This window comes from Cryptomeria japonica, chromosome 3 (genome assembly GCF_030272615.1).
Source record: "Cryptomeria japonica chromosome 3, Sugi_1.0, whole genome shotgun sequence".
Classification (NCBI taxonomy): domain Eukaryota; kingdom Viridiplantae; phylum Streptophyta; class Pinopsida; order Cupressales; family Cupressaceae; genus Cryptomeria; species Cryptomeria japonica.
Genome location: NC_081407.1, coordinates 173,714,314 through 173,783,902, shown reverse-complemented (window position 1 = coordinate 173,783,902; position 69,589 = coordinate 173,714,314). Strand labels below are relative to the sequence as shown.

Sequence of the window (69,589 nt, the reverse complement as noted above, 5' to 3'; positions counted from 1 at the left end):
ATACAATGTCCACAAATAGTTCAACCAATGGTGGAATATCAACAAGTTCAATCAACATATCAATGTCAACAACCACAATCACAAATTCAAAAACAAAACTTGCAACATGCACCAAGCCAAATTTTGAACATGTCAAACCAATTTGATCAACATCTAGTTCGAAATCAAAACATGACATCAAACCAAGACCAAATTCTTGCCAAACAAGTTCAAATTCCAGATACAACTATGTCAAAACCTCGAAAGAAAGGTGACCTTATTGCAAGGATCTTAAGGAAATTACCAAGTGAGTTCTTTGAGGATGATCAAAATCATACACCAATGTCTAGTAATGGCTCATCCATCCATCAAGAATTTGACCCTCAATTTGCCTCCACTTGCACTCCCATTCCATCATATTTTGAAGTTTCACAAGAGCAATTTACACCATCGCCTCCAAATGATGTATCAAATAATGCATCCTCCCAAGGATTGTTTGCCACAGAAATATATGCTAATCAATTCATTTATACAAATCCCTTGTACTATTTGGAAATGCAAGATTTAATGCCATCAAATGCTTCTCTTTTAGAGAGTCCCATTCAAATTCCGCCCCCTTCGTGCCAAAGCATTAATCCCTTGCCAAAATCCCCCATGCATATCCAAAGTCCAACCCCATGTCAAGAGGATAATTTAGAGCATGAAGAAACGTGTCTTGAAATAGATGAAGATCAAGATCTTGAAACCTTATCATCCCATCCAATTGTTGACCAAGATCCCATTTCCCCAGACACTTGCAATGATTCACTTATTCTTGTCCATTCTATCTAAGAACACAATATCCTTTCAAATCCCATTGACATTCCACTTCCAAAGAAAGATCAAGATATCCCTTCCATCCTTTCCGATGATCCCATTGAAAGTCAAGAGCAAAGCAACTTTACAGAGGATTCCAATGATCTTCCTCCTTGTCAAGATCAAATTATTCCTTTAAATCCTCCACAAGATCCTTTTGTTCCTCCATCTCCTTGTCTTAATGCTCCGTATACACCCCATGATCGCATTTCTTTTGATGATCCCATTATTTCTCCCATACCATCTCTTGAAGAGCCTGTCATTGAACCATGTCCACTACACAATCCTAGTCCCCCTCACAATCCTAGTCACCCTCATGATCCTAATCCCCCTCATGATTCTAACGTGTCAGTGCAAGATGTTCATGAACCCTCGACATGCATAATGGGTTCTTCCACTTTGGTCCAATTTGATCCACTTCAAGATCTCATTATTTCTCTCATATCATATCCACCTCTTAATGGACTCGCGTCTTCTTCCCAAAGAAAAGAGTATCCTACAAGTCAAGATATTCATAAAGGCAAAGGAGTAGACCTTCATGAGAAAGAACCCCTCCATATCAAAGAAGATCTTAAGGGTCATGTCTACACAACTCACTCTCAAGACGTTGGTATCCCTCCATCAAAATCAAAACATACACCTTCCCCATCACACTTTCCATCCATCTTAGGTCCTTATATACCTTCATCCTCTATGCAAGGTCAGCAAAGGCACACATCCTTGAGTAAATTTCATCAATCCAAAAGAAGTCCATTTCATTCATATCCGTCCATGCATTCCTTTCCCCCTCCAAGCAATTTGGATGCCAAGTATAAAAGTCAGAAGTCTAAAAATCCACATGTATTCAAGGATCAACATGTCCAATCTAATCAACATGTCAAAGCAAAGAAAAATATGATCCAAAAAGAAAAGGAAAAATCCAAAAGGCCACAAAGGCCCACTGAGCAAAATAAAGCAAAGTCAAAATATATATGGGTTCCTAAATCCCTTGTGTTGGCAATGCACTCCAAGGAACCACAAAAGCATGAAAAATAAAAAACCATGTGGATCCCTAAGTGGCTCCTTGAAGCACAAAATCCTAAAGAAACATCAAAATTGGCATCTAAAATTGCTATTCCTCCATCCAAACCTCTCAAATCTATTCCTCCATCACCTTCTTCATCCATTTTGGGCCCTTATGTCCCAAAATCCCAAGCTATTCCTCCATCCAAATCTCACAATCTGAGATCCATTTTTCCTCCATCAATCCACCACCCCTCAAGGTGTGTTCCAATGGTGATCTTGCCAATATTTCCGTCCACTGAAGCCCAGTTCTTCCAATACCCTATCCATTATCCAATGCATATTTTCCATCCTTTGATCCCTTTGATCCCATCCTTTGCATAAATCCTTGCCTTAGTTTCATCTTGTTTTCCATGTCCTTATCCTACCAACGTCTTTGAGCATACTTTTAAGGTCATGATCCATTTTTCAAGGCTACTATCCAAACAAAAAGACGCTTGAGTCCTTCTTCCATCCCCTATCATGTGTCCATCTTCTATTGAAAAAGTCAAAATACAAAAAAAAAAAAAAAAAGAAATGAAAAATGAAAAAAAAAGAAAGAAAAAAGTAAAGCAAAAATAATTCGTCCACTGGTGAAAACCTGGCAAACAGGTGCCTTGGGCAAGTACCATGATGAAAACCTGGCAAACAGGCGTCATGCGTAATCTATGAACTTCTTGCACACCACACTTGGGGGCAGGTTTCCTCCTTCATATCCTATTGCCCTTCATTATCCTATCATACCATGTCATAGTCCTCCATTATCCTATTGTCCCTCATGTCCATTTCCTCTTTCCACCTTTGATCTTGACAAGGCTGAGGATCGTCATGAGCATCATGCATCTTGTTTGCAGCTTTTAGTCCATCATAGCTTTTGGTCTTTATCCATTTGCTTATTATAACCTTTCATCCATATTCCATGGCTTATTGCAACTTTCTGCCACTATCCCTTAGCCTACCCCGACCTTCAGTCCATGTCCCTTATCCATTCTTGGTCTTGCTTATCCTATCCATATCTTATCACTATCCATACACTCTTTTTGTCCCTTGATCTTGATCTGACATAAGGACGTGAAATGCAAAACATATTTTTCAAAAACCTCTTGACATGTCCCTCATGCCATGTCACTGCTTTACATTGTCATATCCAGTCTCTTGTCCCATCATGCCATAGCCCTTGAAAATTGCATCCGTATTGTCTCCATAATAAAAGGCCTTTGTCTTCCCTCTATCCACCATCATTTCAGAAAGCCTATTTATTCACCTGTCATATTCCTTGCCTTGCTAGACACTAGGGGCAAAATCATAAAAATTGAAAAATGTCCTGAAATAATCAAAAAAATTGAAAAAAATCCTGAAAACATTCAAAAACATCAAAAAAATCATGTGTTCATTTTCAGCTAAAATGTCCTGAAAAAATCCCTAAAAATCAAATAATGTCCTGAAAAAAATCCCTAAAAATCAAAAAATGTCCTGAAAAATCCCTAAAAAGTCAAATAAAGTCCTAAAAAACGAACAAAAAATTTTTAAAAAAAAACTCGAAATTCCTACAAAATTTCAAAACATCAAAATCCAAAAACAATTCCTTTGGCATTTTGCATTTTGTCAATAAATGGTCCCCTTTGTACGAAGACAGATCGCTGAGCATACATCCAACGTCAAATCGATCAAACATTTGTATAGACAACAAACAGATAACATGTTACAACATTGTGCTTTCATGAAATCACGTATTAACAGATGAACTTTTCAATCAAACCAGACATTCAAACTGATCAAAATTGTCATATCAATCAATCAACATCAATATCGTTTGTCCTTGTCACTATTATCATGGGTCTTATACAGGGTGTGGTATACTCGAAACCAGACTGTGTCCTGTCTTAGATGGGGTACCGCATTCCCTGAAACCAGACAGCATGACCATTCTTGTTTTCCACCTTTGACAATGGTGATCAGACTGTTTGTTTGACTTGGTTGAATTTGTGCGTCTTATCTTTTTATTGATTTATCTTTGGCTTCGATCATGTTCCTATGTTGCTCGATGATGTCACTGAGTGATTTAGAGTGACCGGGATGATTCATGGTCCCTTTTTTTTTTTTTTTTTGTTGTGTTTGCTGTTTCTGGAATGTTTGTCACAAATTGGGGCAACTATATCATTGGGTGTCTGTGATAAGTACGTTCGCTTTGTGAACGCCGCACATACCTCGACCCTTGATGTATGCACCCTAGGATGCTTCACTCATTCCTTGTGTGCGATGTGTCTATCTTTTGCAAAAGGGGTTGTGTTTCAGCTCTGGCCTTCAATGCCATGATGCTCTGCATCCGCTTTGCTACATTAAATAAAGGTTCTCACCTACTTCTGTGCATTGGTGAAAGCAAGTTTTTCTTCATCTCTAACTGTCCTCTATCTAATTTCTTCTTACTAACATTTCTTTTGTCAGTCTGGTCGTGGTTTTTGGCACCTTCCACTGCTTGTCCTTTGTGCATCCAACCTTTGATTTTTTATCCGTTCGAACCTATCGTCTTCTGTCATTCTTATCAATCAATTGGCCTCTTTTCTGGATTTTTCCAGCCAATTCCTTGAGGGGGCATGCATATGTCATTGTTATTGTCTGGGGCATTTTCATTATTGTTCTTTGAAACAACGCTTAAATCACATTGTCTCAAAGAGGGGCAAAATGTAAACGTCTAAAAATGGTCAACGCTTGCAGAGTCATACTTTAACATTCGTGCATTGCCTTATTTTAGGGTTCTTGCATTGCATTAACATTTCTTCTATGTTGCGCGCTTGGTCTTTATCATTTGTGAGCATCGAGTCCTTCTTCTACATTCCTCATTTTTCTCGCTTTCGAATTTAGTCTTGTCGATAACAATCTCCAGTCATGATTTTGGTCGATCCTCGTCCTTGTCAATCTTGTCATTTTGCGATCGATTCATCATCGATCCTTGTTCTTGTCAATCTTGTCATTTTGCGATCGATTCATCATCGATCCTTGTCCTTGTCAATCTTGTCATTTTGCGATCGATTCGTCATCGATCCTTGTCCTCTTGTCAATCTTGTCATTTTGCGATCAATTCGTCATCGATCCTTGTCCTTGTCAATCTTGTCATTTTGCGATTGATTCGTCATCGATCCTTGTCCTGGTCAATCTTGTCATTTTGCGATCGATTTGTCATCGATTGTTGTCCTTTTTCAATCATGTCAATTTGGATCAATTAGTCATTGTTCCTCGTCAATTGGCGCCTATCAATTTGATCTCTTTGTCAATCTTGGTCAATTTGTCAACCAATCTCAATCGTTTATCAGCATTGGTCCTTTGTCAATCGAAATCATGATCGAATCGACATTAATTTCTTGTTGTCTTGACCTAATTCCTTGTCCTCTTATTTCTAGGGTTTTATGATTTGATCATTAAATCCTTTTCTTCTTCTTGGTGGGTTAAATAAATCTATTTATTTAGTCCTAGGTCTTTTTCATGAATTAATTAATGGATGAAAACCTATTAATTAATTCACCTAATTTCTATTTCATCTTTTTCCTCAATTTTCCAATTTACTAATTTCTCCTAATTCCTAATTTTCTATTTCTCCTATTTTCTTCAATTTTTCTAATATTTCCCCTAATTTCATGGGAATGGCATTTCAATTTTGTCATAATTTGTCATAATTTGTCAATCAATCAATCTTGCATGTCAATTTTGTCATAATTGTGTCAATCAATCAATCTTGCATAGAAAATGTCAATTTTGTCATAATTGTGTCAATCAATCAATCTTGCATAGAAAATGTCAATTTTGTCATAATTTGTCATATTTGTCATTCTTGATTTGAAATTTCCTTTCAAATCTCTTCATGCTAATCTTGTCATCTCTCCAATTTGTCTATAAATTGGATGATTTTCTTCAATCAAGATCAATCAATCACATTTTCGAGTAACCTTATGCTACAAATTTCATCAATAACTTGCTTTCCACTTGCAAATGCACTTTGTAGGTGAGAACAACATCAAATTGGAAGGTGAAAGAAGAACAATGGAGGAACAATGAAGGAGATACAGTCTTTGGTTTGCTTTTTATTGTAGTATTTCATCTTCATGCCTTTATTGATTGTAATTAGGATTTCTTATCATTGCAATTTAGTTTTTGTGATTGAGCTAGTTTAATATCTATTGCTTTGATGATTTCCAAATTCCTATCTACAGAGTCATAAAATGACTTCCAAAAACATGATTTGTTAGATGACTTACAAAACAATATTTTTTATATATATTTATTATGCTTCTTGCCAAAAACATTTTTTTTACAATGTTTGACCTACACAACTATTTGTATATACCTCTTGATTATATAATCACCTTTAAATATTTTTCAAAATTTCAACCAATCCTACTAATAATTTTATTACTAATTTCTTTTAGATAACAAATTAGAAATTAAAATATTTTACATGATTGTCTATCAAAAAGTCATCAATTCCATTGAAATTGATTAATACAATTGAATATTCCTTAAATTATTTGTACAAAATCTCCATACTTCAACAACTTTAGACATCATAGCTTCACAACTTTTGCCTTCCAAATTTTCAACCAATATCATTGATAATTTTATCACTAATTTCTTTTAGATAACAAAATAGAAAGTAGAGGAGGTTGGCGCAAAGAAAGGTGGTCTGGAGTAGCGACCTCCATTCCTAGGTTGTCTTTTGCTCAAGGATTAACAAGTTTCATGATGCCCTTGTTTTCGACTAATCATATGATACAAACTCCTCAATTTCCTAGTTTTATTTTTTATTTTTTTATTTATTTTTAATAGTCTTTTCATAGCTTGTTTTATACACTCATCTATTCGGGTTCTTAATTGGGCTATCTTTTTTGCCTGAAGGAAATTTTGTTCTATGGATTTCAAAACTTTAGTCTATAATTACTCTTGGCAGGGGCTCTTACCTCCTCTTGTTGTGATAGTTTTGATCTTTTTTGATATGATAAAATTATAACTCTATGTTTTTAATCTATCTTACTTTAATATATTTTGACCTTTGATCTTTTACTAAACAAAAAAACAAAATAGAAAGTAGAAAACTATCAATTCTATTCCTTAAATTATTTGTACAAAATGTCCATACTTCAAAAAACTTCTAACATTATATCTTCATACTTTCCATACTTTCCACACATTAACAAAGACAGACAGTTATATATTTTAATAGTTTCCTTATATTTTCTACACTGACTTTGACTGCAGGCATAACACGGTGATGGAGGTTGTCCCACAATCGACTGGCTTAGGAAAAGTCTGGCTGTGCAGTTAAGGCAAACGAAAACACACGCAAAATGGAGGACTTGACTTTTTCTTAATCTCATCTCAAAAACTTAGATTTGTAAGAGAAATTCAAAACCATTGCATTGGAGTGTGAGAGTGTCAACCACGTATGTATTTGAAGGCATTGGATGAAGGGTTTCCGAAATAAAGTAGGAGCCCAACTCCCAGGCCGAAAAATCCAACCGGGGGGGGGGCATTCCATCCTGTAATAAACCCAGGGAGGCTTCCTTCATTCCATCCTGCAGTCAAATCACTATTTCTGAGCAAACACGCAAAAGCGCAAATTACGGTGATCATTTCTATATGAGTTATGCTCCAACTCATACCAACTTCCTTCAAACCACCAAATCATACAAGTCTATGCTTGTTTGACAAATAGTCTTTATAAATTTCAAAATAGGGGTTGATAAGGATGGAATCATGTTTTGGATGAGTGTGAAATTGTATGTTAGATTTAGAGTTTAAATCTAAATGGCAAGAAGCAAAATCTAAATGTAGGATATTGATGTCTCTGAAATCTGTTCAGCTATCAGCAAGATGTTGGAAGATAATGGCATGAATCAATCAGATACATACTTAATCGTAATTGAAGGTGATAAACAAGAAACCACTGGAAACTAATCTTGAATAAGCTCCGAAGACAAATAAGATGTGACAATAGGTGCATCATAACTATCATCAATTAGTAGATGTAAGCCCTTAAATGTGTCTCCCTAATCTAAAATGTGAGACTCCACAAGCAATGAAGAAATATGTGTCAAATAGGAATCTCAATCAGGATGACAAATAAATGAATTATCTTGCTTAATAGGAATAAGATTCTCAATCAATGAACACACAATAATTGTCTTTGTAGGTGGAGAAGGAGCAACTTGAGATTTTAATGCACACTCAAGCAAGAGTTGGAAAATGTGAGAAATTAGGGCATGTTTCATGCCCATGTTTATTGCTCCCACGATATTTACATCAACAACCCTTATACATGATTCACTCCTCAAAATAATCTTCAAAAAAGATATAAAAACAAAAACCCTTGATACAAATAGACCTAATCTGCATGTACCCCAAAGGGACAAGATTGAGATATTTGAGTACTTGATAAAAATTCTTTAGAAAAAGACTTGAGATTTGAATTGAGGATGCCGAGATATTTCCGATGACATATGGAAGTCGAAAAATGGAGTCTGGATATGTAAGATATGGCCTCATAAGTGCAAAAATGGAGATTGACTTTTGAGGCCTAGTGTAAGAAATTTGGTGCAGAATCTATTCAAACCACCTATATAATTTGATCGACACCATAACTATCTTCTCGATGATATCTTGTTGACCCAATTTCAACTCTATATGAAGTAGTTATGGGAAAAGAACCAACTACTACTTTTTTATGGTTTGGAAGACTTGAAGGGTTCCCAAAAATGGATTTTTTGTGAAAATAGTAACTTTCCAAATGAGAAAGTTTCTAAAAAATAGTAGGTTTCCAAAAATATCATGTCCTGATGTCTCACATAATGCCTTTTAACTCTTGCTTGAGTGTGCATTTAAATCTCATGTTGCTCCTCCACCTACAAAGATAGTTCTTACAGTACCTTCATTGATTGTGACTCTTATTCCTATTAAGCAAGATAATTCATCTATTTTTCACTTTTTAGATTTCTGAGAGACATTTGAGGGTTTATCTCTCCTAATTGATGATAGTTGTGATGCACCTATTATTACATCTTATTTGTCTTTGGAGCTTGTTCAAGATCAATTTCTAGTGGTTCCTTGTTTGTCACCTTCTATTATGATTGGATATGGACTTGATTGGTTTGTAGCATAATCTTCCAAGGTTTTGGTGACACATGAGCATATTTTAGAGACATCATCATCTTACATTTTGATTTGGCTTCCTACCAATTCTTATCCAAAATGGGAAGCATTCACGAGGGCTTCACATAGTGAACTTGGGTTTATATCATGTGCGTTCATGGCATACTAAAGGATCCCCCTATTTAAAAAATATATTGCCCTAAACTCCTTTTTTTCACCCCTCCTAATACACAACCCTAATTAAAAGCCCCCTATTTTCACTAGATATTGCATTTTTCATAGCTTGAATTAAAAACCTCCCTTTTTCAACCGATAGGCAATATATTGTACCCTCATTCTTAGGATACTAAACCCCCCAATATGAATGCACATGATATAATATTGCCCAACCAGTGAAGTCCCCATGGAAACATTCCTGCATTTGTACTTGGTTTATCTTCTTTCCAAGGGGAAAATGTTATTTCTAGATATTGAACTATGTTTTGTCTTCAAGCACTCACTATTTCTATAGGAAATTATACATTATGGGGGGCCATGTAGTCTCTCTCTTTCCTTCCTATGGAGGGATACTTGATTATATATACATGATGTATGTAGTTCTTGGGGGTATCCTTGAGACCTCCATGAATCATCTTGTTATTGCATTTTCTCTCTTTTAGAGAGGAGTTTCCTCCTATGTTTTCTCCTTTTTTCTATTTGTGAAAGTTGCATTGGTTTGAAAATGAGTACCTGATCAGGCCTAGTTATCGAGAATCATGCATGCATGCATTTTGTCACCTTCTATTATGATTGGATATGCACTTCATTGGTTTGTAGCATAATCTTCCAAGGTCTTGGCGACACATGAGTAGATTTTAGAGACGTCATAATCTTACATTTGGATTTGGCTTCCTACAAATTCTTATCCAAAATGGGAAGCATTCACAAGGGCTTCACATAGGGGCAAGTGCACCAAGTTGTGGTACCAAAAAGGTGCCACTTTTTACTTTTTCATAAAAATGTGTCATTGGCATGAAAAGGTCATCCAAACCTATGGGTTGGATGCCCAAAGCAAATCCAACCCAAAGGGTTGGTATTCTCCCAAGAAAACCATTTGGCACACAAGTTAAATCCACCCCTGAAGGAGAATATATATGAAATATAACATTTAAGTATAGCTCTATAGGACTTATAATTTAGATTCTAGTTTTTAGAGGATTATATAAAATTTCAGACTTAGTCAAATTTCAATAATCAGCATGTCAAATTTCAGTACTCAACATGCTCCATTAACATTCTTTAGCCATGTATCTCTCTCTTTATCTTCCCCAAAATCTAGACCTATCTCTCTCCCTCTCTTGTCTCTCTCACTTCTTTATCCTTGACTCTCTCCCTCTCTCTTCTCTCTCACTCCCTTATTGTTTCTCTCCCCTCCCACTCCTTTCTCTTGGTCACTACCTATCCCTTTTACCCTCTCTCTCCCCATATATAGGGTTGTCCCTCCCTCATTATTAACCTCACTATATCTCCCTCCCTATATTATTACCCACCTTTCTCTCCCCCTCTAGGTTTCTCCCTTATCTAATTGTCCACCCTCTAGTTCTCTCCCTCCCTCTCCACCTTTCTCTCCCTTCTCCTTACCTCTATCTATTTATGAACTATCTCCCTCTCTTCTCTTCTTGCACTCCCTCCATGTCTACCTCTCTATCCATCTCCTCTTACTCATCTCTTTTTTCTTCTATCTCTTCTATTCTCCTTGTTGGCATATGTGTAGAGCTTGATGACATGATGATATTGTATGATTGTCATTGATGTCAATATGTTGGAGTATGAACCAGTATATTGAAGTAAGCAAATTGGCAAGAGAACCGGTATGATATTGTGAACCAGTGTATGTGAAAAAGTGAAGAGGTATGTTAGAATGAGAACCGGTATATGGGAAGTTTTGTATCGGGGTTTCATTTGGCATGACTACCGGTTGGTAGTCTCAGCTTCAGGGTTTCCGATTGATGCATTCCAAGCCTGTGTGATTCAACCGATGACATCTTGTGATGAGTTAGCATTGTAATGAAGATCATATCGTGTTGCCACGTCAGCCTTGTGCACATGAAGGATTTCCTTTAGGATCTTGCATGGATATTGATCCTATCTACCTCGGGAATGTGTGAAGTCTCTATAAACGGTGGAGAGCATGTGATGGGTTATCAACTTCCTGAAGCGACAAAGAATGAATGTTGGAGAACGTCTTGAGATTTGTTCAAGACTGTTGTATTCAATGCAGTATGATTAACAGTCAAGAATGAACCGACTAAATTGTTAAACCTAAATGTTTAGATTTTAGGGTTTATGCTACCAACCTATCTGTTTCCTACAAGGTCAATGATGTTTTCATTTTGAAGTTGTTGGCAAATGCTATGTGTGTATCCAAGTGAAGAGATACTTGATTCTTACCAGACCGGAGAAGTGTGTTGATACCTGCAGAGTGTGATTGCAGAAGCAAAGGAGTTAAAGAGGATCCGCCTTGGCATTGTGTGATGTTATCAGATCAGTGTATTACTTGTTGACTTCTAACCATTTCAGCAGTTGGAAAATCCCTTAACCGGGTAGCTTTAACAGGATTTTATGTAAATCCTTTAATAGGGTAACTCAATTCAATGAGTTCTTCAAATCCTCTTGCGAGGTAACCTTTAACAGGGCTCTAACCTTTAACTGGGTATTTAGCCATCCCTTAACCGGGTGATCCCTAGTAGGATTGGTTCCTAGCAGAACCTATTGTAAAAGTCTTTAACCGGACTAGGCTTCTAACAGAGCGAACTTTAGAAGAGTTCAAAGAACAGCTTGTGGGTATTCATCCCCACCGTGGTTTTTCCTAGTTGGGTTTCCACATGAAAAATCAGTGTGTCATGTGTGATGTTTTTCATGTGATGGTTTAGTGTTTTATGTTAAGTGGTAATGCAAGTTGATTCAATGGTCCTAAGTATTTCTGATGTGTTACTTGCTTAAGCATTTGGGTGAAGTTGTGATAAGGTATTAGCTCTTGAATTGATCTTTGTGTTACCAGTTTGTGTTTTTGACATTCTCTCTGTGTTTTACTGGTAGTGCCCTGATTTAGACTAGTGTTACTGTTTACCAGTTAAGTGCAGTCTTTGCAGTCAAACTAGTTCAGGGAAAGTTTTTTTTGTCAGTACTGATTCACCCCCCCCTCTCAGTATCAGTTTCGTACTAACCGTTCATCATTATTCATCAATTGGTATCAAAGCATCTTCCAGGTCCTCTATGTTGTAAGCTTAACCGCTTGAGGAAAAGATCCTACTCTAATGATGAAGAGGGAAGGTCCAAATTTCAACAGAGATAACTTTAAAATATGGAAGGACAGAATGAAGATATACATCAAAAGCATGGGTGCTCAACACTAGAACTATGTTGAGAATGCTTATGTTATCCCTACCGGTACTCTCACCGATGATCAAAGAAGAGAGATTCAGGAGAATGGGCAAGTCATGGAAGCCCTAATCAGTAGTTTATCTGACATTGAGTTTATTGATATTCAGGATAAAGACAAACCCAAAGAAGTGTGGGATGCTCTGGAGAATATCTATGGTGGTGATGAGCATGTGAAACAAGCTAAGGAAGAGAGCCTTAGGGGAAAGTTTGAAGACATGCAGATGGTTGAAGGAGAGACCATTCAACAATATGGAATAAGAATCAAAACTGTTGTTGGAGACATCAAGAGTGCAGGAGGCAAAATAGATGATTCCACTGTTGTTAGAAAAGTCTTGAGATCCTTGTTACCAGTCTATGCAATAAGGGTTGTTGCTATTCAGGAGTTGAGGTCTATAGACAAGACAAAGGTATCCCTAGACTCCATCATTGCTAAGTTGACCGCATATGAGTTAAATAATTATGATGGCAATATTCAAAAGACTGAATCAGCCTTTAGAGCATCTGCTGCACCATCTAGAAAAGGAAAAGAAGCTAGTACTAGTTGTGAACCAAGACAAAGTAGAGAAATGGATGATGAGGAGATCCTGATGGAATTTGAAGCTCTTCTTGCCAAGAGACTTCCTAAGGGAACTGGTAAATGTAGAGGTAAGCTCCCTTTGAAATGCTTTTCTTGCAATAGGATAGGACACATTGCTATAAACTATCCTAATGGTGATAATAAGGACAAACCAGAGAAGTTCAAGAAGTTCAAAGGAGGAAATAGGAGAAACTATTTTGTAGCAGTTGATGAAGGTGTCATTGATGAGGAATCAGAAGATGAAGAAAGTGAAGACATTGTGTTTGTAGCAGTTAAGGAAGATATGTCAGACAAGAAGGCTCTTGTCTCCCGCTTTGATAATTCCAATGAGTGGATTATTGATAGTGGTTGTTCTCACCACATGACTGGTGACCGGAGTAAGTTTCTGTCTCTGGAAGAGTATGATGGTGGTGTGGTCCAATTTGGTAATGATGCACCATGTATGGTAAAAGGAAGAGGGTCCATCTCTGTAAATGGAAAAAGCAGCGCTGATAATGTGTATTGGGTAGAAGGTCTCAGGCACAACCTTTTGAGTGTTGCCCAACTGAATGATAATGGACTCACTCTAGAATTCAAAGATGGAGTGTGCAAAATAAAATAAAAGAGTGGTGAACTGATGGCCATTGGTATGCAGACCAGAGGTCACTTATTTCAGCTGAATGCAAATATTAGTACATGCCTAATGGCTAAGTTTGATGATAGCTAGATATGGCATAGGAGACTCTGCCATGTAAACTTTGATAATACTGTGAAGGCCAGTAAGATCAAGGCAGTTAGAGGATTGCTTATGCTGAGAAAACTGGAGAATCCTTTGTGCAGAGAGTGTCAACTGGAGAAAATGTCTTCCTCAACCTTCAAAGGTAAATCTTTCACTATAGACAATTTACTTGATCTTGTGCATACTGATTTGTGTGGTCCTATGAAAACTAGGAGTGTGCAGGGAGATAGGTACTTTATGATTCTCACTGATGACTGCTCAAGAATGATGTGGGTCACATTCTTTGAAGGCAAATCTGAAGCTTTTGGAAAGTTCAAAGCCTTCAGAGAACTGGGTGATAAAGAAAGTGGTAAGAGAATCAAATGCCTTAGAACTGATCAAGGAGGTGAGTTCACTTCTAGTGAATTCAACAAGTAATGTGAAGAAAATGGCATCAAGAGGCAAGTGTCTGCCCCCTGGACTCCACAGCAGAATGGCCTAGTAGAGAGGAACAATCGAACTATAGTTGAAGTAGCCAAAACGATGCTGATTCAAGGTAAGGTTGCTCACACCTTCTGGAGAGAAGCGGTGAGCACTGCAATCTACACTATGAACCGGGTACTCATCAAGAAAGGTTAGGATAAAACACCTTATGAGTATTAGACTAGTAAGACTCCTGTAGTAAGCTACTTTAGAGTGTTTGGTAGCAAGTGTTATATCAAGAGGAGTGAACACTAGAGCAAGTTTGATGCAAAAAGTGATGAGGGAATATTCCCAAGGTCTTCCACCAAAAGCAAAGCTCTCAAGTGTTTCAACGATAGGACTCAGAGAATTGTTGAAAGTAGCAATGTTAGAGTTGATGAAGCTTTTGAGAAACCTGATGAAACCGACAGTGAGCAAGTGGTAAATGAACCGGTGGTAACCTTCTAGGAATCGGTTGCAAAACAACCTAGTACCAGTAACAGTGCTTCTACACCGGTAGATGTTGATACTGATGAAGATGAGGATGAAGAAGAAAAGCAAGAGGAATCTGTTAAGATCATTCCTAGGTATGTAAAGTTGAATCATGATCCAAAGCAGATCATAGGAGACAAGGATGCAGGAATTCTTACAAGAAAAAAGGTCAGAGAAAACTCTTGCATGATTTATGGAGCCTAAAACTTTTAAAGAGGCACATAAAGATGAAGATTGGATCAAGGAAATGGAAGAGGAACTTGATCAAATAGAAAAGAATGGCACATGGTCTTTGGTTCCCAGAACTAAGCATAAAAATGTCATTAGCACCAAATGGGTTTTCAGAAATACGCTGAATGAAGATGGCACAGTGGTAAGAAACAAAGCCAGACTGGTGTGTAAGGGATATGCTCAAGAAGAAGGAGAAGACTATGGAGAAACCTTTGCTCCAGTAGCTAGATTGGAAGGAGTTCGTATGCTTCTTGCATATGCAGCCTTCAAGGGATTCAAAGCATATCAAATGGATGTAAAATCTGTATTTCTTAATGGAATACTTGAAGAGGAGGTGTCTATAGAGCAACCAAATGGGTTTGCCCTATCAGAAGATAGTGGCATAGTGTGTAGGCTACACAAAGCCTTGTATGGATTGAAACAGGCACCTAGAGCATGGTATGAATGCTTACACTCCCATCTTGTGAAGATTGGATTTGAAAGAACATGTGAAGATAGCAATATCTATTTGAAATCAGAAGGAGATCAAATTCTGATCTGTGAACTATTTGTTGATGACATAATTTTTGGAGGAGATGACAAGATGAGTCATGATTTTGCAGATGAGATGAAGAAGGAATTTGAGATGTCACTTATAGGGGAGATTAAATTCTTCATTGGACTACAGATTCAACAAATGAAAGATGGTATCTTTATCACTCAGTCCAAGTATGTCAAAGAGGTGTTGAAGACCTTTGGCATGGAAGACAACAAACCGGTTGGTACACCGATGGTGACCGGTTGTAAATTGTCAAAAGAGGATGACTTGGAGTTGGTAAATGAGAAGGAATACCGATTAATGATTGGTAAGTTGCACTATGTAGTACATAGTAGACCGGACATTGCACATGCAGTGGGCATTACTGCACGATTCCAGAAAAGTCCAAGAGAATCCCACTTGGTAGCAGTCAAGCGGATTCTTAGATATCTGAAGGGAACTATTGACTATGGATTATGGTATCCATACAGTAATGATTTCAACCTCAAAGTGTTTACAGATGCTGATTGGGCTGGTAATGTGGATGATCGGAAGAGCACAACCGGTGGTGCATTCTTTCTTGGTGGTAGACTAGTCTCATGGATGAGTAAGAAGCAGAGTTGTATCTCTCAGTCTACAACAAAAGTGGAATATGTTGCAACATTTATGAACTGCACCCAAACAATTTGGATGAAGCATGTATTAAGTGGTTTCAAAGTTCCTGTATCTGAACTGGTGAGTATATTCTATGAAAACACAAGTGCAATTAATATTTCCAAGAATCCGATTTTGCATGCTAGAACCAAGCACTTCGAGCTCAAGTATCATTTCTTGAGGGAGAAGGTTCAGAACAAAGAGGTTGCATTGGAACATGTTTTCAGTGAGGAGCAGTTAGCAAACATATTCACCAAGCCTCTACCGAAGGCTACATTTACCTATTTAAGAGGTGAATTAGGGGTGCTGCCCCTTCAAGAGGTGAACTAAAGGTGTGTACTCCACATCAGTCAGGTATTGCGTTGATACATCTTTTTCAGGATTGGTGTGTTGAAGGATGCTACTCCTTAGGGGGAGCAGCATAGTGGAACATAGTTGTTTGTGCCTCCACTTTGGCATTGTTGTCAAAGGGGGAGAAGATGTAAACCGGAGAAGATATTTGCAGTATTGGGGAGAAAATGTGAAGCCGAGAGATATCTTTGTATGTTGCCATCAATGCCAAAGGGGGAGATTGTTGGCATATGTGCAGAGCTTGATGACATGATGATATTGTATGATTGTCATTGATGTCAATATGCTGAAGTATGAACCGGTATATTGAAGTAAGCAAACTGGCAAGAGAACCGCTATGATATTGTGAATTGGTGTATGTGAAAAAGTGAAGTGGTATGTTAGAATGAGAACCGGTATATGGGAAGTTTTGTATCGGGGTTTCATTTGGCATGAATATCGGTTGGTAGTCTTAGCTTCAGGGTTTCCGGTTGATGCATTCCAAGCCTGTGTGATTCAACCGATGACATTTTGTGATGATTTAGCATTGTAATGAAGTTCAAATCATGTTGCCACATCAGCCTTGTGCACGTGAAGGACTTCCTTTAGGATCTTGCATGGAGATTGATCCAATCTACCTTGGGAATGTGCAAAGTCTCTATAAACGGTGGAGAGCGCGTGATGGGTTATCAACTTCCAAAAGCAGCAAAGAATGAACGTTGGAGAACATCTTGAGATCTGTTCAAGACTATTGTATTCAATGCAGTATGATTAATGGTTAGGATTGAACTGACTGAATTGTTAAACCTAAATGTTTAGGGTTTAGGGTTTATGCTACCGACCTATCTATTTCCTATAAGGTCAATGATGTTTTTCATTTTGAAGTTGTTGGCAAATGCTATGTGTCTATCCGAGTGAAGAGATACTTGATTCTCGCCAGACCGAAGAAGTGTGTTGATACCTGTAGGGTGTGATTGCAGAAGCAAAGGAGATAAAGAGGATCTGCCTTGGCATTGTGTGTTGTTATCAGATCAGTGTATTATCTGTTGACTTCTAACCATTTCAGCATTTGGAAAATCCCTTAATCGGGTAGCTTTAATAGGCTTTTGTGTAAATCCTTTAACAGGGTAACTCAATTCAATGAGTTCTTCAATCCTCTTGCGAGGTAACCTTTAACAGGGTTCTAACCTTTAACCGGGTATTTAGCCATCCCTTAACTGGGTGATCCCTAGCAGGATCGGTTCCTAGCAGAACCTATTGTAAAAGTGTAACGTCCTAAAATTGTGACACTCTCAATTTCAACTGCATTTGGGTCTTCACGATGGTGACACAACACTAAACTTGAATGGAGACCCCGAAACTTGTTCATGACACCGAAAACTGCATTTTTCTGCACCTTGGCATGATCCCTCCTTGCACCCTGCTGTCCTGGGAGGTGGGACCATGGCGCCCAGCGCCCTGGTCCTTCAAGACTAGGGCGCCCAACGCCCTGGTCCTCCAGGACCATGGTGCCCAGCGCCCTGGTCCCTGGCCCTATTTTGGGCCCGGTCTCTTTTGGGCCTCGGGTCTTTATGTTTGCAATTCAGGAAATAATGTTTCCTGGTCGGCCTAAGGTTGGAAAAATCAGTCTATCAGCAAGTATATAAACTACATTTCCTCTCCCATTTTGGGGAGGAAGGACATATGTGTGCAAGACACGGAAGCGATATTAAAACACTCAAACATTCAAGCATTCAAGCATTCAAGCATTTCTTCAAGCAATTGAGCATTCTAAGTCTCCATTCAAGGCTAAGTGTTGCATTCAAGACAAGGATTCAACCATTGAAGAGGAGATCACTTACAACATACAACATACAACAACATTTACACCTTCGCATGTAAGAATACAAACATTCTTACAACAAGGTATCAGTACTTGTTTACATTACAATCATTTACATTTACAACATTCTCATTTCTTGGTTAATTCCAAAACTGGGGTTTGACCTAAGGGAAAACCCCTAATCCCTAACCCCCCAATTGTCCTCTCTTTTCTATGTGTAGGTTGTAGGTACGCGACTGTAATTGAAGATCTAGAATCCTTGTGCAGAGACAAATAGATCTCCCTTCGTTTCGCAGATTTTTTGGAGGACCGTGTGCACGCCGAGCGCCATCATCCTGCCAACTTTCGCTCAAATTTGTAGGACAGCATCGTCTCAACATTTTACTACTAATTCCAGGTCCGCAGCTTCATCCTATATTCCTATCTCTGTTTATAAGTGAATCTTTCTCACTTTACATGCATTCCTAGCTCAATCCTTCTATCTACATTCTTTACAAAAGAGGGTAGCCTTGCTGTCACAACCCTTGAAACTCATTTAGAATCCAATCTTGCATTGTGTGGGATTGGATCTTGTGGGTTTCAACCCCTCTTTTGAATGTAAAGTCTCCCCTAAGTGAAAACCGTCAACCCTAGTGACCTCCTTTCTCTCTCCTTGGAGTGGTGAGGGAACACTTAGGGTTCGATCGTGATTTTTCGCTTTACATTTTGGTGAACCCGACGTGAACATCCTTTCTGATTATTCATGGTTAGATCTGAAAATTGGATGCCTTGATTACATTTCCATGTTTGATCTTTTGCAAATTTTAGAGGTTAATTACATGAAAATCCTAAATTTTCTTTTATGAGCTTGCAAAATGTCTAAATGTTAATGCTTGTTTCAGATCTACCCTTCTATTGCAAATTATCAATTCATATTTGTGCTTTAATTCTAAAAATTAAGTGGTTAAGTGTCAAAACCCTAATTTTTAAAACCCTCTTGATTCAACCTTTGACCGATGATTTCACTAATCAAAACATCTCCAAATTAGCTGTAACTTTGGATTCCGCAACAAAATCATAATATCTTTCATCCTTGAAAATTTGGAAAAAAGTTGCGAGGACCGTGTGCACCCTGAGCGCCATTGTCCCTGACATTTTTTCTGAAATTTCGGGAGCTAGATCTTACTGTATTTTTCTGCTAAAATCCAGAATCTTGGCTGATTTTATCAATTCTAACACTTTCAAAATTAAAGTCAAAGTTGGTCTAGTGATTGCTTGGATTAAGGCTTCTAATCATTCAAAAATTGTTGAAATTGAAATTTTGTGTCAAAATTGTGTTTCTTACTGTCCTAAATCTGAAAAGTGTGTTCGCATTCATTCGAAATTTCAGTGCTTTATTCAAACTCTTGCAATTTGTGACTTTTGAAATTAAGTGTTTAATTGCAACAACTTTGATTTTCACTTTCAAAATTGAATTTTGCATGAAATTGAGTCAACTTTTAAATTTCAAAGCTTGCATTGCTCTTAGTATTCCCTCTAAAATCATAAAATTCAAAATTTCAGTTTCCCTCTCCTTTCCAAAATTCAAATTTTGCATTTTTCAACAATCTTGGTAGGGTTCAATTTTGAGATTGCAACTTTAGTTTGGCCTATCTACAGATCGTAAAATCACTCAATTTTTTCAGATTAGCTTTAAAATCATCATAAGTTTCATCTCTGAAAATTTCGAAAAAAGTTGCGAGGACAGTGTGCACTCCGTTCGCCACGGTCCCTGACTTTTTTTCTGAAATTTCGGGAGATTGTCGTGATTGCATTTAACAGCCTAAATCTAGGAGATTGGCTAATTTTATTGAAATTTGCTACCTCTAAATTCAAAATCTTCTCTCCCTCTCTAGTGCATGAGTTTTACAACAATAAGCCCTACTTACACTATTCCCATTAGACGAAGCCTTAGAATTAAGTCTTTCCAAGGTTTAATTACTGAGGAGATGGAACCTAATTTGAATGGCCTTTTTAACAAGGACACGGGTAATTCCTCTAATCCTCCTAATGATGAAGAAGCTCTCCATGAGGTTTCTGTAGAACAACTTTTGAAATTGGATAACCAATTTGATGATTTTCAGCAATGGATGTCTCAAGAGTATCCCGATAGTCAAGCTCTTTCATTAATTGAGGGTCTAAAACGCATGGCTCAAAGTGATAAGAATGGAATTGATATCTTGCATGGTATTGCACACATTGTGGATTCGAATGTGATGCCTATGAAGAGTTGTGCCGAAACTTTAGGTTATACACAACCTCCCACTCAAGTCAATCATTCTATTCCGTTGACAACTTCTATTGCTAGCATACCTACCTTTACATCAAACATAATGACTACTTCTATACAAGACATTCCGCCTATGATCACCAGTCATGGGGGCAATCCTTCCTCCTCAATTAACCCTCTTCCTTCATTCAATCCAACTTCTTCATTCATTCCTTCAATAAGTGTTCCTATTACATCTCCACAAATGAACATGACGCAAGGGGGCAATTCATTCAACCATTCCATTCCTCCTTGTAGTGCTCCTCTTTTCCAACCATCTCCTATGACTAACTATCATAGTGTCCCGCCACCTTACTGTCAATCAATACCTTCTTTCAATAACATAATACCTCCATCACAATCTAACATGTCTAATATGAACTCTTCGACTGAAGTGACCATTAACAATCTTGCACAAACTGTCTCTTCTTTACAGCAACAAATTGCCTCTATGAATCAATCTAAGTTTAGTGTGCCCACATTTGATGTTGTGAGCCCACTTTCTCTTGACATTGTTCGAGCTATCCCTCCTAAGCATGTTGAAATCCCACATTTGGAGCTTTATAATGGTAAAGGTGATCCTCTAACACATGTTAAGACTTTTCAAACAATATGTACCGATTTTGCTTATGACCAAAGGTTGCTTGCAAAACTGTTTACTAGGACATTAAGAGATAAAGCCCTACAATGGTATTGCTCGTTGCCTTCTTATTCTATTACTTCTTTCGAACAACTTGCAAATTCTTTTATTCAACAATTTCAAAACAATATAAGTCCTAAAGTTACTTTGATTGATTTAATGCATTGTAAACAAGGTGTTAAAGAAAAAGTGATTGATTTCATTGTTAGATATAAGCATTTGTATGCTCAAATCTCTTTTCCAGTGCCTGACAATGATATTCAAAAAATCTTTATTTTTAATTTAAAAAAGATATTAGAGAAAAACTTCTATTTTCTGAGTTTACTTCTTTCCAACAGTTGTGTGCAACTCTTCACAATTATCAACTGACTGTGAGTCAAATGGAACAAGCAAATCCTATGGCTCCGAGTGATAAGGGTGATAGTAGTCAACAACCATTTGGAAAGTTTAAACCGAACAGAGAGTCTGTTAAGTTCAATGAAAACATCATCAACAACAATGTGAATGCAGCATCAGGTGTGCCTCCTATTTCTAAGTTTTTCAAGAAAGAAAGAAAGTTTACTCCTTTGAATGAATCATTGCATAGTATTATGAATAAGTTATTGGAACAAAATGTTCTTACTCTCCCTCCTATAAAGCAAATAGATCCTGCAAAGATTAATTCACCCTATTTTGATAACAAATCTTTTTGTCAATTTCATCATCAACCTGGGCATGATACTGAAAAATGTTTTGCTTTAAAGGGTAAAATTCAAGATTTGATTGATAATAATACTATCTTTGTTTCTGGTATGAATGATAAAGGCAACACATCTGTAGCTCCTCCTAACCAAAATCTTAAGATTTTTACTGATCCATTACCTTCTCATACCTCTAATGTGATTGAGACTAATGATTCCTCTTTCTCATCTGATGGTCTTGTGTCTATGACTCCGAATGTGATTAACTTTGTAGAGCAGCAAAAAATTCCTAAAGAACCTTCCATCACATTTGATTCCAGTGAAACTATTAGGGCACCTGATGGTCCTTTATATATAGTTGCAAAAGTCAAGAATACACCTTGCCGTGGAGTGCTTATTGATTCTTCTTGCATGGTTAATGTTATTACTGAAGAATTTCTCTTTACTTTACAATTGAATCAAGTGATCTATGACAAAACAGATGTGATTGTGAAATTATTTGATGCATTTTCTTCTCCTACAATTGGTTCTATTACATTACCTATTGAGGTCCATAACAAATCCCTTGATGTGAACTTTGCTATTATTCCTTCATCCGAACAATTTCGTGTGAAGCTAGGCTATCCTTGGCTATCTTCCATGAAAGCTATTGCTTCTCCTATTCATAAATGTTTGAAATTTCCCCATAATGGTGAAGTTGTTACTGTCAATCATAGTCTCTTTAAACCAGCTGAAAGAACTTCTAGCGTTCCTATTGATTATTTTTGGCCTAAACAATTCCAATCTCTTCCTCCGCGAAGTGATCATCTTTTCAAATCTTATCAAAAGTGGAAAACAGATATGATCCTATCTCTAAGTGAACCTAGAACACCCAAACTTGATATTCCTATCGTTCTTGAGAAGGAAGTTCTTCCTTTGAAAGATAAAACTAATGTCTTTCCTCAAGAAGATTCCCAACCCATTCCTATGGATGTGACTATGTCTATGTCTAATAGACTTTCTAAAAGTAGGCCTATACCTCCTCGTCATGATGGACTTGGTCTCCTTCCTAAACCAAATATTCCTCCTTTATATGGAGCAGTTCCTCCTCCTTCCTTTTATAAAGAGAAGAGACCTTCCTCTTCTCTATTATCCAGCCTAAGAGACCACAACCTAAACACCCAAGTGATAAGGATGAGAACATTCCTCCTCCTCAATCTTCTCCACTTCCTATTAAGACTAGACGAAATCATTCTGTGCGTGAACGCCGATGAAAGCGTCGTCTTAGAGCTCAGGCAGTTGCTTCTCAAACTTTGCAATCTCCAAAAACAGCTTCAGCTAGTATTCTTCCATTTTCTCCTCAGCCAAAAATTGAGCCAAAATCTCCTAAACATAAGATGCATGATGGTTTTGATCCTATGCGAGTTATGCGAGCAAGTATATAAACTAAATTTCCTCTCCCATTTTGGGGAGGAAGGACATATGTGTGCAGGACGCGGAAGCGATATTAAAACACTCAAACATTCAAGCATTCAAGCATTCAAGCATTCCTTCAAGCAATTGAGCATTCTAAGTCTCCATTCAAGGCTAAGTGTTGCATTCAAGACAAGGATTCAACCATTGAAGAGGAGATCACTTACAACATACAACATACAACAACATTTACACCTTCACATGTAAGAATACAAACATTCTTACAACAAGGTATCAGTACTTGTTTACATTACAATCATTTACATTTACAACATTCTCATTTTTTTGGTTAATTCCAAAACCGGGGTTTGACCTAAAGGCAAACCCCTAATCCCTAACCCCCCAATCGTCCTCTCTTTTCTATGTGTAGGTTGCAGGTACGTGGCTGTAAGTGAAGATCTGGAATCCTTGTGCAGAGACGAATAGATCTCCCTTTGTTTCGTGGATTTTTCGGAGGACCGTGTGCACGCCAGGCGCCATTGTCCCGTCAACTTTCGCTCAAATTTGCAGGACAGCATCATCTCGACATTTTACTGCTAATTCTAGGTCCGTAGCTTCATCCTATATTCCTATCTCTGTTTATAAGTGAATCTTTCTCACTTTACATGCATTCCTAGCTCAATCCTTCTATCTACATTCTTTACAAAAGAGGGTAGCCTTGCTGTCACAACCCTTGAAACTCATTTAGAATCCAATCTTGCATTGTGTGGGATTGGATCTTGTGAGTTTCAACCCCTCTTTTGAATGTAAATTCTCCCCTAAGTGAAAACTGTCAACCCTAGTGACATCCTTTCTCTCTCCTTGGAGTGGTGGGGGGAACACTTAGGGTTCGATCGCGATTTTCCGCTTTACAAAAAGCCTTTAACTGGACTAGGCTCCTAACAGAGCGGACTTTAGAAGAGTTCAAAGAATAGCTTGTGGGTATTCATCCCCACTGTAGTTTTTCCCAGTTGGGTTTCCACATGAAAAATCAATGTGTCATGTGTGATGCTTTTCATGTGATGGTTTAGTGTTTTATGTTAAGTGGTAATGCAAGTTGATTCAATGGTCATAAGTATTTCTGATGTATTACTTGCTTAAGCATTTGGGTGAAGTTGTGATAAGGTATTAGCTCTTGAATTGATCTTGGTGTTACCAGATTGTGTTTTTCACATTCTCACTGTGTTTTACCGGTAGTGCCCTGATTTAGACCGATGTTACTGTTTACTAGTTAAGTGTAGTCTTTACAGTCAAACTGGTTCAGGGAAAGTTTTTTTTGTTGGTACTGATTCACCCCCCCCTCTCAGTACCGGTTTGGTACTAACTGTTCATCATTATTCATCACTCCCTCCCTCCCCTCTCTGGGTCTCTACCTTCCTTTCTTCCTCTCTCCCTCTCTATCTCCCTCTCCCACTCTCTCGTCTTCTCTCTTCCTCTCTTATTCTCTATCTTCATTGTCTAGGTCATTACCTCTCCATCCCACCCTCTCTCCCCTCTCTAGGTTTCTCCCTCCCTTCCTCTCCACCTATCTACCTCTACATATAGGTCTTGGTACCCACCTCTCTTTATCCCCCTCTATCTATCTTACTCCTCTATGGCCATCTAGGTCTCTCACCTATCTATATGCCCCCTCTATAGTTCTCTATGTCCCTCTCTACCTCTCTATCCCTCCTCCTTAACCCTATCCCTTTATGAACTCCCTCCTTTTCTCTTCCTCCCCTAACCTCTTTATCTCCTCCTTCCATAGGTCTCACACTCCCTCCATGTCTACCTCTGCATCCATCCCCTCTTACTCCTCTCTTTGTTCTTCTATCTCTTCTCTTCTCACTCCATCCCCTCTCTAGGTCTCTCCCTTCATTTCTTCCCCTCTCCCTCTCTACCTCCCCATCCATACATACCCCCATATATATCTCACTCCCCCACTTTTTTAATTCTCTTCCTATTTTATTCTCTCTCTACATTCTAGGTCATCAACTCTCTCTCACCTCTCTAGGTTTATCACTTCCTTCTTCTCCACCTATCTACCTTTGCATCATGTCTCATTACTGACCTCTCTCTCCCCCCTATCTATCTCATTCTCTCTTGTCATCTAGGTCTCTCATCTCTCTTTCCCAATATAGTTCTCTCACCTATCTATGTGTCCCCTCTCTAGTTCACTCCCTCTCTCTTCCCCTGTATCTCCCTCTCCCTTTACCCCTATTTATTTTTGAACTCTCTCCTCCTCTTCTCTCTATACCCCTTTACCATATGGTGTCCTAAGGGGTCATCTAATGTCGTTAGGGGTCATATGGTGTCCTATGACCTATTAGGACACCATATGACCCCTTAGGACACCATATGGTGTTGTGAGGGGTCATATGGTGTCGTATGGGGTCATATGGTGTCTTGAGGGCTCATATGGCATCCCAAGGGATCATAGAACACCATATGACCCCATAGGACACCATATGTTGTCATTAGGGGTCATATGGTGTCCCAAGGGGTCATAGAACATCGTATGACCTCTTAGGACAACATATGGTGTCGTTAGGGATTATATGGTGTATGGGGTCATATGGTATTCTATGACCCCTTAGGACACCATATGACCCCTTAGGAAATAATATCACCCCTTAGGACACCATATGGTGACGTTAGGGGTTCTATGGTGTCCTAAGGGGTCATAAAATACCATATGACCCCTTAGGACACCATATGACATGTACTAAGGGTTCATATGGTGTCTCAAGGGGTCATAGAACACCATATGAACCCTAAGGACAAGATATGACCCTTTAAGACACCATATGGTGTTGTTAGGGGTCATATGGTGTCCTAAGGGGTCATAGAACACCATATGACCCCTTAGGACACAATATGACCCCTAATGACACCATATGAATCCTAATGACACCATATGATCCCTCAGGACACCATATGGGTCATAGAACACCATATGACCCCTAACAACACCATATGACCCCTTAGGACACCATATGAACCCTAACGACATCATATGGTGTCCTAAGGGGTCATATGGTGTCCTGAGGGGTCATATGGTGTTCTATGACCCCCTAGGACACTATACGACCCATTTTAACATCCTAGTACATGACATGACCACTTGTGACACCATATGACCCCTCAAGACACAATATGGTGTTGTTAGGGGTCATATGGTATCCTAAGGGGTCATATGGTGTCCTTAGGAATCATATGGTGCCCTAAGGGGTCATATGGTATTCTATGACCCATTAGGACATCATATGATCCCTTATGACACCATATGACCCCTAACAACACCATATGGTGTCATTAGGGGTCATATGGTGTTCTATGACCCCTTAGAACACCATATGACCCCTAACAACACCATATGGTGTCCTAAGGGGTCATCTGATGTCGTTAGGGGTCATATTATGCTCTATGACCCCTTAGGACACCATATGGTTTCATGAGGGGTCATATGGTGTCATATGAGGTCATATGGTGTCCTAAGGGGACACATAACACCATATGAACCATTAAGACACCATATGGTGTTTTTAGGGGTCATATGGTGTCTCGAGGGCTCATATAGTGCCCCAAGGGATCATAGAACACCATATGACCCCTTAGGACACCATATGTTGCCATTAGGGGTCATATGGTGTCCTAAGGGGTCATAGAACATCATATGACCCCTTAGGACACCATATGTTGTTGTTAGGGATTATATGGTGTTGATTTGGGTCATATGGTGTCCTAAGGTGTCATAGAACACCATATGACCCCTTAGGACACCATATGACCAGTTAGGAAATCATATTACCCCTTAGGACATCATATGGTGATGTTAGGGGTCATATGGTGTCCTAAGGGGTCATAGAACACCATATGACCCCTTAGGACACCATTTGGTGTTGTTAGGGGTCATATGGTGTCCTAAGGGGTTATAGAACACCATATGACCCCATGGGACACCATATAACCTCTAACGATACCATGTGACCCCTTAGGACACCATATGGTGTCATTAGGGGTCATATGGTGTCATGTGGGGTCATATGGTGTCTTAAGGGGTCATAGAACACCACATGACCCCTTAGAACATCATATGACCCCTTAGGAAACCATATGACCCCTTTGGACACCATATGGTGTTGTTAGGGGTCATATGGTGTTCTAAGGGGTCATAAAACACCATATGATTCTCTCATATATCTTCCTTACTCTCTTATTGTCTCTCTCCATTCTCAAGGTCACCATCTCTCTCTATTTTTAAGGGGTCATATGGTGTCATATGACCCCTAACGACATCATGGTGTTCTAAGGGGTCATAAGACACCTAATGACCACTTAGGACACCATACGACCCATAATGACACCATATGGTCTCCTAAGGGGTCATATTGTTTCCTAAGGGTTTATACGGTGTCCTATGAACCCCTAGGACACCATATGACTCCGTAGGTGTTTTTAGGGATCATATTGTGTCCTAAGGGGTCATAGGGTGTCCTATGACCCCTTAAGACACCATATGATCCCATAGGACACCATATGGTGTTATTATGGGTCATATGGTGTCCTAAGGAGTCATATGGTGTCAGATGAAGGACACCATATGGTGTCATTTGGGTCATATGGTGTGCTAAGGGGTCATATGGTGTTGTATGACCCCTTAGGACACCATAGGTGTTGTTATGGGCTATATGGTGTTTTAAGGGGTCATATGGTGTCCTATGACCCCCTAAGGGGTCGTTAGAGGTCATATTGTGTCCTATGACCCTTTAGGACACCATATGACCCCTTAGGATACAATATGGTGTCGTTATGGGTCGTATGGTGTCCTGAGAGGTCATATGGTGTTCGATGACCCCTTAGGGCACCATATGACCCCTTAGGATACAATATGGTGTCGTTATGGGTCATATGGTTTCCTAAGGGGTCATATGGTGTAGGAAACCATATGAGCCCTCATATGGTGTTGTTATGGGTTGTATGGTGTCCTAAAAGGTCATATGGTGTCCTATTACCCCTTAGGACACCATATGGTGTTATTATGGTGTGCTAAGGGGTCATATGGTGTTATATGACCCATTAGGACACCATATGACCCCTTAGGACACCATATGGTGTCATTATAGGTCGTATAGTGTTCTAAGGGGTCATATGCTGTCATATAACCCCATAAGGGGTTGTTAGGGGTCATATTGTGTCCTAAGGGGTCATATCGTGTCCTATGACCCCTTAGGACACCATATGACCCCTTACGACACAATATGGTGTTGTTATGCATCGTATTGTGTCCTAAGGGGTCATATGGTGTCCTATGACCCCATAAGACACCATATGATCCCTTAGGTGTCATCAGGGATCATATTGTGTACTAATGGGTTATATGGTATCCTATGACCCCTTAGTTTACCATATGTTGTTGTTATGGGTTGTATGGTGTCCTAAGGGGTCATATGGTGTCCTATGATCCCTTAGGACACCATGTGACCCCTTAGGACACCATATAGTGTCATTCTAGGTTATATGGTGTCTTAAGGGGTCATATAGTGTTCTATGACCCCTTAGGACACCATATAACCCCTTACGTGTCGTTAGGGTTCATATTGTGTCCTAAGGGGTCATATGGTGTCTTATGACCCCTTAGGACACTATATGACCCCTTAGGTGTTGTTAGGGATCATATTGTGTTCTAAAAGGTCATATGGTGTCCTATGACCCCTAAGGACACCATATGACCCCTTAGCACACCATATAGTGTCAATATGGATCATATGGTATACTCTGGGGTCATCTGGTGTCCTATGACCCCTTAGGACACCATATAGTGTTGTTATGGGCCGTATGGTGTCATAAGGGGTCATGTGGTGTCCTATGACACCTTAGGAGACCATATGGTGTCGTTATGGGTTGTATGGTGTCCTATGACCCCTTAGGACACCATATGACCCCTTAGATGTTGTTAAGGGTCATATTGTGTCTTAAGGGGTCATATGGTGTCATATAACCCCTTAGGACACCATATGACCCCTTAGGTGTCATTAGGGATCATAGTGTCCTAAGGAGTCATATGGTGTCCTATGACCATTTAGGACACCATATGACCCTTGAGGACATCATATAGTGTCGTTATGGGTTGTATTGTATCCTAAGGGGTCATATGGTGTTCTCTTAGGGCACCATATGACTCCTTAGGCATTTTCAACGGTCATATGGTGTCTTGTGACCCCTTAGGACACCACTTGTTGTTTTTATGGGTCGTATATTAAGGAGGAGGGAGAGAGAGATAGAGAGGGAGAGACAAAACTATAGAGGGGACATATAGATAGGTGAGAGACCTAGATTTCAAGAGAGGAGTGAGATAGATAGAGGGGGATAAAGAGAGGTGGGTAACGATACCTATATGCAAAGGTAGATAGGTGGAGAGGAAGGGAGGGAGAAACCTAGAGAGGGGAGAGAGGGCGGGTTGGAGAGTTAATGAACTAGACAATGAAGATAGAGAATAAGAGAGGAAGAGAGATAATGAGAGAGTGGAGGAAGGAGATATAAATGGAGAGGGGAAGAAAGGAAGGGAGAGATCTAGAGAGGGAAGGGAGAGAGAAGAGAAGAAATAGAAGGACAAAGAGATGAGTAAGAGGGGATGGATGGAGAGGTAGAAATGGAGGGAGCGAGAGACCTAGAGAGTGAGGAGATGGATCTAGGTTTGGAGAGAGAGAAGAGAGGGAGAGTGTTCATAAATAGATAGGGGAAAGAGAAAGGGAGAGAAAGGTGGAGAGGGAGGGAGAGAACTAAAGGGTGGAAAATTAGATAAGTGATAAACCTATAGGGAAGAGAGAGGTGGGTAATAATATAGGGAGGGAGAGGTAGTGAGGTGAATAGGGAGGGAAGGAGAGCCCTAGATATGGGGAGAGAGAGGATAGAAGGGATCGGTAGTGAACAAGAGAAATGAGTGGGAGGGGAGATAAATAATAAGAGAGTGAGAGAGAAGAGAGAGGAAGGGAGTCAAGGATATAAATTAGGGTACAAGGGATGAAAGGTAGAGAGGGTGGGATATACCTAGAGAGGGGAGAGAGAAGTGAGAGAGACAAGAGAGGGAGAGAGATAGGTGTAGAGTTTAGGGAAGATAAAGATAGTGAGAACTGATCTAAAGAATGCTAATAGGAGCATGTTGATTACTGTAATTTGACTAAGTATGAAAATCAATATGATCCTCTAAAAGCAAGAATCTACATTATAACTCCTATAGAGTTGAAACCACTCTCAAACATCCTGCTAATATATACATGAAATATAACTTAAAGTGACTTATACTTAAATATTATATTTCATGTATATATTCTCCTCTCGGGATGGGTATAACTTGTGCCCAAGTTGAAAAATTTGCATCACAAAACCTTCAAATTGCACAATGCAGGACATTTGGCATGCACCAAATTTGGTGCTTGCCAAATTAAAAAAACTGACTTTTCTCATTTGGCGCACGCCAAATTTGGCGTGCGCCAAATAGGAAAAGTCAATTTTTTTCATTTGGTGAGTGCCAAATAGGGCGAGCACCATATTTGGCGCTCACCAAATGGTCTGCATTGGAAACCACCAACCCTTTAGGTTGGACTGTACTTGGGCATCCAACCCAAAGGGTTGGATGACCATTTCAGGCATAAGATGTGTTTTTAACAAAATATTAGAAAATTTTCACATATTTTTGGTTGTGCTCTCCATCAGGTTTGCACGTGTTTTAATAAAACTAAAAAAAAAAACCATAGAGACCTCAATCTCTCTCTTAGCTATCCAAGCATGTAATTATTTTCACATTGTGATTTCGTTAAGGCTTTCATCTATAATTTCTTTTGTTAGTGTGTTCGTTTTTGGTCAAAAACCAACATGCACCATTTTGGGTATAGTTTTTTACACGTTCATCGGATTTTGAAGAAACTTACATTTTTAGAAACTAGACTCTATTATACACAATTTAAAAAAAAAGTTCATTTTTGATTAGTTATCAATGATTTTAGGGGGGAGCACGCTCAAATTTCTATTTTTCAGGATGTGTCCACTTCAAAAATTAGTAAAAATCATATACTCATTAAAAAATTAGCTAAAAAATCTGGCATAAAGTAAAAGGTGTTAGCTAATTTCTCATCGAAGCGATTTTAAAAATTCAAATTTAGAGTCTAACTATCTTCAATTTGTCGTTGAAGTTCAAACTTTGTTGATTTCAGAAAAAAGTGGCATCTTAAGACTCCCTTTTGGTACCACAACTTGGTGCACATACTCATAGTGAACTTGGGTTTATATCATGTGCATTCTTGGCATACTAAAGGATCCCCCTATTTAAAAAATATATTGCCATAAACTACTTTTTTTCACCCCTCCTAATGCACAACCCTAATTAAAAGCCCCCTATTTTCACTAGATACTGCATTTTTCATAGCCTAAATTAAAAACCTCCCTATTTTCACCGATAGGCAATATATTGTACCCTCATTCTTAGGATACTAAACCCCCCAATATGAATGCACATGATATAATATTGCCCAGCTAGTGAAGTCCCCATGGAAGCATTCCTACATTTGTACTTGGTTTATCTTCTTTACAAGGGGAAAATGTTATTTCTAGACATTGGACTATGTTTTGTCTTCAAGCACTCACTATTTCTATAGGAAATTATACATTATGGGGGGCCATGTAGTCTCTCTCTTTCCTTCCTATGGAGGGATACTTGATTATATATACATGATGTATGTAGTTCTTGGGGGTATCCTTGAGACCTCCATGAATCATCTTGTTATTGCATTTTCTCTCTTTTAGAGAGGAGTTTTCTCCTACTATTTTTTCTCCTTTTTTCTATTTGTGAAAGTTGCATTGGTTTGAAAATGAGTACCTGATCAAGCCTAGTTATCGAGACTCATTCATGCATGCATTTTGCATTCATATTAGATCTCTCTCTTATCCCTAAGTTAATATTAAGGAGGGGTGTTGGAGTGTAGGTCTATATAGCCATAAAGTCTATACAGATTTTGATATTGGCAAAAAAATTCAAATTTTTTCATGATTTGAAAGGAAATTGTAGGGTTCTCGGGCCTTTTGAGCATGATAGTGACCTCCATTTTTGTGGCAAGGTACCTTTCTTTTTCAGCTACTCCTAGATTTTGCCTCGATTTTCATGCCCTTAGCCAATTTGACTCGATTTTTTAACTACAATTTTGTTAAAACAACAATTGATCTTAGGGTTTTTCGACACTACAAACATAATGACAACCTCCATTTGAGTCCAATATGCACATAAAATTCAGGTTGGATCCCTTAGGCATCCAAATAGAAACTTGATAGATTAGCATGGATACCATGTAGGAGTTGATGATTAACCATAGAAGCCAAGAATCATCTGCAAGAAAAATACCTATCACACAAAAAAGATTAAAAAAATATTGTATGGTCTATAATAACTAGAGAACTCTATATTATTACACAAAAAAATATTGGAGATACAATTACAATGAAAGAATGAATCCTTATAAAGGATGAATAAAACCCTAGGTGCAAACCCTAATGCTAAAATCAAGAGATCTAAAGCAATGCAAAGAGGAGCTAAATTAAGCTCAACTATATCTAGAACTAATGTTAGAAAGAAAAATCTCTAGATAATAAAAAGCACATAAGTTTAGCTGTGAAAGAGAAATTAAAAGACCTAATTAAAAAATAATTAGATAATTATCCTAATTATTCCAACACTCACAACCATTTTGTCTTTTGAAAAGGTTATCCTAACCATGTCAAAAGACAAAAGTACTTTCACAACCTTTTCTTTCTAAGTGACTTTAGAATTTTCTCTAATTGTGAGTATTTGGAGTTCACATCAAAATTATTTTTCAAATGTTAGTTGATCATTATTTTATTTTTTGTGAACTCTGTAAGTGTTTGTCGAGGTTACCACAACATTTTTAGGAGCTAACAAGGTGTTTTGAACCAGGTTCAAGCTAGAAGCATTGTCCAAACTCCATATGAAGAAGATGGTGAAAGAATTTAAAGAAGCTCAAGTGTTAGTGAAGATGCCTCATTCATATTTTCGGTTTAATAAATAAAGGAAAAAATAATATTGTAGATTTTCAAATAAATTGATGGGTTTGAAACCCATTAGGAAGTGTTAATGGGTTGTCATAACCAATATAATAATTGACAAAAAAATACGACTTCATGACAAATGATTTTTTAAAATAAAATTTCATTGGTGAAAGGATGATCACTAAGTATATTTGAAAATGATATTTTCCTCATTTTGAAGAGGTTTTGAAACTAATTTTAGAGGTCACTAAGGTTCCAAAAAGCAATCAAATTTTTTATAGCTAGAATTGAAATGAGAACACGTGCCAGTAGCATGAGGTCAAAGAACACACATGACAAAATTTATAGCACAATTAATACACCTCAAAGCCCAAGATATTGAATACTTGCCTACAAATGAGAAATTAATTACAAAAAGAGGTATTTTTATGTGAAATTGCTAAAGAATTGGTGAGCATGAAAGGGAAGAATTACAGATAAAGACCTAAAGGTAGTTTAGAATAATCTTATACCCTCCATGTAGTAGAATGCCATATCAAAATGGAAAGGTGCATAATATTTCTTATCCTTGTGACATATAAGAGGGAACTTCACATCAAATAGATTAACTTCATGAGTAATTAGAAATATAAGACAATATATTCGAATTCAAAATTCCTCCATATGTTTATTTAGGTATGCGTTTGAAGAGATACTTTTGATCTTTTGCAATTCCATCCTTACTAAACAAAGAACAAGTATTTTGGGTATAAACATTTATCCAACTTGTAAATAAAAATACCAAAAATTAGTGACACAAAACTAGGGCATCGAAATTTAAATCAATCCTCAAAAAGGATGAGCTGTGAGAATAACCCCCATTGACACAGACTTGGTTGAATGTGGGTTCTTACAAGTAGTTGATTTTCTTGTGGTAGTGTAAAGCACATACTTGGTCGTATAGTGCATAAATCATTATGATATTTAAGCTCAAGAGGCAATAATTAGTGCTAATAGGATTATAGAGAAACTAGATGGGAACTTTCTCACAACACTCCTTTGATTACCTCAAAGAAGGGTTTTCACAAACCTTGATGTTACATTGAATTCCCAACATTTTGTAGAGAATAAGAAGTGTCAAAATATGGTAGCTAGACATTTTTTGGCACTTACAAAGAAGGAAAGGCCATAGTTTCCCAAAAAATTATGTAGCCTACATTTTAGTAATGAAGTTTTAGACACAACGATATTGCTACACAAATTGGTCGATAGTGCGGATGCTCATAATTTCAAAGTGGAAGTACTTCTTTGTTGGCATGTTCATAGATGGAGAACAATTTATTGATTGGGGCAACATTATTGGTGACCGTATTCATGGGCATATTATAAAATTTTAGCACAATAAACACTTCTACTTGACTTCATGTTTATTTTATGGTATTGCTAGAATGAGATCTTAGTCCATATTATTTCCTATTATTTTTTTAAAATGAAGTTACTCAAGTCTATGATCATTATCTATAACTTCAATTAGAAAACAACTTCAAGATTTAAAGGAAGATAAATAATGTGTTTACCGTGTGGGTGGTTAGAGAACTTCAAAGAGATAAAAGTATGAGGATATCTCTAGAATTTGTTGAGTTAATTAATACTTATGGGAGCTTCTTCATCCAATTTCGAAGGTTCACTTACATCACAATTGGGATTTTTAACTGATTTCTAACTAAAACTTCTGGGTATGTTAAAAATAAAATTATGTTGATTAAGCTATGTTATTTTAGATTGTTGAACTAATTAAAATGTACGTAGCTTTAGAGACATAAGTCTTCCTTACTCCCTCTACCTTTCTTGTTCATGTGTTGTAATATTGAGATGGGTTCCAAGGTTTATTTTTTATTTAGACATGAACAAAATCTATTGTGTTATTGTATGGGTAGTATTTTAGCTTATTGTGAATCTTGTAGTCGTTATGATAAATTGTAGAAGTTATGCTATCCTTAGTTATTTTGGTATATGAGAAGAATACATGAATTTAACATGGGTTTAGATTAGATTCCTTGCTCGAGGATTTGGTTAGAGCCCACAAGGCTCCATGATGCTAATATAGCAAGGCAGAGAGCAAGCCTTGTTTTGTGATTTTCTCATTTGTATTCATCATTTAAGGCCATATGAGTAAATTGTATAAAGAAGTTTAAGAGTTCCATTGTTTAATAAGTGAGCAAGATATGTTGATTCCTATGTTTTATGTTAAGAACAAGTTTAATAAGTTTCTATGCATTTTTCGCTAAGGACAAGCTATGCAAATTTCTATATTTATGTTAAGAATAAGTCCTCCTAGGAAAAGGCACAAACTTTTTTCGCACTTGGGGCCAACTGGGTGCATTCCGACCAAACTTAGTTTGGCCAAACTGAGTTCGATCGAACTAAGTCTAGCAGGACTATTCCCCCGCCATGTGGCACAGGCATGTCGCCTAAATGGTGCTAAGAGTTCGACCGAACTATTGGTTACATTATCCCAATTTCTATGAGCGCCTAAACTTAGAATAGTTCAAAATAATTCAAAATAGTTCGATCAAAGTCAATCTGCTAGGACTGAGTTTGACCGAATTGAGTTCAAGCGAACTCACCTATGTGGCAGTCAAATCACCTATTTTGTCCGCATTTCTGAAACTTTTCACTTCAACTCAATTTTTTTAGGCAGAATATTTTTTTACAAAAATAAAAAAAATACCCTTTTGTAGAGCTCGAGGTCACGAATCTGGATATATGTATTTTTAATATTTTGATTAATTTTAATATTTTTATCAATTAAACATTGCGAGTAGGTTTTTTAAGTTAAAAAAGAAGCTAATTAGAAATTAAAAAAAATATTAAATGATATTTAAAATTTAAAAAATATGTTTTTCACTAGATGAAAGAATTTTCTCCAAAAGAATTTTTTTTTTTTCACTTTCGTGCACCGACAAAGCTCCTTCATAAATTTTTGTGCTTTGTTTCCCTCTACGTGCAGTCTATATAGAAAATGGACAACAAAGGATGAAAAACATGTGCATAATAGAATTTTTGAAATGCATTTGAAACTTTCAAGTGAATGTACTTGGTTGACTAGAGTAGTTGCTGAAGGAGATTACAAATGTTAGCACTTATTGGTGAAGCGCAGTAGAACCAAACCAACCATGGAACAAGAAAGAAACATTGGTATCACAGGATTTACAAGAGGTATCATTCTACTAACTAATCTTTCATTGATTCATGTGGGCCTGTGATGTGCTTACAAATGCAAATGGCATAACAATGTTTTTGGTCATTAATCATATCTAATGTGAGGGGCATTCTATATTAAAGTACTCTGTATTAGTCCTCCTGAACAAAAATGGTGGTGCTACATTGTTGACAATATGGTCTATGTTCATTATGTTGTTTGAGGTTAAATGAGGAAATGCCACTTTTGCAATATCATTAAATGCCACTTGATCATGTTAGCCCAACTTAACATGCAGTCTTCCCTGTGATTTACGGTGATTGTGATTTGGATTGTTGCTTATGTTTAGGCTAACCAATGAGTTCTTGTTTTTAACTCCCCCTTAATCTTCCAGTTTTATTTCATGCAAACAGTTGTTGATCTCCAAAAATTACATGCATCTCATGCATAATTTTTTCTCCTGTGATCTATATATCATTTGTAATTCATACAGATTAGTAGTAATGTAAATGAAGATGATTGAATTGCATTAATTCAGTTTTGAATTTTTTTCTCTATTTTGCTTGCAAGTTTTGCTTCTTTCTTTTCTGCTAGATCTATTTTATTTTGTAGGGATAGCTACAAAATTCTACATGGTATCAAAGCTAGATTGCTAGAAAGAAGAAGCATCAGGCAGATTTTTGAAGATTACCATCATCATGGAAGTTGATGTAGACCTCTATTTCTAGATGTATGCATATTCTTCTCCTAATTTTTGCATGCTCCTTGCTTTTTTTTTTTTTTTTTCTATATTGATTCTTTAAAAATTGTATGTGCTTTACAAGCACGACATGATAAAGATCTAGACAATTTGGGGTTTTGTAATAAAAATTGAACTTTTAGAAAGTTTGTATGGGTTTTTTTTTTCTTAAAGCATCTACTATAGGTTTATTTCAATAAGTTTCCTAATAAAATAGAAGATTAAAGTTGCTATGCACTCTTCCTCCAATTGATAGCCAAAATTATTCTTTTGTTCTACATTCCTGTCTACATGAGATTCCAATGTTGCAACTTTGTTTGCTCCTAGAGATTATTTCTAGTAGGTTCCTGACTACACGAGATTCCAAAGTTGCATCCCTGAGTGCTTCCAGAGTTTCTTTCTAGTGGGACATTATTGGGCAATGGATAAACAATGGCATCATGCTAATCAGAGGACATTTTGCAGTTTTTCAGCTTGGAGCACATTTCTGTAGATTCATATCTTCATGTCTTTAGATGATCAGTTTTTGTATTCAGAGACCGTGTACCTATCCGTTCATCCATTTGAGGAACGCAAAATATGTACAACTGCATTTTCAAAGTATCCCAAAGGTACTCATGCAATGGTTTCTATGATTGTGTACAATCCTGTTGCAGTGTGGATTCATTTGCAGTTCTTCTTCATCAACAATTGCAGCTTTCTTCTATAGTTTGAATAAGGGTTTGGAGTTTCTCTCAGTTGGGTTTTCTCCTTTGTTCTTTGTAATTGGGTTCTTGATTAGGCTTTGTTGCCAAGACCCACATCTCTCCTAAGTTAGGCCTAAGGGGGGGTGTTAGCACAACTTAACATGCAGTTTTCCTTGTGATTTACGGTGATTGTGATTTGCATTCTTTCTTATGTTTAAGCTAACCAAGGAGTTCTTGTTTTTAACTCCCTCTTCATCTTCCAGTTCTATTTCATGCAAACAGTTGTTGATCTCTATAAATTTCATGCATCACATGCATAATTTATGCTCTTGTGATCTATATATCATTTGTAATTCATACAGATTAGTAGTAATGTAAATGAAGATGATTGAATTGCATTAATTTAGTTTTGATTTTTTTTCTCTATTTTGCTTGCAAGTTTTGCTTCTTTATTTTCTGATAGATCTATTTTATTTTGCAGGGATAGCTGCAAAATTCTACAGATCAAAGCCTCAACATGCCAAGATATTCATGCTGCAAGATTTTCAAAATCTCTAACGCAATAAAATTTTGTGTCCCCGTAGTATGTTGCTCATATGATGCTAATAAAATTTTGACGTTTTCAAAGTATTTTGCCAAACAAACCAAGTTTATCTAGAGTCTTGATAGTAGATTGAAGAAAACTAGGCTTTCACAAGTAGAACTGGTGGATATTCTAGGCCTGCCCTTCTTTTACATGACAATAATGTACTCGATTTCTCCTGCATGATATTTAGTTGATTGTGATGTTCAACATTAATGAGATATACAACTTCTTCAACCTTAGAAGATCCAGTATATAGGAGGAATTCAAGCTTATCATATTCAGAATGCATAATCATAAGCTCTTCAAGAATGCTATGAGACATCTCAACAAGGCACATTTATAAAATCATACCTTGGAGAGTTATGATGGTAGTTTGGTTATACATTTTGTGCACACCGAGTCATTTTCATGGACAAGTTTGGTATAAGAAAAATTCACATAAGATATTAGAGGTGTTCATTGAAGGTATAAGAAAGTTTTTGTTAACACTTTATCATGGGTGTATTATTGATTAACAATGACACCTTTGTTAATTTTGTTTAATGATTATATGGATGATTATATAATCAACAAAAAAATGAACTTGTAAGGATCAAGAAGATGACAATGAAGAAAGGAAAATCATATGAAAAGAATAACAAGTAAAGTGCTCCAATGGATGTTTAATTCAGTTTCAAGTTTTGGGATTGTCTTTGGTACATCTATTGAGGCCTCCAAAGACTCATCTAAGATATCAAATGGATAATCTATAATAGGTTCATTTTGGAGGCTAGTGGCATCAGAGGATGGAGGAATTTCCATCATCTCAAGTTAGCTTCTCACTTTGAGATGGTATTATGCATGAGAAGCATTTTGAACATCTTTTGTTTATGCTTTCCATTTTGCTTTCTTTGTCGATGTTGATAGATTTGAAGAATAAATGTATTGTGAAGGTTGTATTTCGAAGATAAGTTTGGGATTTGGTAAAAAGATCGAGTATGAATGGTTACCAAGAGAGTTAATGAGACCATGATAGAGAATTATCACCCTTACAAGGGCCAAGAGACATTTTGGTGGGTTTTTGTCCAGAATAATTCAGTTTTTGTGATTTGATATTTTGGGATTGAGATCTCAAGGATTCAACTCAGGGCTACACCTTTACAAGGGTCATGAGGCAACTTCGGGAGTTCCACTTGATTCAAGATTTGGTTCTTCAAGGAAATATATTCTTGAATATATGTATTTATTTAATGTAATTAGCAAGTTTTGTAGTGTAATCCTTAATGGGGTGTCCCCAGGGTAAGGTAAATTTGATGATTTAAGGAACAATGTATTAGGGTAGGGAATGTTGGTGTAAGAATAGTTATACATTGTCAACAGTTATGATGTTGAGCAGTTGTGATAGTTATGATGTAGTTGGCAGTTGCCAAATTGAATTCTTCACTTTATATGTGCACGTGATTCATCAAATAATAACCAACAAATCTACTATTCATCTTTGTTTCTATCAAATTGCTTGGTTATATGAATTTACACCTTTTTAATGTTTTCTCTACCATAAGATTTGTTATGATTATTTTTTATTTCACTTGTTTCTGTTGTTTCAATGCATCACAATCTTCTTAAATATATTGTGGTGGACCTAATATTATTTTTTAACACATTTTTATAATAAATTTATAAATATTTATTACCTTTTAATAAAATTTATGTCACAATTATGATAATTTGAGTTTAAATACATAAATAATTGATGTAAGAGCATCATTGATTTTCTACTATCCACATCTCCCTAAAATTAATAATAATAAAGTGATTATCTCTAATAATTTATATTTGTTGCCTTGCTTTTAGACTTGTTGTCAATAGTTTATTCACTTGTATTAGTGCAACTATTTTCCATAATTCCTGAAAGTATTAGCAACAAATTGAGAGTATAAAGAGGCTCATTAATTCTCAACTTATTTATTGTTGTGCATAACTATGTCACAAAAAGGCCATTTCTTGGGGGTAATGGGGCATAATTTATCAAAAATAGTTATATGGAATCTAAATAATAGTTATCAATCCAATTTCTTTCTTTCATTTTGAGTGATAGTGAAAATTTTCCATGAAATGTTATTTAAAATATCTTTTTGTTGTGGTGAAAAGGATATTATTTCTAGTTTGGGTAATTCATTGTCAATTGAAATCTAGAGTGGCCACAAATGGTAGAGTGGGAAAATAATAATAATTTATATATTTATGATGATGTACTCTAAGGAAATTTATTAATGAATTGTTTCTCCCTTAAGCCTTTGATGTTATCTTATCTTGTGTGGTGGCTATGGAAGATATGTTGGGTCTCAATGAACCACCCCCAAGTATTAATGTGAAATTGGTCTATGGAAATTGTTGTGATATGGGAGTGGATGGTGCCATCTTTATGGATGTCCTTTCTATTTCATTCAAAGTTTCTATAAGTAGAGTATAGTAAAATTAGCCTTAATTTTTTCTACTTCTCTCTCGAGCTTGTTTGAGATGGATATTCTTATTGAATCCCACTCATGAAAATTGATCTCTAGGCTTTGAGAAATCAAGAGAGGGTCTTCTACACACTTGTTCACCACCACTATGATTATAAGTAATAGGCCATGATTCAAAAGAATGAGTTGAAATGTAATAGGTCATGATTTAAAAGAATGAGTTGAATATAGTTTCATGGCCATTTACTTCCTAGAAATTGTTTTGATATAAGTAATTTTATATCTTTCAAATCATGTATATCTCAATAGATGTTAATTCTCCAAATAAATAAACTCGAACTAATATCAAGTTCAACATATAATATAACATAACTTAACACTAAAAATACTTTAACAAAATCAATTGTATGCTATATATGCTATGGTGTGATGAATTGATTCATATAGTGAACCTAAATATAATAAGTGGTACTTGAAATTCAAAGTGAGAGTGATCAAAGTTTCTATGCACAGACAATTCAAATATTTTATAACAATATCAAATTTAGGTATGTAAAATTGTTAGCATTTTAATGGTCATATCTTGTGAGGTTTGCCAAAAGTCTAAAACCCTCATGGCTTTTTTATTTGAAATTTTATGCTTTTAGCTTTGAAAGTGATGGTGACTTTCTAAGCCAGTGGAGATAACTTAAACCATGCTTTATGTTCTAAGCCTCATTGTGTGATTAACCCCTTAGTCTGAGGTACTAGCTATCTCTTCCCCCTTGTTCATGAAATTGTATGCCTTAGGCTATGCTATTTTGAAAGTTGTACAAGGTTTGTACTTACTTACTATACACATGTAAAAGATAGTGCGTCGCATGTAGTCTAGTGCAGTGCAATTTCATGACAAGAGTCTGAGTGTGAAGTGAATGTAGGCTATCACACAATTCCGAAATGTGTACTCGGGACTCTAATTTTGGTTGGCTCCACCAAGGAGAAGTCACCATTGGCTAAATGGTCTGCCGGCCTTGTTGAGCTCGATTGTTAAGATCATATTTTTTTATTGAAGATGTGATGATAGGTCTTCTCTTAGTTGCTCAGGCATTGACATGGCAATGTAATTTCATGATCTGGGCCACTCTCACTTCTGTGTGTTGACATCCCAGTATAATTTTTGAGTAGACAACATCCAAGGCTGTGATAATGTGATATGTTGGGACATTCTTGTAACGGTGACTAGGTTTGAATGGCTATGACTAGGTTCAAAGAATGCTTCACGACTGACGCATATTATTAAAGATAAGCAACTAAGACGAGTGTCATTTTATAATTTCAAGGCACATTTTCTTTGCATCACAACTTGAAAAAGATGCATTTTAAATTCTTTGCATTAAGGGGTGTGACTTGTGTTGTCCATTGATCTGATTCCTCATGTAAATCAATGGTTGTATAAGCATTTCATGCAAATTTTGACTGATCTGAAATTCAATGCAAAATGTTGTGAGTGGTGTAGAGTTTTAGGCATGACACGAGAGCTCTATGGAATTATTATCAAAGAATGGAGAAGGTTAATTGGGCATCTACTATGAAGAAAATAACATATTCGATTTTTGTTCATTACTAGTCCTAGTTGATAAATAATGTGGATTCTTTATCGAGGTAAAGAGTATGTCTTTAAAAAAAACTAATTGTGATTTTGAACACACTTCTCATATACCCATCACTGATTGTGATTTTGAACACACTTCTCATATTTTGTCATAGATTTCTCATTTGTGCTTCATATCATTTGTGTCCATTTTAGATATATTTATATGTGAATATTTCGATAAGAGAAATCTATGACAAAAATATGAGAAGTGTGTTCAAAATCACAATCAGTGATGGGTATATGAAGGCCAATGGTCACGTGACTGTTTGTCTTCCCCAGACTCTTCATTGCATATCTGATATGTTTATATAAATGGTTGTGTGCAGTCCATACATGATGTACTGTAGAATTAATATTGGTTAATAAGACAATTCCCTGCATTTCTGGTGGAAGTAGCCACTTAGTGGTGAACCACGTTAAACCTTGTATTGTGTGTTTTCTTTTCTGCTGTTTTGTTTTCGCTTCTCTGCTCATTCTATTGTTGATTATCATGTTTTTCTGCTCGATTTAAAACTAACAATCAATAGAGTTTTTAACAAAACTAACTTCTCATGCTTCACCAGAGAAAGGCAACAATCGAACGTTTCAAATAACTAAGAAAGAATTAAAAAATCAAAGACCATTGTACATGATTTCAATAGAGTCAAAATGACTACTTCAATCACCAGATAAAGAAATTAGTTTATATTATTTAAGAGAGCATGATGTCTCCTGCAGGCCCACACATATAAAAAATTGATACATTTTAGAAAATTTCTGAAATTTAAATACATTTTCTCATATTTCCAGAGTTCAAGCTATTGTTGAGTATAACAACTGCTATAAACAAATTTCCTGATTCTAATGTCATTTGGTGGATAGGAATCCAAGGATTGATGTTAATTCTGGATGAAAATTTTGAAATTTCATACTCCAGGAAAGAAACTTTCCTATTGAATTAGAAAAAATAGTAATAATTGCAACCAGTACTGACACAAAGATCTCTATTACTTGTGCCGTGCAGATGTTACTAGTGGCCTTATCTCAGCTGATGTGCTGTTCCCTCATCTGCATTGCCATCCTCAGCGTAGGCTTTCCATGAGAATCCATGCTGACTTCGATAATCCTTCCAGGTATAATTCTTTTGTACTCTTGAGAGTTAGCCAAGAAACCAGCATGAGACTCTCCATACCCCATGGGAACACCAAATCTCTAAGCAGACCCAACAACAATATCCATCTCAAATTCTCCAGGAGGCTTGGGCATTGTGAGGGCCAACAAATCAGTAGCCATGACAACCTTCACACCATTAGCATGAGCATTTTGTAATAAAACAATTTCACCTCTGTCCCAGGGTACTGCAGAAGCACCCCACAAACATCCTTGGAGCTAGCACCAAAATCCTTCATATCAGATCTAACGACATTTAAGCCGAAATCACCTGCCCTTGTTTGGCACACATCAAATGTCTGCAGATGGCAATTGGTAACAAGGAGAAAAGTCTTTTTGTTACCTCGGTTATATTGTTACACATTGCCATAGCCTTTGCAGCAGCAGTACCATCGTCTTAAAGATAAACATTTGACATGGAGATCCCTGTAAGATTTGATATAGTCGAATACAAATTTAAATAACAAATCCTGCAGTCTGATTGGTTGACCAAAGGAAGATTAATCACAGTGTAAAATTACTCCTTCCCGAGAGTTCCATGGCAGGAACTAATAAAATAAAATAAGCTAAATATTTTCTAACAATTTATATTCAACATGCTATTTAAATAAACAATGTTGTATAAAGAAATCAGTTTTAGTGTTCAGCCAAGAATTTCAGCCCAGAGAGAAAATAGAGTACATATTATTATTTGTTGTTTTGAAAAACAACTTTAATTTTACAGTTCTTAAAAAAAATCTATTTGTGCAAAAACTATTGCTGGTGAAAGAAATTCAGTAAATGTTGATTGTCTGTCCTTTAACTGCTCTCACTTTCATCTGTGCTGACATTTGGATGGACCGCTCTATTGCTTGTAGTCAACAGATTCTGCACAGATGAATGTTCTCTTAAGTCGCCACATGCCCTGCCATACACCATCTTTTCCAGCATACTCTCCACCTCTCTCATCGTTGGTCTGTCCCCTGTATTTTCACTTACGCATTGCAGTCCCAATCCAACAAAACTAAGCAGGCAACTGCCATGATCAGAGGATTCCAGTTCTTCACCAGTGATTTCAGGTGTAGTACTACTACTGGACTCACCTACAGTTCGTTGATCAACCAGCAGCTCTCTGTCCAGACTCCACCACTCCCTCCAGTGCCTCAGGGAATGCACTTCTCACCCATCTGGGCAAAGTGTTGTCTCCAGAGAACATACCGTCAATAGGCCTCTTTTTAGTAACCATTTCAAGGATGAGAATCCTGAAGCTGTAAACGTCTCCCTTGGTACTCACTTCTCCTCCCAATCCATATTCTTGCAACATCAAAAAAGTGATTTTATTGTTTTAGAACACAACTAATATATGGAGATAAAGAAAACCCAGACAAACAAGTAATACCGGGAAAAATATCAAGCTTGGGTTTTTACCTGGAGCAAGGTAGCCTGTTGTTCCCTTCAGTCTAGATGTACTGCTACTTGCAGAAACAGGGGACATCAATAGACGGGAAATTCCAAAATCAGCCACATGGGCTGTCATGGTTTCGTCCATTAACACATTTGAGGGTTTCAAGTCGCAGTGAACAACAGGGGGAGAACAATCGTGATGTAAATAAGCCATCCCATGTGCCACATCAAGTGCAATGTTCACCATCATCTTCAAACTCAAGCTACACTGCAGTTCAGCCCTGTGGAGGTGTTGTTCTAGGCTCCCCTGTGACATAAATTCCAATACCAGAGCCCTCAAATCTCCAGCAGAGGAAGAGGACAAGACTTTCACAAGATTGCGGTGCCTAATTTTTCTCAGTACTCTGCATTCCCTGACGAAATGCTTGTATGAATTTTGAGGGTCCCGATCGAATAACTTAACAGCCACCAACTTCTTATCAGACAAGAGCCCTTTGTAGACAGACCCGAAGCTACCATTGCCTAGTAAATTAGCGGCACTAAATCCCTGGGTTGCTTTGTGAAGTTCTTGGCTAGAAATTTGCATGAAACCTTGCCCAAACAAACTATCTATAATTGGTGCCCTTTTAATTCTTCTGTAGAAAATGTAAAATGCCCCTAAAATGCAACACAATGCGAAGAATGTGCTAATTGAAGCAACCAAGAGAATATTTGTGTTCAATGCATCATGATTTTTGTCAGAGCTTGTACAATTTGGTAAGTTCAACCAGCCCGAGGCTGCACATAATCCTGGATTTGCCAAAAATGATGTTGCGCTTAGGTTTCTGAAAGCTCCTTGATTTGGGACTGATCCATTCAATTTATTGTATGAAAAGTTTAAATGCTGGAGCATGGTGAAATTTGCAATAGAATGTGGCACTGGCCCAGAAAACTCATTGAAAGACATGTCAATGCCTTCGAGGCTCTTAAGCTGCCCTATTGATATTGGCACCATTCCCCCAAATTCGTTTTCGGCAAGGTTCAGGTATTTCAATCCAGAGCATCTGCCAATATCGCCAGGGATAGGTCCTGACAGTTTATTGGCTGAGATATCTATGGCTTGAACCTGTTCCATTCTTCCCAGCGAAGGCAATCTTCCTGTCAATGAATTGTGTGAACAATTGAGATAAAATGCCAATGAACTGAGGTTTGAGATTTCCATGGGGATATTTCCTGTAAGGCTGTTGTATGAGAGGTCAATCTTCAACAGGCGGAAACAATGCCCAATGGCATTCGGTATCCTTCCTGTGAGCTCATTATGACTTAATTGAAGTTCCGTCAGCTGTTGCAGACTACCCAAATTTGAAGGAATTTCTCCAGAAATTTGATTTAGCGCAAGCAATAGATATACTAGGTTTACCAGCATCTTAAACTCTAACGGAATGCTGCCTTGCAATTTATTGGAGCTCAAATCCAACAATTGTAGATTCTTCAGATGGCCCAATGCACTCGGAACCTGCCCAATTACATTGTTATCACTGAGATTGAAATTGGTCAACTCAGTAAGGTTGCCAATCTCGTCTGGTATGTTTCCAGTGATGTTGTTGCCGCCCAAAAGCAGTTTTGATAGCCTAGGAGAGAGGTTTCCTATGCCCCTTGATAAAATGCCACTGAAATTGTTTCCATGCAGTTCCAGCACTTCAAGGATGGAGCAGTTAGAAAGTACATCTAATACACACACTGTAGCACAGTGTCCATTTGACAGGCTATTAGATCCAAGGTACAGTCTCTGCAGAGCAGTTAGCCTTCCCAATTCTTGACGCACCACACCACTTAAAAGGTTGAATGAGAGATCAAGAATTGAGAGTTGAGAACAATTTCCTACAGACTTTGGGATAACCCCATGAAATTGATTACCTCCAGCATAAAATACTTGTAAGTTGGGGAGCTTAAGGCCAATATCTGCAGGAATGGAGCCCACGAACATATTTACTGCCAGTCCAAAAAACTGCAATTGTGTACAGTTTAACAGAAGCGGAAAAATATTTCCCTCGAAGTTATTAGCAGCAAGAACAAGTGTCTGTAGACGAGTCAGCATCGTAAATTCTCGGGGTATTGCTCCGCTCAAGTTGTTATAATCTACTGCAAAATAACGGAGCGCGGAACAATTTCCTAGAGATTTTGGGATGCTGCCGTTTAACTGATTGTACATCAGATCCATAAATTGCAATTTGGGTAACTTATAGCCTATAACCTCTGGAATTGTACCTTCAAACTTGTTTTTCCCTAACTCCAATAACTTCAAATCAGTATAGTTCATGAGAAAATAAATTGATCCTCCAAGGCTATTATTACTGACCCGTAGTTCCCGCAGTCGGGTAAGTGAAGACAATTCTGCAGGAATGGTGCCATACAAGGAATTGGAAGACAAATCGAGTCTCTCCGGAGACGAACAATTCATCAGGGCCATGGGAATGCTACCAGTAAGACTTGTTGGAAGTGGAGACACTCTGAGAGGGGGGGGTGAATCAGAGTGTAACGATTTTCACAAGTATTTCTTCATAACTTGACAATCTTGTTTAACAATAAGCACAGATGAATGTAAGATGAAAGGCTAAACAAATGAGACTTAACACCTTAAACTAACATTGTTAACAATGCAAGGAATACATAATAAGACCAAATAAAAAAACTTGAATCATGTTTTTCAGAAAACAAAAAGTTTTTGATTCTTTTACAAGAACATAGAACAGTTAAAAGTTTTTGATTCTTTTACAAGAACATAGAACAGTTAAACGAGTATTGCAAAGATTGCATCACATAAGATCAAGCAAAACAGAGTATGAAATGAAGGAAGCAAAAGACATATAGTATCAGAGCATAAACCAGTAAGTCAAACTGAGACAAGACAGGGCACATAACACCATAGTTTTCATGAGTGGAAAACCCTCCTGGGGTAGAAAAACCACTCGGTAAGATCCCTTATATTATTTCAAAGAGCACCAACTCAGTACACAAGATTTAGAAACCACAAGGCCTCAAGGAGCACCAACCCCTCTTTCTTATCCAATAGAAACATTCCAACTCAAGCTACAGTCACTGGTAATTTTATGAATGCACTTAATTCTGCAGTCACAAAACCATCAGTGATTGGAGCGAGTATATTTTACCAATCTGTACAAATGATTCTCTCTAAATGATTTTTGCAACAATATTCTTCAAGGCTTTGAATCATAGATAGATAAAAATGACATTCTTTTAAAGACATTAAAAAACTATCAGAGAGAAAACTCAATCTCTGAACATCAAGATAATTTCAACCATTATAGCCTCAAGTACTCTGCAACAAAACAGAGTAATACTCTCAAACCCTCGACTATCAAAAATCTCTGATAGTCTTTTGTTATACACAGCACTTTGTTTTTCTTTTTCAACAAATTCTTTGTCTTTCCCTTATTCACACTTCTCACCACGATTTCAATATATACTGTTCTGTATTTAAACTGTTTTCTTCCCCAAACAAAAAACGTCTTCAAGAATAACCCTCGTATAGGGTTACCAAACCCTTACGGGAATTTGCAAACTGAAAACAAATAACCGATTAACTGTGCAACGGAAAGAGAAGCTGAGAGATAAACTAAAGATGCTTGAATTTCCCAAATTTGAAAACCAAAAATAAAGCAAAGTCTGTTTCCTTATTTCCATTTTTCATGACTGAAAAACCAGATTCGAAATACCTGAATCTTTTTAAACAGATGAACAAGAATAATACCTGTAATACGCAACCTCATTGATAACTGAAAAGAAACTAACCAGAAATCCATTTAGCTCACTGTTAAACCCACTCTTGCATCATTCTTTCCAACCAAACAAACTAACTTCGAGCTCCTTTGCTTCAGCGGCGGCCGCATCTCTCATGGCGTCTAGGGTTTGAGACGGACTTCAACCAACAATAAACTTGTTCAAAAACAAATGAAACAAAGCGATGCTTCCAAAAACTTTTAATCTGTCGGTCACAAAGAGTATTCCGAAGTATATGCTACTAGACCGTAGACATATTAAACACAATATTAACCAAAGATACCACTCAATAAATGCCAAGTCAGTGTTATTCACTGTATCCGTGTCACCAGCCTGGCCCGAGAGAAAGGCGTTTTAAAAATATAACACGTCAGCTTAATTCAATGTATCCATGTCACCAACCTGACCCGAGAGAAAGGCTTTTTAAGAATACAACCACATGTTTAATACACTTGCCTCAAAATATGAAACTTAAGCAACATAACTTCCCCCTTTTTATTTTCTTGTCATCCAGGACAAAAGTATCAAAGAGCAACAAGACTATTGTTAAGAAAGACAATCTCCTCAGTCTCCATTATTTGCCAATCTCCATTGAGATGCTACCGTTGAGTTTGTTGGAACGCAGATACAGATATCGTAATCTGGTCAATGTTGTTAATATCTCAGACGGAATTGGTCCTTCAAGCGCATTCCAGGACAGTGATAGGACACGCAATTTTGTGCAGTTACTTAATGACCTGGGGATGGTGCCTGCTAAAAGATTATTGCCAAGATCTAGTCTTTTAAGTGCAGTGCAATTTGCCAAGCCTTGAGGGATGATACCACTCAATTTATTGAAAGGGATGTCGAGAATCTTCAAGTTATGCAAGGAACTCAACTCTGCTGGAATGTTTCCACTTAACAGATTATTGTTTAATCGGAGTTGTAAAAGATTTGTGCAGGCACACAGACTAACCGGAATTGAACCTTGCAAGTTGTTTTGATAGAGCTTAATGTACTGCAACTTTTCTAATTTACCAAGCTCTTGGGGAATGTGAGCAGAGAAATAATTATAAGAGAGGTCGAGTATTGTAAGAAAGGACAAATTGCCTATGTGAGGGGGTATGTTACCAGCCAATCCCTTGTATTTGAGAACCACGCTCACAACCCTTTGATTACAATCGCAAGTTATTCCAGTCCAGTTGCAAATGTTGTTTCCATTTACCCAGGCGGACAATGAAAGAGTTGCATCCTTTTTTACTGACCTTTTTATTTCGAGCAAGGCTTCTGCATCAATCTGATTTTGGTATTGCAACTCATTGGATGAAAACGTAAGAAAGATAAAAGTAGTGAAGATGAGTAAAAGAACGGACTCTTTCAAATTGTTCATTTCTGAAAGCAGGATTAATCAACCCAGTTCTTGTTTACCCGTTCTTGGTAAAAGGATAAAGCTACATTTCAATGGAAATGGTAAAGCTTTAAGCACAGACGTAAGTCAAGGGGAGAGACGCCATTGAGGTTAGTAATCTACATAGGTATTGTTGATAATTTTTGGTAGTTTACAAATATACTTTAAACTAAGTATCTCAAAGTTAGTAATTAGAATTTTTTTTATTTTTTATGGGGATCCAGATCTGTGAGCACGACAGCCCAGTAAGAGCATGAAGTCCGCGAGCTGCCAGTCCAGCGAGGGCCTTCACAAAGTCTTTTTTGCCAGTTGATACGTGGGCACAAGCCAATAATAGGTTGAACCTTTTTCGGCTAAGAGCCAAGGACTGAGGGGTATCCATTCTGCCATAATGGTTATTGTGGATATTAAAAATTGGATTTTCAGAATTATTTTAAATATTATTTTTAGATATTATTTTACTTTTGCCTAGATCTAAGGTCTTTTATTTTGATCAACAAATTGAATAGGTTATATAATAGAAAATAGTGAATGACAATTTACATGTTTGTGCATTCAACTAACACAATCTATAGTGTTCGATTGTTTTTAATCAAGCATACAAAGTGCAAAAAAGTTACTAGTAATTAAGAATAGCACCATTGCTAGTGCTGAAGTATGTTGAGCACTTGCAACATCCACTCATGAGACACCAATAAAGATAATCCATGGTGCTTGATCATTATTCATCAAGCATACAAAGTATACAAAATTGCTAGTGATTAAGAATAACACCATTGCAGGTGCTAAAGTGTGTTGAGCATTAGCAACATCCACTCATGAGACACCAATAAACACAATCCATGTTGTTTGATCATTATTGATCAAGCATACAAAGTATATAAAATTGCTAGGGACTAAGAATAGCACCACTGCTAGTGCTGAAATATATTGAGCACTTGCAACATCCACTCATGAGCAAAATATGAATCATTTCTCCTCAAGGAACCCACCCAGTGTTGTAATATAGATGACAAACTTGGAAATTCTAAGTTTAACTAAATATGGCATTTTTCACCAATAGACATGTCATCTTTTTATCGGCCTAAAATTTTAATATATTGCATGATCATAGATATACCTTTCTTTCCTAGATGATACTTTAATGAAGATCAATAATCAATTTACAGAATAATGAACTATGTGCTTCACTCACCTTCCATGATTTTAGCCACAAAACTCTAATACTACTACTATAGGATCTAAGATCTAATATACATAAAATAATAATAAATATTTGTATTTTGAACTGACACAAATAAACACACATAATATAACATATTTGAGTCAAATTTATAATATTAAATATGGACTTGTAAATCCATCTACTTTCAACCACTTGGATAACTATCAAATACTCATAAAATAACTATCTAATAACTATTTGAGCACATTAAACAATCAATCAACATTAACATTATAACATAATAAACCTACACGATATATTTAATCATAACATCTAATAGCCTAGACAAATCATTCAAATACATCAATACCTTCAAGAGTATCAACTTGTTCTATTGTTATTAGCACCATTCCCTCCAATTCATATTTGGTAACATTTCAATGTTCTGATCCCAAGCAACAACCAATATTGCCAAGGATAGGCCATAAGACTTATTAAGCTAAGATATCTATAACCTAAATTTATTGTATTCAACCTAGCAAAGGTAATATTCTTGTCATTTTTTGGTAGAATTTATTGAAAAAATTATCAATAATCATATTCTTGTTGGATTCAAATAGTAAATATGTTTTGCATTTGTGATTGCAATCTCCTTGTGTGTATGGGTAGTTTGTGTAATCTAAAACTTTTCTACATTCAATAAAAAATGAAATTCTTATTTCTCCAAACATCTTGTTTTGTGTTCCATTGTTACTCTAGGGACGTCTAGTAAGTAATTATTCAATTGACTTGTTATTAATACTATATCATTTATGTGGGTCATTAAATCTATTCATTTTTAACATGTGATAAAATGCATAGCACATACCTTTGTCACTTTGTCCAACACAACATGATGATCATGTTGCCCAATGGGCATATCAAGCATGCTTTGTATACCCTTTTTCTTTTTTTCTTTTTTTTTCATATTCAATGGATATATGTTGGCAAGTCAAAGAGCAAAAATAGAGCCAACTACAGGGTACTGCAAATGGTTTGTGAGATAAGGATAGATCACTAGTCAACCTTAGGAGTCACGTCCCTTCACGGGATATTGTATATATGTTGATTGTAAATCATATCCAGTAGACACCAATAACTAAGATACTGAGATAAGCAATGTATGTATGAAGCAAAGACTAAGACCTATATTTTGATATAAAGATATACTATAATAAAAGGAGATACTAGTTCTACACGTATGTGCTATGATGAATGGATGTTTCTTTTGTTGATGATAAAGTATGGATTCTCTATTATATTAAGTCACTTCCATAAATGCTTAATTCTCTTATTGTGTCCTATGGGGTATAAACTAACTACATAAGAGATCTTGGGGTAGAGATCTTCAAACTATACAACCCCATTTCTCTTGCTAACAGTGTACAACCATAATAAATACACCCCAAGTGCCTTTTTCCTTTTCCTACATCTTTTAAAAAATGATAATTTTAGATAAAAGTGTGCATTGCACAAACTTTTGGCCAATCCTTAAATAAGACAAAAATGTACACAATACATGCCCTTCTTTTTGTTTTCGATTTTCATTTTTTTTTAGTTTTTAAAATTATTGCTAGTTTAAATTTTTAGTACATTAATATAACTTTTATAAAAAAATAAACACCTTAAACATCATCAAAGTATCATGATAAAATCAACAAAAGAGTACGTAAAAAAAAAACTCTTGATGACTATCTAAAATAGAGTAATAAATATAAATCAAAAGATTTTATAAATAATAATAAATTTTATTGTTTCAAAAATATACAATATATATTTTATGAAAATTTAAAATAATTAAACATAATAAGTTTTTTAAGTAAATAAATCTTATAATTATGAATTATAATATACTTATAAAAAAATCACAACATAATTTCTTAAAATTTAGAAAAAATTATAACAAGCAAATAAAAGAATAGATAACATAATTTATTAAAAATAAATTAAAAGAGCTCAATACATTCTTTGTTTAGCAATTTAAATAGTTTATAAAAGAGCAAATAACAACATTGATAACCTTTTATATATATATATATATATATATATATATATATATATATATATATATATATATATATATATATATATATATATATATATATATATATAAGAGTTTGGTATATTATATTTGTGATCTATGATCAAATGCATACAAATTATATTTGTGATTAAAATTGACATATTTAATTATATTATATAGGGTAAAAGTACAAACCTGTGTCACACTTTTACAAAGGAAAAGGTTAACACAACAATAAGTGTTCAATTTCGTCGTCATAAAAGTGGCATTAGTATTTTGAATTTGAAAATGATGTAAACTGATGAAATGTGTAGAATTTGATGAAGTTTAAGTCTACTATTTTTTGAAACTTTTTTGTCAATAATTGATATTTTTTTTATAGCTTTAAAGACAATTTTTTTTATTGCTGAAAATCAGGGGGTTTTGTTCCCACCAAAAAAGAAAATGTAAATCAACTTATTTTTTCCAATTGTGATGTCCCTTATAGATGACATACATATATAGTGTATCAAAAAAAATAAAAATTTGATGTATATTTTCTTTGTTATAGCATTTAGAAGTCGAATATACCAAAATTTGATAGTTTTTTTCTCTCACCATAATTTGTCTATTCAATTTATGATAATCAAAAAACAAAAGATAGCCTTTTGGAGAAGACTCTCTCCTCTAGTGAACCATATTTTTTTCAATTTTTTTTTAGGTTATTCAATATTTTTTTTGTTTTTCAAACCAGCCTCTTACCGAACATTAGAATACCTACTTGTATTTTTTATTTTATATATATTAAATGTAATCAAAACATTATAAAAATTATATGAGTAGATTCTTGACTTCGATCTCTACAAAAGGGTATTTTTTTATTTTTTTAATAAATTGAATTTACCTATTGAATTTTGTTGTAGAAGTCAGAAGTTTTAGAAAATGACCAAATTTGGTGATGTGGTTGCCACTTAGGATGCCACTTAGACGGTTCCGGCCAGAACCCTATCAAAACTTGTAAAACAACTCAAGTACCACAATCACATAAACTTGTAAAACAACTCAAGTTTCCCACCCATATCAGCTTGTAAAACAACTCAAGTTTCCAACCCATATCGGCTTGTAAAACAACTCAGGCTTTCATACACATTGAACTTGAAACAGACAACGCAAATACATCATATTCTGATCAAAACAACAACTTGATAATCTATACATAACTTGGAAAATTGCACATCAAAACAAGTTATACAAACACTCATATTGGACAACTACATAAAATCATGACAGCACGACACAAATATCGAATCTGGGGCATCACACATCGAATCCAGAGCACGACTTGCAAATTAAAAGAATGACACAAAAATTGCATTTGATCATAAAAACACAAAAACAATCATTTTTCTTTGAAATAACATGTGCACACACGTCACTTCAAAGAGGGGCAAAATGTAGACGTATAAAAATGACCATATTCCTAAATGAATATTTTATGTTCATTTCCCTATTTAATTAAATCCAATTTAATTAAATTATCCACATTCTTCTATTTAATTAAGTAAATCACTTAATTAAATTCACTATACCATTTAAAGAATAAATCATTTTATTCAATTAAATTCCCCTAGCCACTTTTAATTAAATTCAAATTTAATTAAATAGTTATCCTAAATTAAATTTATTTAATTACAACCAAATTGAATGAAAATCAAATAATTCAATTAAATCCTATTATCCCCCATCCACTTGCAAAATCCCAAACCCCTTCCTAATCCCTTCTAGAATCTTCTAATCGATTCTAATTAACCTAACCCTCCTCTAAATTTTGTCACATCCCTAAGCAAAGGGAGGTCACTTCTCAAATGGCCCAAAGTCTTGGATAACCATTGAAGGTTTTCAACCTTCAACCACCAAAACCCCCAAAGTCTTTGAAAACCATTGAAGGTTTTCAACCTTCAACCACCAAAACCCCCAAAGTCTCCAATAACCATTAATGGTTATTTCAAACCCTCCCACATGGTTAAAACATTTGTTTTGACTCAACCTCTACTCAACCCAAGGGTCTCATCAGGTCATTAATGCTTTGACCATGATTATCTCTTAATCATTTGCACAAAGGTTTATTTTTGGATTAGATCCTAATTCATTGGGTAAACCTAACTTAGACTTGACCCTTAGCCTTTAGATAACCATGAGGTCTTCTCAGGCCTTTAATGCCTCCAACCTCTTCTTTCAACCCAATCCTGTGGACATTTGTCACCATGTCATTGGTGCAAATTGTGCACATGGATCCCCAACTTTCAAACTTGGCCCTTGATTAAACCTTTCAATCCTGACCATCCATTGCCCTATTTGTGCTATAAATAGAGCTCTCATTCCTCCATTTTTAACAATCATCTTTCAAATTTGAAGCATTATACTTATGCTCAAATTCTTTCAAGCTTTCATTTTATATATGCTCCTCATTTAGCCTCTTTTAGATCATAAATTAGACTAATATGCATGTTTAGATTAATTTCTTTATCATTTTAGTTCAATCATAGACTAAATATAGTATGCTAGGATAGTATTCATACTAATCTTGTCATCTTATCATCTAGTTTATTGCATTTTTGGCATCATACATAGCTTACAACACATCTCATACTAAAATCAATCAAAAGCATCTCTCGTTCTCATATTTGCCATCCCTAAACCATTTTGCTCAGTGATCTGAGAGCAAAAACGTTGGTTTGAGGGACATTGTGAGATAGAGAACCATGGGACCCTCCTTGGGAAGCTGAGTAACACGTCGTTACTCCATAGCTTGCATCAAGAAGTCCTGTGTGTGTGTGTGGACTAGTATTCTAATAAATTTTCACATATTTAGTTTTATCAGCCCACTTTTCCCGCATACATTTCTGGCGCCCACCGTGGGGCACGCACCACAATAACCTATCGTTTTTTGAATTTGAAGACTTTTGCAGGTACGCGGGAAACTAGAATTGGCGCGTCTAAGAAACATTTTAGCGCATCCGCCTAATATTTAGCGCTTCTAGCCTACTGTTTAGCGCGTGGGCTTTCTGTCTTAGTGCGTTCAAACTATTCCTTAGCGCATAACACTATTGACAAATTTTCCTGTAGGTGTCGACGCCGGCGAAACACAGATCAGCGCGTCTACCTGACAGATTAGCGCATGGACCCAAAGTTTTAGCGCTTCACCTCCATATTCCAGCGCGTATCAACAGACAGTTAGCGCATTGAAATTCAAAATTTCCCGAATAATAGACCGCGGGAAAACCAAACCATAAATTAGCGCGTCAGAAAGACATATTAGCGCATCCGCTTAACAGTTTAGCGCTTCTAGCCTACTGTTTAGCGCGTGGGCTCTCTGCTTTAGCGCGTGAAGACCTTATCTTAGCGCATGATCTGTATTAACAAATTTTCCTGTAGGTTTCGATGCGGGCAAAACACTATTTAGCGCATCAATTAAACAGAGTAGCGCATACAATCCACTTTTCAGCGCGTGGAGACCATCTTCTAGCGCATGCAGTTCAAACATTAGCGCATGACCTCCGTTAAGATTTTTCCTGTAGGTATCAACGCGGGAGAAAAACAGAGTAGCGCATCTAATTAATAGTCTAGCGCATCCCGCTCACTGTTTAGCGCGTGGGGTCTATACTCTAGCGCGTGGAGTCCTTTCTTTAGCGCGTGACTTTCACTAATATTTTTCTGTAGGTCTCGACGCGGAAGAAAAACAGAATAGCGCATCGGGAAAACAGCTTAACGCATTGGGGGCACATAATAGCGCGTAGGGGATTTTTCTTAGCGCATAGACATCATTTCTTAGCGCATAGAGTTGGCATAGCCAAAAATTTATGACAGAGTCAAAAATTAGGCTCGTGGGAGGCATAATATATATGGAATAACATTTAAGTATAAGTGACATTTCCTCTTCTCTTTTCTCTTTCTTATACTTTAAGTTATATTCCATATATACTTTCAGGATGTTTGAGAGGGGTTTCAGACCTCTAGGAGTTATAATGCAAAATCTAGTTTTTGGAAGATCTTCCAAATTTCAGACTTAGACAAATGTCAGGGCATTTCAGGATCAGAATTGTAAAATTTGTAACCAAGATCAGAATTTAGGCTTGTGTAAGCCCACACTAACATTTGATCATTGACTATGTGCAGGTTCTAATCTTTTTTGTGCAGGGGAAGGAGTTAGTTTAGAAGCTTCAAGTTTCTTTTTTTTACTTTCTTTCAACAAAAGTTGGTTAAAAAGAACTCACTCTCATTTTTTTTGCACAAGTTAAAATAAACCTCATCATTTCATTTGGATGCATAAAATGAACTTCATGCCTTCCTTTTTGGTGTTTTAAAATAAAACTTCATCTTTTCTTTATTGCAAGGTAAAAAGAACAACAATTTCATATTTGTTTTCTTGCAAGATTAGAGGAAAAACACTTCATTTTGGAAGCTGTAAAAAGAACCAACAATCTTTACTTTGGTAAAATGTTTTAAAAAGAACCTCACCATCCTTTGGTGTTTAAAAGGATTCACTTCATTTTGCAAAGTAAAAGAACCTCATCTTCATTTTGTGCAAGGCAAAGAGGGAAAGTTTTCCCCTATCGACTTTAATTTTGTTGACCAAACATCACGATTTACTTTGTTGACCAGACTTGTTTTACAAAAGTTTTGGAAATACACACTTTGCTATGAAGGGTTAAAAAGAACATCATGCTTGTTGGAGCAACATCTCCAAATAGAAGTTAGCAAATCATTGTCTTGAAGGCTAAAAAGAACAACTTGATTGCATTGTCTCGAAAGTGGAAGGTATATGCTCTCCCCATAACTGGGTGACCAAAAAGCCAAGCCACTCTTAAGCTTTCTGTACTTCAAGCATTTAAATCCTTTAGCAGGCCTGCCTTCCCGAGGGGTTGAAAAACTCTTAAAGCCATTCTTTGGTTGGTGTGAAGGGAACGACCTAAGTGGGGAACGACTTTGAAGCCAAGTATTCCAACCCACTATAATCAAAAGTGGAAGGTGACGAAAGTCCCTTTCAACGGTTACGCGCAGCGATTAGCCTTCCCCCAGTATCTTTACGATACGTAAAGCCTTTGTTCTAAAGGTTGGGAAGCCTCCTGAGGGAGTTTATCACTGACGGCCGAACATGAAGCTTGATTACGAACCATAGCATTAGAAACTTTGAACCGAGTCAGTCGCCAAACATTGGCAATATCATAGTGCAAGGGTGGGGAAGAATCCACCCCCAAGATTACTCACCATATATCTCCCAAGATAACTACTCAAGTGTGAAGCAATTCACTTTGAGTTAATTTCTGGCAAAAGGCAAAAAAACGGGCGCCCCCTAGGGGGTGACAAGGCTGTTTGAGCTGACGGAGTATCGAGACTAGTGGGCTATGATATTGTCAATGACCTTTGAATAAAGAGTCTATCTAATGTGTCTTTTGTTGTAAATCAAACCAGTGATAACATCGAGGATTTGAACACATCCTCAAAAGAACATACACTCCATGTTTAGCATTAGGATGATCATTGTCTTCATGTGTGCTATGTATTCTTGTCACAAATGTTAAAATATCTTGCAAAGTATCCAACAATCAAACTCAAAGTCAGTTCAAACAAGGAAAAATCATAAAGTGGAGAAGATTTCCATATCCAACAAAACATCTTTTGAGATGGCCTTCCATATCCTCCACTATTCTAATTCAAAATCAAGAGAAAAGCACAAACTCAAATGATCCTACTCCAAGTCAAGATCAAGATCAAGGAATCTCTTCATCCTCCAAATCTATGTTAGGTCCTTTCATTCCACAATCGAATTCTCCATCCCTTCCATCCATCTTGGGTCCTTACTTCCCTCCATCCACAAATCCATCACCTCAAATGATCCATAAGAAAGATCAATGAGGAGCACATCTTTGAAATTCTTTCAATCCTCTATCTAAACATCTTTCCAAAACTTCTTCTATCATTTTCTCTATCTATTTTGGGTCCTTCTGTCCCAAAATTCAATTTTCCTCCATCTCTTCATCACTTCTCAAGTACCAACACTCATCCTGAAAACATTTCCCTCTATCCTTGCACAAATCTTCAAACATTCTATCTATTATCCAACACCTCTTTTCTATCCTTCCATCCCTATCATTCAATCCTTTGCATACATCCTTCATCTGTGAAATAGGCATTTGTGTCATTTTGTCACATACTTGCCCATGCTCGAATCTCTTGTTCAGTCCTTTTCCTAGATATCTATTCATGAAATGCTTCAGAATCCGAGGTTGTTCCTCTTTAACATTTTCTTTGGTGGGGATACACACTCAATCCAGAAAAGAACCACTTATCGTATCTTGGTACTAACATCTTTTGATTACTATATCTCATACACTTAATCGATTGCTCTAAAAATCATTGTGATCTCTTAAATTGAAGACATGGCTAGTGAAAAATCTAAAATCTTGCTTCAGCGCCACTGTAATTATCACACCCATGTAAGTTTCATCACTTACAAGCCAATGCAAAAAAAAAAAAGAGAAAAAAAAGAAAAGAAATATCAAAAGCATGAGCAAGAAAATGAATATCAAGAAAAGCAAAATGCAATGAAATGCAATATCAAAATGATTGGCTATGGGAACATGCAAGTAACTCCATCAGGGCTATGGACGCCTAGCTGGCAATGGAGCAATATTTATGAGATTATAGCGATAACCTCGTCGGGGCTATGGACGCTTGCTGGCAGCGAGGCTCTATCCAGGATGCTTTTGAAGTTAAGGTAACTTATGGAGCTAGCCATGTTGGATTTTGAAGATTACAATGATCATATGAGCCAAAATGAACCCACTTGCACACACATGGGTAATCAAAGAACTAAGTACCTTGATCCAGTTTGGGATTCTTATTCCCTTTTGAGTCTGCTTCCTAGTGGCTAGAAATGTTCAGTTGAATTTTCCAGAGGTTCCAAGTGTGGGATGGGTCTCTATCTTTGAAAAGTTCGAGAACACTTATTCAGATGGTGCTAAATACTGTGACAATCTTACATATCACCTTTTTGCAAATGGAAACCTCTATGCTTGGGGGCAAAGTTCATCTACTCTATTCTTCCTACCATATCTCCCAAATCCTCTAATCCATATCCCTTATCCTATATATTCATTTCTTCTATCCTCCAATTCTTTCTACAATCTTGCTTCACTCTAATCCATATCTATCTATCCTATCTATTCATTTCTTCCATCATCCAGTGCTATCTATATCCTATCTCTATCCATATCCCCTTTTTCATCCTTGATCTTGATCAAAACTATGGACAACAAATCTATTTCCACCTCAATGGTTCAGTCATCCATTCATCCATTCCTTGTCTTGATATACATTGGGGCAACCAAATACATCTTTCTTCTAATCCCAAAATCCAAAAAAATCAAAATATCCAAAAATCCAAAAAAAATCAAAATATCCAAAAATCCAAAAAAATCAAAATATCCAAAAATAAAAAAAAATCAAAATATCCAAAAACTCAAAAAAAATCAAAATATCCAAAATCAAAAAAATCAAAAAAAATCAAAACAAAAAAAATCAAAGCATGAACACATGGACCATCCATCAAATCAGATCAACAACAGGAAAACTCTCAAAGTTTGCAATGAAACTTATCACATGTCTTGTTAATCAATTCATTACTTGAAATCAACATCAACATCAAACATGTCTTATACAAGGATAGGTACACTCGAAACCAGACAGATCGGTCTTATACGGGGTACTCACTCTTTGAATCCAGACATTCCTATCAATCATCAAGTCTTGATAATCAATCCATCCATCAACATCATTTTTCATCAAAGCAGAGTGAAAAACAAACCATTAAAACTATTTCTCGAGCTAAATTTGTGCCAAAACAAAAGTTGTCAGAATCCTAAACGAATCGCACGATAAAGGACGTCTCTCCTATCATAATCCAGAAAAATTTCATCATCAGTATCAACAGAATCCTTTACCATCTTACGGATTTTTATCTCAAAAACACTTGTTTAAAATTTTTAAATTGTCAAATCCAGTTTCCAGATCGGGAAGCTTTTATCCATATCATTTGACACGCTTTGTCGTGAAGGGATAGCTAAACCTTCACTCTGATAAAGTAAGATTTGAAATTTTCAAAAACAAGAATCAACTGAATCCAAACCAATCAAAGGAATCCATTGATCACTCATGCATGACTAATCCCCTTATTCTGAGAAGAAAGAACTTTTATCGTAACATCACGTTGAAGAAACAACAACCTAGTTTTTCCAAATTCATCAAGAGAAATAAGTTTTTATACATCAATCATCAACCAAATCATAACAATGACATCAATCAATATGACATCAATCAGTATGAACTTGGGGGCTTGATTTCGGGGGTCAAAACATCTCAAAATCACCTGTAACTTCGGGATTCTCTCTAAAATCATCATATCTGATGGCCCTAAAAATTTGGTGAAAAGTTGTCGGGACCATGGTGCCCGGAGTGCACATGGTCCCGGACATTTTTCTCGAAATTTTAGGAGCACGATCCAATCATAAAATAAAGCTTAACCCCAAGAAATGGTCAGGAGATTCAATCTCTAGGTCGGCCAAAAGTTGAAATTAAGACCTAGGGTTTCATATATAAGAGCTCTCTTTCTTCATTTGAAGGGATCCGAATTTTGGCTTTCAAGGAACCTCATATGCAGCGAAAGAGAAGATCTTTGAAGACTTCAACAACATTCAACATCCATCTATCAAGCATTTATCAATTTCATTCATCCATTTAGGGCTTTGAAGACATTGAAGAGCAATAGGAGATTACCAACTGAAGATTGGCTTGTACCCCTCCCTTGGGGTTGGGTATGATTTCATGTTGTTTTCATGTCTTTGCATAAGCTTCAATATATCACTTATTCATGCTTTAGATCACTTTGCATCTTGATTTAGAGCATTTACATTGTCATTTACAAGCAATTAGGGTTTACTTTCTAGGTTGCTCTAGTTTGCTTACTTGCATTTTAGGATCTTGCACACACACAATACTTTCTATAATACAACTTGGCTATTCGTGGAGGTGGAAATCATTGAAGCGGGGGTTTGACTAAGGCAAAACCCTATATAGCTACCCACCATACCCTTTTCAGATATAAGTGCAGGTTTCGGGACTCGGACGATGCCGCAAATTGCAGATCCGGGAAAAACAGGCCGAGACAGCACTCCACACCAAATTTCTGGGCAAAAGACCAAGACAGGGGCGCTGGGCACCCTGGTCCTTCTGACAGACAGCATTTCCGACAGTTTTCCAGAGTGCAAAACAGCAGTTTCAGGAGCAATTTCAAGGGCAGAATCAGGACAGTGGCGCCCGTGTCCCTGTCCCGAACATTTTCATTCATATTTTAACACCGGGTATGCATTTACATTCTTGTCTTGTCCTTGTGTTTACAGCTTTCCATTTTTTAATCTCAATTCTGCAATCTTGTTATTAGTTCATACTTGCACTTTAGGGTTAATAGTTGAACTTGCATCATTTTATCTTTCAATTACAACAAAGGAATAGAAATCCTAATAGGTAGCCTGTGGCTCTCTCTTCCACAAAAAGAAGTAGTCAATTGTGTGATACCTCTAGGCTCTTTCGTATTCCACAAGTGTGTGATTGAAAGTGAGATTAGGGCATGTTTGCTTAGTGTCACTTTTTCCCCACACAGTATATATATGTATATATGTATATATACATGTATGTATGTATATATATATATACATACATGTATGTATGTATGTATATATACATACATGTATGTATGTATGTATATATAGATATACATACATGTATGTATGTATGTATATATACATATATATATATATATGTGTGTGTGTGTGTGTATACATACATACATACATACATACATACATACATATATACTGCAAAACCTTTTAACTAGTTATCCTTACAACATGCTCAACACAGCATTAATTTTTTGTGGAACTTCTTTGACAGTGGACATGGAAAATGAGAGCATGATGGAGAAGGAGCATGTGTGAAGAGTGCACTTTGCCAACACGAACTTCCAAGTATTCTCTTTATATTTGTGTATAGTTTTAATTTAAAAGAATCTAAGAACTATATATATATATATATATATATATAGTTTAAAAATATATATACATGGGTTGTCCAATTTTCTAAAGTGAGATCTTGTGTACAAGTAACACCATACGTAATTCAAATGAAATTGTTGAAGGGTGCAAAATTCATTTTGCTAGTCGTGATACAACATACAACAAGCGTTATTTTTGGGAAGTTAAAGGTATAAATATTCTTACATTCAAGTGCTCTTGAATTATTTTTAATTTGTATATATATACATGCATATGTGTGAACTGAACTAAATTGGACTAAATAATTTGTATTATCAGATATTGATCAATCAAATCCTTATAATTGTCAATCAATTAATGGTATTAGAATTTTTCATCAAGTCATGACTACGAGATATAGCAAGCCTCGTGTTATTCTTACAAGAGAAAAAACATGCTTTTGTGTTGATTGCATTGCGAACAACGCGAATACTCAATGTTAGAACATCGCAAATGGATATGTTTTACAATGGAAAATGAAAGAATTTAACACAATTACTTCTTAAGAAGATAGTGATATTATTGATATTCATGATCCTCTATATTCAACTGATTATGAACGTGTTTTTGATTTAGTTGTTGCAGGTGCGTGCGTGCATTTTTTCTAAATTATATGTGTACAAATTTTAAAATTCTTATTTAATTTAATATTGTTCAAAATTAATTTAAATGTATAATGTAATAATTTTGTTTGAAATATATATGTGGTCTATGTTCATAGGTGATATTTTTGCGGTGATTGTTGATCTTGACAATACTGAAGGTGTAGATTATTATCTACTGAGATGCACAAAACCAAAATGCCAGTTATTATAATCAGTCAATGATGATGACGAGAAACAATATCCCACTAGTTCAGTTGTTGTTGAAGGCACCTATTATCGACAAATAAAGATAAATAGAAATGGTGTAACATTCGTTGATTATATGTCAAGACAAAAAGTTCTGCACTACAGTCACTTAGTATTAGCGACAAGATTGCATTTGGAGACATTGCCAAAAAGAGGACGTGGCAACCAAAGTGGAGGTTGCCTATTGAAGTTCATGAAAATTTTTTAGAGATTATAAAAGATAGGGAGGATCCAGATTATATGTACCAGGAGCTTTAAGTTAACTTGTCATGTTTGAACAAGTAAATTATATTAGAAGGTTGTATTATGTGTGTGTGTTTACATTTGGATAGTGTGGACATTTAATTTTGTGGATGCATTTATTTTATGTTTTATGCATTGAATTTATATGTTTTATTCTTAAATTATATTTTGTGTCTATGCATTGAATGTATGTATGGATTTTAAATTTTAAGTGTATTTATGTGTATGGATTAATTTATATTTACACATGTATGGATTCATTTAGTTATGTTGTCTTAAGGGGTCCTAAGGTGTTTTAAGGGGTTCTTACAACATGGTCATAGTGCATGTTCATAGTTACACCTAGATTGAATAGTGCATGTGCGAATCACCTATTTAAATCATCTTTACATGTATGTATACATGTATCAATTCATTTATATAAATACATCTATGGATTCATTTATATATTTTGTCTTAAGGGGTCCTAAGGGGATATTTGCATTGGGGATATTTACATCTATGGATTTATTTTTATTTAAAAATCTATGGATCAATGTATTTTTTATGATCTTGTATCTATTGATGTAATTTTAATGTATTTAATTATATTAATCATGCTTAATGTAAAATTAATGTATTTAATTACACCAAGTAAGTATATTCATCATGCTTTTAGTTCATGTAAAATTTATGTATTTAATTACACCTTAAGCATTTAATTAATGCAAAATTAATACATATTTATTTACACTATAAGTATATTAATTACACCTTACTTTTGTAATTTCATAATTATAAGTTCATGATTGTTAAATTGTTTTAAAATGCAAACAACTTTAATAAGTACTAGAGCACAAAAAATAAACATCAATTAGTTTAACAATGAACAACTAACATCGTATTACTAAGCATGTTATTTACATAAGATATATACAAACACAAAGTAGTATGAAATGTAGATCTCTAACACATACATACATACATATCATGTTCTAAAATATACATCTAAGAAATGTCGAGCTAAGAAAATAAATATATATAGATATATAAAATATGTTTAGTACAATGTCTATAAAATGTGTGCACATGCACATATATAAACAATGGGATAGTCGAGGCCCTATCTTGAACCATGTCTCAATCCCTGTGTCTGCAATAAAGTACACATGAACTCATACATTAAACATTCATACTAGTAAATTTTTAAGTTATATTTATCTATCTAATTGAATTTGAAACATTCATACATTAAATTTATCTAATATAATTTGAAACATAGATTAAGAACATACATGTACATGTTCTAGATAAATATACCTCAAGGTTGTTGGCATTAGGTTGTCATTGATGTCAACCGGTATGGGATGACTACCGGTATGAGAGATGTATGTGCAACACTATCAAGGAGGAGTATAGTACATCACCAATAAGGAAAGGATGTCAACTAGTAAGTGATGTGTTTACATGGGGAAGCCAGATCAACCAAGTGAGTGGTTGTCAGCCTACAAAGGTCATGACCAATGTACAAGTAGGCTGAGAAAGGTGCTTGGATGTTGTTTGTGATGAAGAGGCAGAATGTTACCTAAATCGCATCAACACTGGAGGAGAAGAATGAACAGATCACAGGTATGCTGTAAGGTTGCAGGACAACAGGACTCCCACCTGATGAAGATGCAGGCATCATGAGAAGCAATGACTGACAGTGAATGTGACCACACCAGATCACGTGTGTCTGTTTGAAGATATGCTACAAAAATAGGGATGCCACGTGAGTATACTATAGGATGCAGAAGACAAGGTGTCCTCAAGAGCGTTTACTGGTATGTAATTCCATTGGTACTATGAGCAAGGTATAGATGCAGAAGACTTCCCAGTTTGTGAGAATGTGCAATTTTTAGATAGACATGTCTGATGACCGGTTTAAGTGTTCCACCGGTGGTTCAACAAAAAGTAGACATGATGAGTCAACTGGTAGAATGAGAGATACCGACAGAGAAGAGAAACTGGTAGAATGTTTGGTCGGTGATCCTATCTGAACCGACAATAAGAGTCAAGTTGGTAGCTGGTCGACATGGATGCCACTTGGAGTCAAGGTGGCAAGCTCATAGAGATTGGTGAAGTGCCATGTAGAGACAAGTATTTCTATAGGTGTGCATTGAATATGAATCCCGTGATTTATGGATCGGATCAGAGAAGTGTGGCTCGAGGAAGGATGAATGAAAGAGAAGAATCGGGGAGTTGTTAGCACTTGGATCGAAGCAAGAAGATCAAACTGTGAGAAGACCTCGAGGAGGAAACAACAGAAACATTAATGGCATTTTGATAGAGGCAGGTCAAGATACATGACCATGTTTGCTATTTTTGGAAAACGTGTATTGGAAGGCATCTTATTGGTGGAGTTGTATAGTTGGTTGTCTGGGAGATCAGATCAGGGAAGATCTAATTGGATTTGGTTTTCCTCGAGGGTGATGAGGAAACCCTAAACTCTTGGATTTTGAATTGGCTTTTGGCAGGAAAACCAAGCTATAAATATGTAAGCCAAGGACTTAGTTAAGTGCTACTGAATAGAAGAAGATAGTGTTGTTGCGAAGAGATTAAGTGTTACTTCTTCATGTGAGAGAAAAAATGTCAAGTACTCAATGAGTATCAAAGAAGAGACAGAGTGTGAGGGAGAACCAGGTTGAAGTGTTCAACTAGTAGCAGTGCAGAATTGGTAGTGTTCATACCGACAGAGAAGAAGTGAAGGAAGCTGCAAAGAAGGCAGAAATACAACCAACAGAGTATAGTATTAGTAAAGAGAAGAGCAATGAGGAGGAGATCTAGTAGAGAAGAACAGAGGAGAGGTGAACCAATAGAGTTTACCGACAATGCAGCAGTAGATGAGAGTAGTAGAAGAGTGAACCGGTGTAGTAGAGAAGGTGTCTCACAGGAATAAGGAAGTTGTGTGCAGAGGTTACAAAACTCTTTTGTAACCAAGATATTACTTTTGTATTTGATGTTTATTATGATCATTGAATTGTATCTCGATGCAGGGGTTGTAGCTCCTTTGGGTTGTAGCCCATAAACAAATTAGGGGTTGGTGCTCCTTAGGTTGGTGCCCTAAATTAGGAGTTGGTGCTCCTTGGGTTGGTTCCCTAAATTAGGGGTTGTAGCTCCTTGGGTTGGTGCCCTAAATATTGTAACAGTTTTTCATTGTGAGGCTGGATTGGAGCAGTAGTCTCCAACAACATTGCTCACCGAGGTTTTTCCCATCTTGGGTTTTCCTCATATATATTGGTGTTATGTGATGTCCCTTGTGTGATTACATTGTTGTTGGTCTCCCTACTAACGAGTAAGTCTGCATTGAGTTAGATCCATTAACTGGTATGCTCACATAGGATAGCTAAAGGGAAAAATTTGACAACCACTTATTCACCCCCCTCTCAGTGGTGCATTGTGTCTAACAATTGGTATCAGAGCCTAGGTTCCCAGGTAGACGAGATTTCTCCAGCTTGTGTAGATTCCAGCCTAAGGATACAATGGTTTGTTTAGTGTCAATCCCTGCTCCTATGTTTGATGGTTCAAACTATTCTATTTGAATTTGTATAATGGAGTCTTCCTATCCTCTCTAGGGTTTGATGTTGTCAGTTATTAATGGTCTCCCTAGGAATGTCAGTCCTCCCACCAGATCTGAAGAAGAAAGAAGTTTCTTGTGCAATGAAGAAGCCATGAAGTCCATATTCAGTGGGCTCACTGGTGATGTCTCCTCATAGGTGGACAAGTGTAATCAACAAAGAGTCTATGGGATAGACTAAGGAATCTCTATGGAAATGAACCCTGCACCACTGGATCAGTGTGTGGAAGTGAGAAGAACAATGCAGTAGATACATGTACAGATGATGAAGGTAGATCCACTAGCAGTTGCAACATTGATGAAGAAGGAACCCACCTCCTCATGGCTCAAGAATCAAGAGATGAGAGGCACACATCTGAGAATGATCATGTAGATCACTCCTACTAGCAAGATGTGTTTGGCAGTGATAGTGAAGGTGAACAAGAAGAGGAAGCAAAAGTTGATCTTGAAGGAGAGCTTGTTAATGCACTTGAAGAACTCAGTAGAGTAAGAAAGGAATACAAGCAATTCAAGAATGTTGCTATAGTGGAGAAGAACCGGTTGATCAAATGCCTTGAAGAATCTAAGAAAATAATCTCAGAGATGATGATTAACAAGGAAGACACCAAGGAGTGTTAGTGTAGTGATCTAGCTTCTAAGATGGATGTAAAAGATAAAGAATATCAGAAGTTGCTTGGAGAAATGGAGATTATCTTAAATGACCTTGAGAAGTGTCAAGATGAGCTCAAGGTAAGAATCTAGTTTGATGGCAGCAATGATGCCTTGGACAAAATGTTGGAGAAGCAAAAGAATACCAAGGACACTAAAGGTTTAGGAAGTGGTGTCAGTGAATGCTCGACCATCAAGAATGTTCTCCATAATGACTTTTGTCTGTCTCCTCAAATGGAGAAAACAAGGGACAGACCTTCATAGTCAGAAATGCTCCCCGGAAGAAGGTTGACCTAAGTATAATTGGTGAAGACTTGTAGACAAGAATGAAGACTGGTGTTGCAAGAAGGAGGAACAATGCAGATCCCAAAGGTAAAGGGAAGATGGGAGAAGACAGCTTCACTGAAAACAAGAACATGAGAAGTCAACAAAGAAGACCTCCTATCAACAGAGGTCAAAGAAATGCTATCACCCACAGGGAAAAGAAAGTGTGGGAGGAGAAGAGACCAGATGGAAGAGCTACCCAGAATGGACAGCCAAGGATCCATTCTCAAGGAAGGAGAAGTGGAGATGCTAAACCGGTAAGATCTCCCCATGCATGGCAGAATAAATTTGTAAGTCTTATGCCATCCTTTACCGG

The 69,589-nt window shown here is 36.6% G+C and overlaps 3 protein-coding genes across 3 annotated transcripts; all 3 read right to left on the bottom strand.

Annotated features, from left to right (window-relative positions):
- Positions 1–44,438: 44,438 nt before the first annotated feature.
- Positions 44,439–46,084, bottom strand: LOC131029197 (probable LRR receptor-like serine/threonine-protein kinase At3g47570). The gene is made up of 2 exons (XM_057959592.2): positions 45,116–46,084; positions 44,439–45,001 (listed from the first exon to the last, which is right to left on the bottom strand). The coding sequence occupies exons 1-2, from the start codon at positions 46,035–46,037 to the stop codon at positions 44,805–44,807; spliced, it is 1,119 nt and encodes a 372-aa protein (XP_057815575.2). The 5' UTR covers positions 46,038–46,084; the 3' UTR covers positions 44,439–44,804.
- Positions 46,057–47,540, bottom strand: LOC131029171 (LRR receptor-like serine/threonine-protein kinase RGI1). The gene is made up of 2 exons (XM_057959565.2): positions 46,197–47,540; positions 46,057–46,134 (listed from the first exon to the last, which is right to left on the bottom strand). Exons 1-2 carry the CDS (start codon positions 47,538–47,540, stop codon positions 46,057–46,059), a joined length of 1,422 nt encoding a protein of 473 aa, XP_057815548.2.
- Positions 47,541–49,445: 1,905 nt separating this feature from the next.
- LOC131874024 (receptor kinase-like protein Xa21) lies at positions 49,446–50,240 on the bottom strand. The gene has a single exon (XM_059217229.1). The coding sequence runs from the start codon at positions 50,238–50,240 to the stop codon at positions 49,446–49,448; it is 795 nt and encodes a 264-aa protein (XP_059073212.1).
- Between the last annotated feature and the right edge of the window lie 19,349 nt (positions 50,241–69,589).

Coding starts and splice junctions, on each gene's coding strand:
- LOC131029197 (XM_057959592.2), bottom strand. CDS start 46,037: ATGTCTTTCAATGAGTTTTCTGGGCCAGTGCCACATTCTATTGCAAAT. Junction 45,002..45,115: donor AACAGGCTACCTTGCTCCAG/GTAAAAACCCAA, acceptor TGATGTTGCAAG/AATATGGATTGGGAGGAGAA.
- LOC131029171 (XM_057959565.2), bottom strand. CDS start 47,540: ATGGCCCTGATGAATTGTTCGTCTCCGGAGAGACTCGATTTGTCTTCC. Junction 46,135..46,196: donor CGCTGGGAAGAATGGAACAG/GTTCAAGCCATA, acceptor CGATATTGGCAG/ATGCTCTGGATTGAAATACC.
- LOC131874024 (XM_059217229.1), bottom strand. CDS start 50,240: ATGAACAATTTGAAAGAGTCCGTTCTTTTACTCATCTTCACTACTTTT.